General features: G+C 37.9%; 1 protein-coding gene and 2 long non-coding RNA genes across 3 annotated transcripts; 2 read left to right on the forward strand and 1 right to left on the reverse strand.

Annotated features, from left to right (window-relative positions):
* The first annotated feature begins 14,857 nt into the window (after positions 1 to 14,857).
* On the forward strand, positions 14,858 to 16,300 carry LOC125228978. The gene is made up of 2 exons (XR_007177351.1): positions 14,858 to 15,821; positions 15,954 to 16,300. It is a non-coding gene; the product is annotated as an uncharacterized LOC125228978 (long non-coding RNA).
* Positions 16,301 to 25,272: 8,972 nt separating this feature from the next.
* On the forward strand, positions 25,273 to 27,129 carry LOC125228262. Its single transcript, XR_007177270.1, has 2 exons — positions 25,273 to 26,650; positions 26,783 to 27,129. It is a non-coding gene; the product is annotated as an uncharacterized LOC125228262 (long non-coding RNA).
* A 2,632-nt stretch (positions 27,130 to 29,761) lies between these two features.
* LOC125225191 lies at positions 29,762 to 54,494 on the reverse strand. Its single transcript, XM_048128783.1, has 13 exons — positions 54,434 to 54,494; positions 53,301 to 53,409; positions 52,572 to 52,708; positions 51,509 to 51,586; positions 48,528 to 48,610; positions 42,480 to 42,605; positions 36,846 to 36,993; positions 36,333 to 36,460; positions 35,471 to 35,603; positions 34,808 to 34,952; positions 34,208 to 34,362; positions 30,761 to 30,871; positions 29,762 to 29,836 (listed from the first exon to the last, which is right to left on the reverse strand). Exons 1-13 carry the CDS (start codon positions 54,492 to 54,494, stop codon positions 29,778 to 29,780), a joined length of 1,473 nt encoding a protein of 490 aa, XP_047984740.1. The 3' UTR covers positions 29,762 to 29,777.
* Positions 54,495 to 72,089: the final 17,595 nt, after the last annotated feature.

Consider the following 72,089-nt stretch of genomic DNA (forward strand, 5'->3'; position numbering starts at 1 on the left):
CTTACTTCCCTTGTTGCACAATGTACTATTAAGAATATGTACTTATTATGTTATGTGTAGGTACAATTATACATTTCCTTCCCTTCCCAAAAACGGGTGTTACAAAATTGACGTCTGTCTACGCCTGTCTGTCTGTTTGTCTGTCTGTGTGTGTGTGTGTGTGTCTGTCTGTGGCATCGTAGCTCCCGAACGGATGAACCGTTTTTGATTTAGTTTGTTTTTGTTTGAAAGCTGAATTAGTCGGAAGTGTTCTTATCTAGATATAAAAATCGGTCCACTATGTCGGAGGTTTTTTCAAAATTTTAATTTTATGGAATTCTGTTTACAGGCATCCCGTATTTAAGATATAAGTCAAACGTTCTGGCCTAGCGCGTAGTGACCCTGCCTGCTAAGTCGCGGTCCTGGGTTCGAATCCCGGTAATGGCAGATATTTGTTCCTGAGTCATGGATGCTTTCTATGTATATAAGTATTTGTATATTATATTCATCGTTGTCTGAGTACCCACAACACAAGCCTTCTTGAGCTTACCGTGGGACTCAGTCAGTCTGTGTAAGAATGTCCTATAATATTTATTTATTTTATTTTATATTACATTAACCTCAAAATATAGCATTTTTCATGTGACAAAAATCTCGATCTGAATGAGCATAATATTCATTCCTCATTTGATTCAAATTACTTACTGCTTACAAATCCCGAAATTCACTAAAGTCGTCATCCTCCATATTACGTTAAAATAAGGGTGGTTTAATTTCCGAGGCAACCGCTTCCAAGTATTAACACTCAAATTATGTTTACAGGCATGGTCGTGGTCAAACGTCTACCTATTCATACTAAAAAAAAAAAAAAAAATGTGCAACATTTCTACCATAGAGGATCGAGTATTTACAGAGCATAGAGAATTACTGTCAAAATAAAATGTGTAGTCACAGTGCATACTCGTAGACTGCCATCTAATAGTGTGCCTATACCACATCTCGAACAATGGCGATCAAATATATAAAAGTGATGGCGCGTTCCTACGCGCGGTCGCGCGCGTTTGTAGGTAAACGCGTACCACGCTTTTATGATTGAGATATGACAGGTCAACTGGTCGCGTTTTTAACAGGCGGTAACTGTGAGGTAACCGAGAGCGGATGGCTGCACTTTTAGCGGGGAGCGGGAGTGGCCATACTGTACGGTAGTACTCTTTATTATACTGTGGTCTACACACAGGATTAATAACGGCACAGCGAGTCATACCTTAATACATAGATACTTATATTGGGTTGGCACAAAAGTAATGACACACTCTACAAAACTCTATACATTTCCTTTGTAAAGTTAATTGTTTTCGATAATATTCTAGTATGTTGTAGAACATTCTAGGTACTTCTAATGTGAGGGTATATAAGCCGCCCTCGTGATTGGTTTAGTTAGATTGAAATAAAATGGACGAGCGACAAGTTCGAACACTTTACTTATACGAGTAATTGTTAGGCCACAGTGCGCGGGCTGCGGCTGACAATATCAACACTCATTGGGCGCTGGAAGTACAACCCATGCCACGGTGTCCAGATGGTTTGACCGTTTTAAATCAGGAGACAGGAGCCTTGAAAGTCAGTCACGCTCAGGGCGACCACCTGCATTCAATGATGACGATTTACGCCGCGAACTACAGTCGAATCCTGATGCTACTACTCGTGAATTAGCGGAAGCACTTAACTGCAGTCACCACGCTGTGGAATACCATCTGCATGAGCTTGGGTATCGAAAAGTTTTGGCTCGATGGGTACCGCACATCCTTACCGACGCCAGTCCGCCCGTGCAGTCCGCCCGTGCAGTCCGTGTCGCCATCTGTCAATCACTTTTGCTGCGACCCCGACGTAAAGAGTTTTTGACTGATCTGGTTACGGGAGATGAATCATGGATTTATTATGAGAACGATACACGTCGTGCTTTTTGGCTGCCTCGAGAAGAAACGCCACCAACTCAACCGAAGCTGAGTCAAAAAACCGCTTAAAAGTTTTGCTGTGTTGTTTCTAGGACTCGCAAGGCATGCTGTTTCATGAACTATTACACAATGAAACTGTAAACGCTAACAAATATTCAACACAGCTCACCGAACTATCTTCTGCTATCAAGAAAAAGCGACGAAGACGAGCCACTGTAAGTTTACTACATGATAACGCTCGACCTCACGTCGCTTCTACCGTTCGCCAACAGCTGCAGAACTTGGGCTGGGAGACGATACCCCACCCACCTTATTCTCCAGACCTCGCACCATCAGACTTTCATTTGTTTAGAGCCCTGAAACGACATTTGCGGGGTAAACAATTCAATGATGTCCATGATGTACAGGTGGAGTTAAACAACTTTTTCGAGGCACAGCCATCAGAGTTCTGGGCGAAAGGCATTCAAACTTTGCCGGATCGTTGGCAAGAAGTCATAGATGCTAATGGTGATTACATCATCGACTAATCTTTTTGTATTGGAATAATAATAAAAAATATAAAACGTAAACCAAGTGTCTCATTAGTTTTGTGCCAACCCAATACTTATTTTGTCAATGTTTTGTCATGATCACCTAAAATAAAATCAACAAAATACATTAGCAAGCTAAAGCGGTCGTAACTATTAATTCCAATAATTCAAGAATATTCAATCAAAAGCCAAAGGCTATATCGAAACACTACCGTAATCATCATCATCGTCCTTGCGTTATCCCGGCATTGGAATTAGTCCGGTTTCCTCACGATGTTTTCCTTCACCGAAAAGCGACTGGCAAATAAAAACACTACCGTAATGACTAGTTTATTTTTAAGCCTGTAAATAGAACAGAGTAAACAATTCCGTAATGTAGGGGCTTTTAAAGGGCTTACCTTAGGGAATGGACTAGAAACGTTGTTTGCCTTATCTAGAGCCTGGGTGCCATTCTGAATCCTTCCCGGGAACAGAGTAGTTTGTTCTGAACGACCATTCAAAGTTGATTTAAATACGCCCATGGTTGCTTTTTTATTAAACCGTTGTGCGTTGAAATTATGATATAGTAATTTATGCAACTGGCGTTTAAGTGAGGTCAAAAAAGACGAGTGGCGGGAGTAACAATTTGAGGCGAAGCCGAAAATTGTTAATAAAGATGAAGAAGAGTATGGTAAAAACTAAGTATTTTTTAATTATCGAACACTCGATCCGCCTTTGCTTGGTCTGTAGATGAAACAAGTTTTCCAATCCTCCTCCTCAGATCTAATTTCATAATTACCTAATTAGTAGTTGGAACCCACGCTGAAAACTATCGAGCTTTCTCTTGATTTCCGGACACAGACTTGTAAACCAGTCAGCCTGATAAACTCGTATAAATAAAAAGCTAAGGAATATTATAAGTGGGTCCCTGCCTTAAATCGTAGTAATACAACTTACTTTTTTTTTCAAAGAAGAATGGGCATTTTGTGGGCAGTTTTCAAACAAGTTATGTCGATTCCGTAAATCCGTATACACTCATGGGACACCGCCCATACAAAAGTGCCCATTCTCTATTGTAAGTAGGATATGCATCAAAGAAGTGCGACAAATAATTTAGAGTAAACCTTTTTGAAGACTATGCTGTTTTTCTTCTAACCTAATAAATAAAATGTTAAAACAAAATACGACTGATAAGATAAATTAAAATCACCAGCTCTAACGATATCATATTTATCCTTAACACTAAACTAAACTAATTTAGTAAACTAAGTTTCGAAATCAAGTCAGTAGCAGAAAAGGAACTAAATGCATTATAACAAATTTGAATAGGGTTGGTTCAACTACTTATCATGGAGAAGAGAAACTTTGAGATCACATTAACTTACGGTGTTCGCCTCAACTTAGTTGGCGACACACGGTCTTGAGCTCTGCTGCATACGTTTCCTCGCAAAAAAGGCTATACCATGTGCTTGACCTTTTTATAATTTTGTCAGATTAGATTGATAATTTTTGCAGCGATCACTACTTTACGTAATTGATATATTTTTAATATTCGTAGTTCCTATGGTGGCCACTAGGTATCTTATCTACCAGACGCAGCGTGTCCTTATGGGACTTTCAATAGAAACAGCAGAATATTATACCTACTTTTTTCTTATCAATCTCTCTTTTAACACTTTCGAAACCGGGCTCTACGCGGCGCTACGACATTTTCGCTACATACGGGGAAACCCATGTAATCGGCTACGCTTCTACGAGCGGTGTACCCGACAGTCGGGTTCTTGGTAGCGAAAGTGTTAAGTAAACTGTCGCTAATAGCGAGCTAATAAACCTAAAGTTAGTATATCCCGTGATTTTCAATATTTAGTCGCTCTCTTCTTTTCTGCCTACTTATTCAGAAGTATTAAGTGCCAATTTCAAATTTGTGAAGAATTTCACCACCCCCTTTCTTCCCGTGGGTGTGTCGTGTCGTAAAAGTCGACTGTGGAATATGGGTTAAATTTTGGCGTAGGCGTGAGGCTGGCAACCTGTCACTGCAATGTCACAATTTTCGTTTTCTTGCAACCCCTTGTTTGCCAAGAGCGGTGCTGAAACTTGAGTAGGTTCATGTACTCTGCCTACTCCTTTATGGGAAATAGGCGTGATTGTATGTATGTGTGTATGAAGTGCCTTAGATGTGTTTTGTTGCTCGCCGTTTCCTGGCGGGTTACATTGAACCTCACCAAATTACTTAAGTATAGAATAGAATACAATAGAAAAACGTTTATTGCAGAAACCATCATACAGCACCACATACATTTGAAAAAAATAAAAAAAGAAATTTTATGAATTAAATATTTGAAACTATATTGCTTATTATTATACAACAAAAGGTGCAGATAGAGGCCACAAAAGGACTCCACTCAGCATATGCTCCAGCATATAATGCTACAGCGCTGGTCTTCCGTGAAGCCCAGTAAGTACTTATGTGGTAAGTGTTAGGTTATCAAACATTTTATAACAACACGTAATTATTTTCCGTTTTCTATTATCTTTCCATAAACAATGTCGTGTTACGTATACGAACGGTAACGGACAAATTTATTCACTGTGTGTCATTTTAATATCTTTTCTCAATGTCCTTTCTTAACTTTGGTCCTCTCGCCAGATACTTTCTTTCTTAATTTGTCACGTGAATACCATCTCAACTTTTTCCTTGATAAAACTTCGCTCGTTAAGTCTCTTTATTTGTGTGACACACTTATCACAGCTATTTAAATACTCATTTATTATACGGGATTGCAATTTTGTTTAACTGTTTTATTTACAGATTCCAATTTTCGCTTGTTGTTTGCTCTTGATTTATTATATTTTGAATTTCAGATGAAGCAACCAAAATAAAGAATACTTGTAAATCTGGATGTCAGAAACAATTTAAACAAATTATTGTATCGAGTTCGATAAACTAATAAAATAAATTGTCAGAAAATCTCGGCGATAAAAGAAGTATTCGTAACAAAAATAATAAATGATGTAAACGAAGACAAATGTAAGGATTTTTACCTTTTTGCAAATGGAAACGCTAAGCGATTAGGTACTTACTTCCCAGCCATTCCAATAAAACATCCCTGTTTTAGAATTCCACGTTTCTTACTCCTCAAGGAGTCGAGGACCATACGATAATCGTTTCTGGGCATTTAAACATTCAAAGAATCTTTTAAATGGAGTTTTTAAGGCGGCTCACGGATCCTCGGAATAAAAAGGATCATTTGGATGGGTAGGCACCATGTGGCAGTTTGAAATATTTAAGTAATTTTCCGTAGTGACTTGCTAATTTTTATTTGGGCATGGGAAGTAGGCATCCTGAGCTTTAACTCGGTCGTGTATACTCTAAGAGCGTAGGTGTCAGTGACTTTAACAACATAAGAATTTGTTTGTCAGTTAATATTTTATGATAGCAATATGTGGCCCCGTAGCCGAATGGCATTTCTCCGACGCGAAACGCCCCCGAAACGCCGCAGAAATGTAGGTAGTCTGGCTCTGTCGCGCCAATACGCAAGAGCGATAGAGATAGATAGCTACGAAAGAGATATATTAACATTGTTATAACGAATAATCTAAAGAATTATTGAAAGTTACAGAAAATTAAAAAATCAAAATCTCCTAAAGTGTGTGAGTGTGTGTTGTTCCATTTTTGTCAATTGCTATAAAGACACTTTGTTGTTGGAAAAATTGTAAAATACTTTACGTTTTTCTTAGATTTTATTTGTCTTTTAGGGTCATATTGTCTTGAACATCATGGATTTTCAAGAATAAATCTTACTAAACCAAAAAGTGTTACTATTTTTTGTCGACTCAACCACCCGGTCAGTTTTTCTCCTGGATCCGGAACCCGGCTATTTACCGGGTCGTCCGACGCGCGGTCTCGACGTGCAGCCGCGTCGCCATAACTTATCCGAGGTAGCCCGCCATAAATCTCGCTGCGTTTTTCACGCGCGGACGAGATACGAATATGAACACACGGCGGTCTAATTTAACCTATAGCTGCCCACTTTACGAGAAATATTGATAAAAGATATTGGTATCAGCAAAGGTAATTATGACTGATAAATGACTTGATGGTAAATATAGTGTAAGAAACAACGGATGTCGGATATTGAGGAAACCTTTCGTTGATAGTCAGTTAGATGACGACACCCATTAAATATCAGAGTTTTGAATGATCCACTGAAATATCTAATCAGGTCTACAAATTTTGATCGTGATGCTGATACGTATATTTTTAACGAGCTCCCGATATTTTAATTAACTGACACTAACTGGGTCTTTTTGGAATGATCTTATCACCAATGACTGACTTTAGTAGCAAATGAGCCTGAATTGTCTGGTAAATTGATTTCATACTAGAAAACCATAGAATATTTTTCATGTGGGTACCTACTTATTATTCTAAAATAAAATGAAAATACTTCAAACACTGCCTCGTCCGGATTAATCGCCATGTGTCCACCCTCCGCCTACCGTCTGACGCCCGCAGCACAAAAACACTGATTTTATTCCCAACATTTACCTGGTAACAACCTCGGACTACCAAATGTAAACTTGGCCTTCGATTACGAATGATTGTAGAGAAGTACAAGGTCCTAAAACACTGGTATTCTTGAAATAAAAACAGTGTGCGATGTAGGAGCAAAAGGACTAGAGCCAGAGCTTACAATGATTCGGTCCTCCACGCACGCACAAGCCTACTTAAATGCTAGTTTTTAGTCTTTAAATTGCGCCGACATATCCTCTTGGCGCCCAGTGTACTTTCTGAAGTACATTTGGTTTCAACGGAATTTTAACTTTCATGTAAACAAATAAAACATAATTTCTTCTATTCCCTAGCAAACATTTTGTATGATGCGCGCTATACAAGGATATATTTTTTATCGTTTAGAATTCGTAGAACTTACGTATTAGTTGTGTGTTCCGTTAGGCTCGGCAACGCGCATGTAACAACTTTGAAGTAGCAGGCTTCTCTATTAAGACTTGGAGACTGACCATCAGTCTATAAACGTTATGTATATTTATGGTAGGTATAAGTCCCATAATGAGTACTAAGGCGCGGGTTTACTTACGAAGTCGGGAATGTCGGGATCTACCGTAATCAGTTTCAGATATAAGTTCAATTGCTGTGTTAACATACATACATACATACATACATACAATCACGCCTGTATCCCATAAAGGGGTAGGCAGAACACATGAAACTACTACAGCTTCAGTGCCACTCTTGGCAAATAAGGGGTTGAAAGAGAACGAAACTGTGACATTGCAGTGACAGGTTGCCAGCCTCTCGCCTACGCCACAATTTAACCCATATCTCATAGTCGCCTTCTACGACACCCACGGGAAGAAAGGGGGTGGTGAAATTCTTAACCCGTCACCACACAGGCACTGTGTTAAATCTGTTCAAATTGACATTTAATCGAATTTAATTTATTTTCAATAAATACAATTGTTAACCTTTTTGTCGTAGATATCAAATTAGATAGATACTTACGATTCTAATTTTGAATAACTCAACGTTTACAAGTGCATTATTTTTTAGTAACTTAGATTTTATTAGTGTACTGGGGGGTTACCATGTGCTAAAGCCGTTCAGTTTAGGTTGAGAGAGAGGGACGGAGCTATGTAACTGCTATAGCTGTGTCCCTTTCTCTCAACCTAAACTGAACGTCTTTAGTACATCATGGTAACCCCCCTGTTCTAGTAATATTATTATTATTCTTAAACAAAGTATTGCGTCTAAAATTAGAACACAAATATTGAATAGGAATGATTCATTTCGTTGATTACACAGAAAGGGAATTGGGCGTTCAGCGCAGACGTATATTTCAATACAAGGGCGGTAAGAGCGGCAATTTGATGATCTCGTGCAACCGTAATAAAAGGGCCGTAAATCGTGCAAACGTATTGTTATTACGTGCACTCCCGGGCGGGCATAGGGAGCACAGAACAGTGGGCTAGCTGAAAATAGTACATTGTGGGTTGTCTATTGTTTGCCCGACAGTCATTTAACATAATATTCATATGCCCGAATCTAACTTGCTTGAATTTCATTTGCCCGAATGATTTGTTTACCATAAAAATTGTATGACATACTGGTTGTTAATCCGAACATTACCTTCCATAATCATACAATGCCATACTATTTGTTAGCCATATTATTAAGTGCAATAATATATATGGTTTAATATAATATTCAAACGCCATAAGCAATTATTGCCATATTAATTGTTGCCCATATTATTACCTAACCTACTTTCTGACAGCAGTTTCATTTTCCAGGGGGTCACAGTTCTAACCTAACCTAACCTAACCTACTTTTCAAGCAGTTTCATTTTCCAGGGGGTCACAGTTCTAACCTAACCTAACCTACTTTCTGATAGCAGTTTCATTTTCCAGGGGGTCGCAGTTCGAACCTAACCTAACCTACTTTTCAAGCAGTTTCATTTTCCAGGGGGTCACAGTTCTAACCTAACCTAACCTACTTTCTGATAGCAGTTTAATTTTCCAGGAGGTCACAGTTCTAACCTAACCTAACCTACTTTCTGATAGCAGTTTTATTTTCCAGGGGGTCACAGTTCTAACCTAACCTAACCTACTTTCTGATAGCAGATTCATTCTCTAGTACTTCTAGTAGTGTCGTCTCTGTGATAATTACGCATTTCGATGATTCTGCCAAATCACATTATGGAAATTGACTTTTCTGGTCGCTAATTTGGATGATAAATGATGGTATGGAATGTGGTAGTTACTGATTTCGATGATTCTGACAAATTACATTATGGAAAATGACTTTATGGGAAACAAAGTTTCTGGCACTTGATTAATATAATAAACAATGATTATGGCATAAGATGTTATGAGAAACAATATTATGATTGTTGAATAGGGTGGCAAATAAAATTATGGCAAATGAAATTCTGGTAAATGGGGGTATCCCGTACATTGTGCAACAAGGGGAGGAAGTTGAATATTACTAACGAGAGTAAGTATTTACTGATATTCATACTCCCGAGTTACATACACACAATGTTTTTAATCACACTCGCAATGTAAAAAATATGTAAATAGATGTAAAAAAGTTAAGTACGGAACAAGAAAATTCATTATTCCCTTGGGAGAACGATTTTTCTATAACTCACGCTCCGCCTGCGTACAATAGCGCATTTAAAGTGCGATTGATGATAAACAAGCAAACGACCCGCATGCTGTAGATGTCCTTACCTGCCCGACGACCACGGCGACTGTTTAAGACTGGTTATTAGAGCGACGTCGTGATCTCTCAAGTGGCTGACATTGATTGTTTAAAAAAATAGTGGACCGATTTTCATGAAACATGGCTAAGAACACTCCCGACTAACTCGGCTTTCAGACAAAAAAACTAAATCAAAATCGGTTCATCCGTTCGGGAGCTACGATGCCACAGAGAGACACACACACAGACAGACAGACAAACAGACAGACAGACACGTCAAACTTATAACACCCCTTCGTTTTTGCGTCGGGGGTTAACAATCATCGTAAGATCGTAGCCTACGAAGGCCTGCAACTCTGAGCGTTTTTGACCCTTTAGACGACCCTCGCCACCGTGACCGAATGGCCGAGTGGTTCGACAGGCATCCGTGACTAAAACCGAGGATGCCAGTTCGTGTTGGCTTGGCTTTGGCAATTTAGTTTTTGTACATGACATTTGTTTTAGTTTATATTTTAATAGTAGTGTGACTATAGTGGCTACTAAAACAATAACCTACAAATAAATAAAAAACTATGAAGATAAATTAATTTGTTCTAAAAGGTACTAACTATTACAAAAAATAAAATCGAATAATATTTTCTACAAGAAAGTCGCTCTGCTGTATGTTTGTCTCAACTGCGTTCAAAGTCTCAAAGGGCGAGCGAACACTCGCTGCGTAATTTTAATTTATTATTATCGTACTAAATAATTTCCATTTAATTATTCAAAGCGAAAAGCAAAGAGACGGAAACGTACTACGCTAATGAAAAAACTTGGCACTTTCTCTCCCCATGATTTAGAGCTTTTCAAACACCCTTGTTACCCCGTAATTTCATGAACTCGGAACACATAAATACACATTTAAAAAAACCGACCAAGAGCGTGTCGGGCCACGCTCAGTGTAGGGTTCCGTAGTTTCCCGTAGGTATTTTTTTCAAAAACTGTTCAACCTGTCATGTTCAAAATATTTTTTTCAGAAAGTCTTTATAAAATTCTACTTTTGTGATTTTTTTTCATATTTTTAAAGTTATGGTTCAAAAGTTAGAGGAGGGGCGGCACATTTTTTTTATTAATGGAGCGATTATTTCCGAAAATATTAACAATATCAAAAAATTATTTTAGTAAACCCTTATTCGATTTTAAATACCTATCATCACACGTTAGGGTAGAAATTAAAAAAAAAATACTCCCCACTTTACGTGTAGGGTGGGTAATTTTTTCCACTTTTTATTTTACCACTGTGTCGGCGTGATTGATATACATATTGGTACCAAATTTCAGCTTTCTAGTGCTAACGGCCACTGAGATTATCCGCGGACGGACGGACGGACGGGCAGACATGGCGAAACTATAAGGGTTCCTAGTTGACTACGGAACCCTAAAAGGTGTCGAGATTAAACAATACAGAGTTATAAAAGCTTGTAAGAACACATTGTGAATTCTCATCTGATCATAATGAATTTTTAAATTCAAAATTGTATACCTACGTAAATAAAATTATACAACTTTGACTTCAAATAAAATGTTGATGTTGACTTGCCGATGCTGCCGGCAAGTTTGTAAATTAAATACTAAATGAATTTCTCTCACACATGGCATCTAAATCGTTTTAGTAACGGAATATGTATGGGGTTCTTCAAAAAAGGAGTGTACAAGTTTCTAATTGGTCGGCAACGCGCACGTGACACCCCTTGATTTGCAGGCGTCCATAGGTTACGGTGACCGGTTTCCATCAAGCGGGCCGTATACCTGTTTGCCACCGACGTGGTATAAAAAAAATAAAAAAATAAAGGCTTCGGCAAACGAGTTAGTAAACGGGTGAAAGTGAACTATGGTATACAACATTAACTTATGAAATTTACTAGTGCCTATGAAACTAATTTATTTGTCTTTTCGAGTACTTAATAAAGTTAAGCAGCACCGAACTCAAATTAAATTCGTATGTCTACAACTAACATTATTTTCACTAACGACGGGCATTCAATTTACATTCTCATAATTAAATCATGAATTCAGCCCAAAATAAATAAAAGTTCATCACCTTAATTTACGGTTATAACGTTTCAGTGACAAAGGTTACACGGCCAGTAAATACTGTTGTCAGGAATATATTATATTCCCTCATGACCGATTTCGGCCACAGCGACTGTAAGTTTTTTTTTTATTATTATTATAAATGGGCTTATATTACTCTTGGCCACAGACTAGCCTAAGGCAAAGACGTGGCCTACGATGGAGTGAGCTCGCCCAGAAGATGGCTCGCTGGTGCTAGTAGTATTTAATTTGGGTTATTATTATTCTTTTCCGCTTTCTGGCTCGAGTGTCGAGTCTTTCTGCTGAAAACTCGCGCGCATTTAGGACACGTGAGCATACCACCAACATAGTTGTAGGGAATGTCCAGTCTTTCTGCTGAATACTCGCGCGCATTTAGGACACGTGAGCACACCACCAACATAGTTGTAGGGAATGTCCAGTCTTTCTGCTGAATACTCGCTCGCATTTAGGACACGTGAGCACACCACCAACATAGTTGTAGGGAATGTCCAGTCTTTCTGCTGAATACTCGCGCGCATTTAGGACACGTGAGCACACCACCAACATAGTTGTAGGGAATGTCCAGTCTTTCTGCTGAATACTCGCTCGCATTTAGGACACGTGAGCACACCACCAACATAGTTGTAGGGAATGTTTAGTCTTTCTGCTGAATACTCGCTCGCATTTAGGACACGTGAGCACACCACCAACATAGTTGTAGGGAATGTCCAGTATTTCTGCTGAATACTCGCTCGCATTTAGGACACGTGAGCACACCACCAACATAGTTGTAGGAAATGTCCAGTCTTTCTGCTGAATACTCGCTCGCATTTAGGACACGTGAGCACACCACCAACATAGTTGTAGGGAATGTTTAGTCTTTCTGCTGAATACTCGCTCGCATTTAGGACACGTGAGCACACCACCAACATAGTTGTAGGGAATGTTTAGTCTTTCTGCTGAATACTCGCTCGCATTTAGGACACGTGAGCACACCACCAACATAGTTGTAGGGAATGTTTAGTCTTTCTGCTGAATACTCGCTCGCATTTAGGACACGTGAGCACACCACCAACATAGTTGTAGGGAATGTCCAGTATTTCTGCTGAATACTCGCTCGCATTTAGGACACGTGAGCACACCACCAACATAGTTGTAGGGAATGTCCAGTCTTTCTGCTGAATACTCGCTCGCATTTAGGACACGTGAGCACACCACCAACATAGTTGTAGGGAATGTTTAGTCTTTCTGCTGAATACTCGCTCGCATTTAGGACACGTGAGCACACCACCAACATAGTTGTAGGGAATGTTTAGTCTTTCTGCTGAATACTCGCGCGCATTTAGGACACGTGAGCACACCACCAACATAGTTGTAGGGAATGGAGGTTGGCGGCCGAGCCTTAACTTCATCTCGCTTTGTGTCGAGCTAATATACCTAGCAAATAAATATATACCTAGCAAATACCCATGACTCTGTGAACTATAGATATTTGTGTTATGCTTAGAAACAGCAAAGTGGAAAATTCTTACCTATAATGCGGTAATGGCCATAAAGGACCTAAATACCAAGCTAGTGTATATACTTATGGCGCTTTAGACCAAACGTGACTTGACAACGCACCTCAATCCTTCTGGTGTTTCAGGTGCTCGACCTACTGTCAGCTCGTTTGCCTTCTATCGCATAAAAATATCGACCTCGTTTCCCCGCTCCCGCTCGTTTTTGCCCAGAACGTGCAAGTTGTGGAATGAGCTTCCTTCTGAGGTGTTTCCTTTGCGCGATGACATGGGGTTCTTCAAGAAGCAGGTATTTAGGGTTCTCAAAGGTCGGCAACGCATAAGTGGCTCCCATGATGTTGCTTATGTCCATGGGCGGCGATGACTGCTTACCATCAGGCGGCTCGTCTGCTCGTTTGCTGCCTATTTCATAAAAAAAAAAGAAATACATTTATTGTACCTACATAGTAATGCTTAAAAACAATTCTAAAGGAATTGGCTGCACGCGCGTCCTTCATGGCTCCGTTTTGGACCCACCCGCCTTACGCATCGCTGCCTGCCTCTGTCTGGGCCTCAACATAATGTGAGCCCCACGATTGAAGTCGATGCAATCAGCCTGTGGAAGTCCTAGGACGGCATGGCTTAAGCTGCGAGTCCAGTTGAAGCGGCACGACCGCAGCTACACATGTCGCCAAAAACAAAAAAAGCATACATAAAAAAAATGCCATTCTGTTTAGTCTGTCATTTAAATCGTCCAATAATACTGAACACATATTTTTCGCTTTTTCTAATTAATGAAAAAATACAAAGATATAGAGCAGCAAAGTTCCAGAGTAGGGGCTTGTGACGTCACTTCTAAGTAAAAATTGTACCTAGGCGTGACGTCACGTGAAACTTCAACGCACTGTACCGTCGTCATTTAACGTTTACGAGAAAAAGGAAAAAATACTTACGTGTCTAACGTTCTTTGATAATCTAACTGACGGACTAATTCGTTTTTTTAGTCGTCTCGCCTATTAGAGTTATGAAAACTTAGAAGGCTTCAAACTGTCAAAGTTCAGGATTCACAACATTTGCTGAACGTTTGACCTTCGCCTATAGGTTTAACGCCCGCCATCTTTGCATATAAATGAGGGAAATCAATTCCCGAAACGAATGATGGGGGACAAAATATGACCGACTTTCACGAGCCTCCGCATAATGAGGCCTTAGCATAAATTTGCGTTGTCATATTCTGGAAAGAGCCTCTTTTACAAAAAACCAGCACCTTAATAAATATCAAATAATATTATACAAGGCTGAAATGGGAAAAAATAAATGAAAATTAATAATAGAGCTAATCCATTCCATGCTTTATACCTCTATTTTATTTTTTAATATTATAAATGGGAAAGTGTGTGGGTGGGTCTGTCTGTTTGTCTGACGTGATTTTTAAGTGGAGATAGTTGAAGAAATATAGTGACATTGTAACACTTCAGAGGTTACGCATCTCCATAGTTTCTAACGTATTAAGCTGCAAGTAGATGGATGGATAAATGAACTGATGCACTAGTTTGCTATTTTACACATATTTCGTAGCCATATGGCCCTGCAATTTTAAGCTGTACTTCCTTGGTATTACACCACACAGTTTTAATCTCATTTGGTTTAGTATTCACTCACTTTTCGTAATAAATTCACTTTGTTTTGGAGACCCTGCGTGGGTTAGATGTGTTCTGTCACTTCTGACAGTTTGACGTTTATAAACTGGTTGGGGAAGATTTGAGTCACATAAATACCCGTTCAATGAAAGTTTTTTTTCTTGTCGGAGAAAATCTGATTTCATTTTCATTAAGATAAATTAACATTATAACATGTAAAGTAATTCTAGGATATTGGTTTGCAATAAAATTTAGCTAATAGTTTGGTTTTGTTTTTCTTCTGCGGCGCTAGGCGTGTTCTCGTTTGTCTATGATACGGTCATTAGCAAAGGTGACTATTTGCATTACGGGGTTGAAGATTCGTTTAATGTAAGTTAATTTCTTCTTTCCATACAAAAATACTTAGAATTTTAAAATGAGGGGTATGTTGTTATTTGTCTTAATTTTTGGTGAAAGTTTTCACAATCTAATATTTCCTTTTCTTTGGTTGGATACGTGGCTAAGGTCTCGGGCCACCATTGAAATATTGTCATTGCCTGAAGTGAATCGTAGCTGACAGCATGTGAAATTTTGAGATAGTTAATATCCCAGGCAATCTATTCATTCCGGGGTATGTTTTAGTGTTCAAAGAGTGCTTTGTTTTCTTTATTGTGTGGTCTTCACGTATTAATTAATATTTTGTTCTTTTAGCCGAGCCCGTTAAACTCGATTAACCTAAAAATGTAAGCCGCCCTTACAAAGAAAAGTAAACAGCCAGTTTATTTCGGTGAGTTTTGGTAATAAAACAAGTGTTGCTCGGAGGTTATTCCTTCATGTTCTTTGTCCAGAACACCGTTTCTTATTATTTTGTATTACCTTTCCAGCCTTCAATCTTCCCATCGCTGCCACGTGAGAACGTGACGGTGACCTCCAGAGGAAAATAAGGAAAACACCCAGCCTTTCTGGTAAGTGGTTTTATCTCTGTTACACCAAAAACCCCTAAAAGCAACCCCGCGATTAAAAATATAGAATTAATTAAAACAACAAGTTACCGATTTCCAAAATTATCTCACCTGGGTATTTTGTTTGTCCACCAGGGTGTTTTTATCCGGGTATATGTTCCACATACTATCCTGCTACTATCCTGGTATTATGTCCTGAACTGGAGTTAGCAGTTTGCTGCCAAAACTACCCGTGAGAGAAACCGCCCAAGTTTGTGAAACGGATTAATACCTAGGATATTTTACATTTATAACATAGCATTTTTAATTAAGGATATCCATCCAGGAATAAGACCAATATAATTTTGTGGAGCGATATAAATATATATATTTCCTGTAATAAAACTTAAATTAAATACTTCCACCTCCGTTAGACTGTACGATGGTGATAGAAAATAAGAACTTAGTGAAGGTTGTTCTTACAATAAATTAATTAAATTAGTTATAGTTGTTTCTTTCAATTGCGATCATTCGTTAGCTAAAAGAGTGAGGAAAGGGGCGCTCTAAAAACTTAAATTTGTTCTTTAGTACTTTCGTCAACAAGTTTCAATATAAATACCTACCTCATTCTTTGCTCCCAGGCGAACGATATCCCATGACCCTGCTCGAGTTCTTTAAATTAGCTGAGGCATAAATAAAACGGGTGTCCGAACTTAGCCACATAGAAATAAAGTTATTATCCGAACTTACCCCAACCTATGTGCATAGGTGAAAGACACTGTTACATGTTTCTAGGGACCCCTCTGTGGTGCCGAACATTATAAGTGGCGTTCCCAACGTTGAGCCTTAGGGAGAATATCGCAATTGAAAAAAATAATAGAATTTATTACTTTAGTATTAGTGAAGGCGAATATCTGGCTGTACTTTAATTTAATATAAGTTGTATTATCTGCTGTATTGGCGAACATTTGTTGGCTATTTACAATTATTATTATTGACAAATTTAAGCTTATAAACTTAAACAATTAGAAGTGTAACTCCTTATATATAGAGGTTGTATATCATACAAAATAATTTTGGAAATCTTTTCGTAATTCGGACATTTCGATAAAAGTATACCATACTTTAAAAACAAAATGGATTTCATAAAAGCAGGTTGCAAAATAACGCATTTACACAAAGATGAAATCACACACGAGTTGGCGATTCGTAGGCTTCCAGTAAATCCAGTTTCCAGAAGGACCAGTTTGTGTCAGGCGTTAAAAGAAACAGCCGAGCTTGCTCGAAAGGGTAGTTTGAAATTTCAAGACCTTGTTGTCAACGATCCAGTGGGAGAAATCAAGCTGTGTCAGGATAAGATTCAGGAAATTGAACGCGAAGCATCTGATGATATTTCGGCAGTCGCTAAGGATAGGTTACTTTCGCGTTGCAAGTACTTAATATGTCGTCTCTCTCGGTTGGATCAAAATCTTGAGGAAGTTCAGCTACTGAAAGGAACAGTATCTACTATTATGGAACGGTTGCTGGGAGATGACTCGTCGGCCTCTTCTGAATCTGGCGGAGAAGATCCTGCGTCTGCTGTAGGTGACCGAATTGTCCGAGAAGTGGTATATAAACCGGAAAAGACTTTTAATATAAATTCCTTGAACTTGAAATTCAAAGGCGATACTTGCGTTCGCTCTTTTTTGTCGCGGTTGGAGGAACTACGCGTTGCTCGTAGGATTTCCGAGAACCGAATTTATAGGGGTTTCCCCGAGATTCTTGAGGGACCGGCGTTGTCATGGTTTCGATCTCAGCGTACAGACTTGTTGTCCTATCGGGAGGTAGTATCCGCTTTAAGGGAAGAGTTTGATATTCCAGATTTGGATCATCTTCTTTTACAAGAGATTAGAAACCGGACACAGGCTAAGTCCGAGACTATCGTGTATTTTGTCTCCACGATGCTGGGAATGTACGACCGTCTGAGCCGTCAGGTTCCGGAAGAGGATAAGCTGGACACGCTGATGCGTAATATTAGGCCGGAGTTTTCGAAGGATTTGGCTCTTCATGATGTCAGGTCCATTAAACAACTGAAAGACTTGTGTAGGAGGATTGAATTGGCTCAAGTTAAGGCAAAGCAGTTTCATGAACCGCTGTTATCAAAGAAATCGGGGTCGTCATCCCTAGGTACTGAGGAAAATAAGGGTGAGACTAGGAATAGGTTTGGTTCTGCTCGTACTTCTAACATGTCTAAGACTTTTGTCGCTGCTGTAGGGCAGACCTCTTCCGGAAGGAATGACCTTTTCTGTTTTCGTTGCGGGAAAACCAATCATCCTACTAGGGCGTGTAGATCTTCTAGGGAAACTGTGTGTTTTAAATGTGGTGCGAAGGGAGTTCGTACCCCTGAGTGCCCAAAATGTAACCCGGTTCCAAAAAACTGAATAACTTTGTCTCTTCTAAAAAGAAAACATCCCTCCTATCCACTCCTGTACAAGTAGAAGAGACAATTCATTTTAATCCTCCACAGGGTGATAATCGACTTTACTTGCCTTTGAAAGTATTTGACTTAACAGTGAGAGCATTATTAGACTCAGGATCATCGGTTAGCCTTTTGGGTCGCGGTAGCCAGTCCATTTTCGAATCGGTAGGCATCCCAGTACAGGAACGCGACAAACCTCTTTCTTTGAGGGTGGCCGATGGCCATCCACTCTTAATTACTCATTACATGATGATACCTATAAACTTCAAGGGTGAATTAAAATTAATACATTTTGACATTCAACCGAATATTAAAAATCGGATGATTCTTGGCCTCAACTTTTGGCGTGCTTATGATTTAATTCCGGAAAAAATTAAAGATGTAGTAGAAACTTTTAATGATGGACGCGTCTCTTGCAGTGCTACTTTACCCAACGCGTCGGGATTAAATGATTATAACAATTTGACTCACGACCAAAAGAATCGTTTAGAAAAGGCTAAAAAATTGTATGAACAAATTGATACTGACAAGGTAGGATTGGGAAAAACCCACCTCATAGAACATGTTATAGACACGGGTAATGCACACCCGATTAAACAAAAATATTACCGTCTTAGTCCGGATAAGCTTGCGGCTTTGGAAAAGGAGGTAGACCGTATGCTTAAAGAAGGAATAGTAGAACCTTCTCACTCACCCTGGAATTCTCCTGTAGTAATGGTCGAGAAGCCCAATGGGGATATGAGACTCTGTCTAGATAGTAGAAAGGTTAACTCCGTTTCCAAGTCCGACGCCTACCCAGTACCCTATGTTCACTATATTCTCGATAATTTGCGTGATGCGAAATATCTCACTTCTCTTGATTTAAGTGCAGCGTATCATCAGATTCCGTTGAGTGAAAGCTCGAAAGAAAAGACTAGCTTTACAGTGCCCGGAAAGGGATTATTTCATTACAATAGAATGTGTTTTGGCCTTGTAGGTGCCTCAGCCACCATGCAAAGGTTAATGGATAACTTATTTACAGCGGAATTTGACAATAAAGTATTTTGTTACATAGATGATATAATTATATGTACATCCGATTTTGACGAACACATACGTTTAATAGAAGCTGTTTTTGAAAAACTCAAAGCAGCAAATCTTACCATTAATATGAAGAAATCTTTATTCTGTAGGTCTGAGCTAAAATACTTAGGATATCTGGTAGATAAATATGGCCTTCGTACAGATCCTTCTAAAGTAGATGTAATTGTAAATTTTCCCATACCCAAGGACTCAAAGAGTGTCAAAAGCTTCCTTGGTATGTGTGGTTGGTACCGAAGGTTTATAAATAATTTTGCTAAAGTCGCTCGACCTTTATCTCGATTAACGAGTAAAAAAGTACCTTTTGTTTGGTCAGAGGAAGTTAATAACTCTTTTAATTTATTAAAATCTGCTCTTATCTCTGCACCTATACTAAAGTGCCCTGATTTCAACGAAAGTTTTTATATTCACTGTGACGCATCCTCGTATGCCATTGGTGCCGTCTTAACTCAACGGTATGACAACCTAGATCATCCAATTGCTTACTCCAGCCGTACTCTTAATAAACCAGAGACTAATTATTCGGCAACTGAACGCGAGTTGTTGGCCGTAATTTATGGTTTAGAGCAATACCGAGCCTATGTAGAAGGTAGGAAATGTTATATCGTGACGGATCACGCTTCGTTGAAATGGTTTCATAATTTAAAGAATCCCTCTGGTCGTTTAAATAGATGGGCCTGTCGCTTAAGTCAGTTTAATTTCGAGATCATACACAGGAAAGGTAAAGAACATGTGGTTCCGGACTGCCTTTCACGCATTCATGTGGATGCCATAGACGCATCTTCTATTCAGGACCCGTGGTACTTAGATTTATACAAAAAGGTTTCTGAAAAGCCTTCTTTATTTCCAAATTTTAAAATTGAAAATGACAAACTGTTTCGATACTCTAAAAATAAATATCGCCTTACCGCTCAATTCGAATGGAAGTTGGTATTACCCTACGAGCTGAGAAACGAAATATTAATCAAGTACCATGATGATCCTACGGCCGGTCATTTTGGAGTGGCTAAAACTCACTCTAAGATCGCCGAGCTATACTATTGGCCTACTCTATTTCAAGATGTTAAAGAATACGTCAGTACCTGTGAAATATGCAGGACTTATAAACCTATAAACTTAGCTCGTCCTGGTTTGATGGGTAACCCACGTCGGGTATCTGTTCCAGGCGAGGCCATTTCCTGCGATATATTAGGACCTTTTCCGCCTTCTTATTCGCGGAACCAATATCTATTTGTATGTACGGACTATTTTAGTAAATATGTTACGTTATTTCCTTTACGCACTATTACTGCGAAAGCAATAGTGAAGTGTTTAGAAAAAGGTATTTTTCTTGTACACGGGATTCCAAAGATTTTATTCTGTGACAATGGTGCTCAATTTACATCCAAGGATTTCAGAGATCTCATGACTAAATATGGGGTTCCCCATATTTTCTATAACCCTAGATACCATCCTCAGACGAACCAAACGGAGCGCGTAAACCGTGAGTTAGTCAGAACCATTGCCTCCTATGTGCGTTCTGATCACCGTAATTGGGATAAGAACGTCTCGGAGATTCAGTGCGCCCTTAATACTGCCAAGCACGAAGTTACGAGACACTCCCCGTATTTCCTCATGCATGGTCGTCAAATGATATTAGATGGTTCTATTTATAATCATGAGACCCCTATAGATCCTGATTCTGTAGAGGTAGATACCAGTGGTATTTTTTCGGATAAGTTGAAAGAGCTCCAGTCTGTATTTAATAAGGTGCGTCATTTGCAAACTGCTTCCCATGAACGTAATGCTCGATATTATAATATGAGGAAGCGACATGTAGTATTAGAAGAAGGTCAAATAGTATATAAAAAGTGTTTTCCTTTATCGAACGCATCTAAAAATTTTTCTGCTAAATTGGCACCTCGTTACGAAAAATGTGTTATACACAAAAAATTAAGTCCCTTAGTCTTTACTTTAAAATCCCTAGGAGGTAAACTTTTAGGTAATTTCCACATAAAGGATATTGTCCGTCCGGGTGAAGCAGAGCCTTCCCCTAGATAGCTAACATTTGTGATTTGGGCCAAACTCCGTACATACGTATAATCTGTTTGTTAGGAATCTGTGGATCTCCTACTTTCTCTTGCAAACTAGGAATCTCTATATCTCCTGTTTGTATAGGCTTGGTTGCGCGCAAACCAACCTACCTCTCTAATAATTATGTCCTTATAAAGACGTAAATACTTAAAGAATATATACACATAAATATGAGTCTCACTCGTTAATATTTCTAAAAAAGGGTGAACTTTGCGAAGTCCACACTTCTAATAGAATATTTTACATAGAACCGTTACTTGGTAAGTCTAAGAGTTCTATCTCTTAGCCTGGTAGTATTCGAGATAGCTTGTTGTTAGGATAGTTCAGATCGAAAAGAATCGTCCAGCACAACCTAATCTTACCTTTTTAGGCATTCTGTAATAAAGGACATGAAATGTGCCTCCATCTTTAATTTAAGAACCGTGGATCCACAATTATTTTACGCGTAGGTTATTAGTTAGTTCCATACTTAACGTAGTATCTCTCTCATAAGATAGGATAGTTTCTTGCATGATAGATGTAAACCCGTTTCAGTAGTTGCAGTTAATTTCCAAATCCCTTGGATTAGAAAGTCGTTCCTAAGGTAATATAAAAAAAAAAAAAATAATAATTTGTAGTTCCGTACATGCCTGATCAGCCTCTGTACCAAACATATTTTGAATTAAGTTAAGTTTATTTAGTTTCTGTTGCTTCTTTAGACAGAATTTACGTTTATTTCATGTTCCTACTCATCCTACAAGTTCATTTTAGTTATCTTTAAATAAAATTAAAAAAAAAAATCCCAATAATAGTATAACATAAAATTCTGTTTGAGTATCTATATCCTTACTAACCGCTAACACTCTCCAAATTCCTGCTTATTAACCGCTTTCAAATGCAATCAACTAATTCTCTTCGCTTAGCTCCTGCACCGTCATTCTATATTCAAATCCCTAACGCTCCGTCTTGCGTGAGCGACGGGCGACGCGACGCGACGCGACGCGATGCGACGCGATGCGACGGCGATGGCTCAAGGTCATCGCGTATCCATCGCGCGAAACTTCGGCACTAGCATTTTGGTGATTAGAATCACAAGATTCGCCGTCTTTCACAATGTGCAAATGGTCTAGCGGGTTTGACTTCTAGGTGGAATCGTTTGCGCCATGAGTGTCGTGAGTTCGAATCTCGGCTCACGCAATCTTTTTGCATTTTTATTTACTTTTTTTCTTTTATGTTCTACTAGCTTTTGCCCGCGGCTTCTCTTGAAAGACGGACAAACAAACAGACACACACACACTTTCCAGTTTAATCAGTATGGATTATTTGATTTTGTTTACCTGCTTATTTCTTTCTCTAAGATTCTACTTTCTTATTTTTTTTTAAGAACTCCGGGTTTTATACTAACAAGGAAAGTTTTAAGTAGCACACAATAATACTGCATTTTGTTTTTATTAACTTAATGTTTATTTTAATCCATACTAATATTATAAACGGGAAAGTGTGTGTGTGTCTATTTATTTGTCCGTCCTTCACGGCAAAACTGAGCGACGAATTAACGTATACTATTTACTTATAACGAATGCTATTTACTTAATGTTGAAATAAAAAAATGTCATACAGTGTAACCCAGTGTTTTTAATGCTGCCATCTAGTGTCGACTGGCATAACCACTACACTAAGAGCCCTTATTCCTTAGAGCGTTCATCAATTTCGTGAAATAGCCATTGATAGATGGCGTTGGTGCTCGGTACGCGAGCCACCGGTAACGCAACACACAGGCAAGAATGATCTTGATAGTTTTGAATTTAATTGCTAGTAACAATTCTTTTGGTTACATGTGTTAACTTTTTTGTAAAGTTTACAAGAGATAAGAATATATTATTATTATATAGTACCTACTAATTGTAAGTAACTTAAAATAAACAGTTTCAAAGAGCTGAGCTGTGTGCATAAAATTACATGTGTTATTGGCCCGGCTAATGAGATCAAACATTGTCGAGTTACGATAAGTAGAATAGCACTTCTGTTATTCATTTCCTGACTCGATCATGTGACCTTGGACATCATCGAGATCGACGCTGCTCATCAGCCCAAGTGTAATAAGCCCAAACATAGTGGAGTTATTATGAGTAAAATAGCAGTTTTGTTGACCATATCCTGACTCCACCATGAAAACCAGAACCTCATCCTGGGGGCCGGTTTTTGAATCTCACATATGGGATTTGTCACTAAAATACCGGTTGAAAACAGTGAATTGCTTAGTATTTTCAGTGACAATTTTCTGAATTCGAACGCGTGAGACTCAAAAATCGGTCCCCTGGTCCCGAAATATAATAATAATTCAAACTCTCATCAGATTTCAAGTAAAATTTCTTGGATAAAATTGCATGTGTAAAAATCAGGCGGACCGTATGCCTGTTTGCCACCAACAGGATCAAGATTTGTTTAGTCGCAGTACCTATACAGCACTTCTCAGAACTATCTAGCTGCTTACGCTTACGAGAGCACGGTGCGCCGGACTATCGAACGTAGGTCCACTGTCTATGAGCGCTGGGCGCAGACTGAACTGAGCAGTGAGCGGGTCCGTGTCAGCAGTGTATTTTATTCGAATTTTATGTGCTTTAAAATAGTACATTACGATACAAGTGCGTAAAAAGGAAGTTCGAAACGAGTGGCGATAAATTAAAACACGACCGAAGGGAGTGTTTTAAATCGACACGAGTTACGAATTTCCTTTTCGCACGTGTATCGTACGACGTTTTTCAGTACAGATGAGCCTCCGAAGTTTCGACCTGGCATATAATGAACCACTTCTCGCACTAGTGCGTAAAAAAAACACCATCTGTACTGAAAAATATCTATCGACACAAAGGTATGTCTTATATGTATGTTTTTTTTTTTATATGGCAACAAGAAGTTCTGGTTTAGGATAATATTATTATTTAAGAGTTACAATAAATGCAGGAATCGCAGGAATTACAATGAACGCCCCTTAAAGAGTAGTTTAATTTAATTTTTTTTGTATGGGTACCTTTCCTTGTTAGTATAAAAGCCGGAGTTATTAAAAATAAAATAAAAATAACAATGAAGATTCTTACAGAAAGAAAAAAGTAAACAATCAAATAATAGAAAATAAAAGAAACAAAAATAAAACTGCAAAAGCACGCCTCAGCCGAGGTTCGAACTCACACCGCTGGCGCGGCGTCCAGACGTCGAAACCGCTAGGCTACGAGCCCGTTGTAATAACTAGTTAATTTTGTGATCCTATTCACCAAAGTCAAGTGCTAGTACATATATCGTAAGGTCATCGCACTAGTGTTTCATATTTTTAGTTCACACTTAAATTTTAATATTTTACGCAGACAATCTCGTATCACCGTGCACATAATCAAAGGCTGTCAATACAAGTTACAAAAGTTGTAATTTCCTTACTTTTTAGGCACATTACTCCTTTGGTCAACTTATGTTAATTTGAATATTTTGAATTTTTATTATAAGAAAATATAAAGAATGAAATGTGAGACTAGTAATCAATCGTTATTTCTCTAGTCCGACCTCTCTACGTATTGAATTTGCTTCTAAAAATCAAATAGCTTGATCGCGCGCCCATCGCCATCGCATCGCGTCGCATCGCCGTCGCGGGCCGTCGCGGGCCGTCGCTTACGCAAGACACTCCCATATGAACACAGCGGTTTGATCGCATCGCGTCGCATCGCGTCGCTTAACATTCGCATGTTCATCGCTAGTTCGTCGCGTCGCATCGCCGTCGCGTTCCGTCGCCCACCTAAGACAAGTCCATAGAGATAGAAGGTTTGATTTCGTCGCATCGCATCGCATCGCGTCGCCGTCGCGGGTTGTCGCTCACGCAAGACGCGGCGTAATAACCGTTAACTCCTTTGATGCTACTTACTAATGCTTATATCGCCATTAATACTTCCGCTTTTGCTAAATAGTTCCCTGTTCTATCCCAGATACATAATTAAATTCATTCACCTACCAATTTAAAAAAAAATTTTTTAGTTTAAATTTTTTTTTTTAACCCAACCAAAGATGAACTGTAACACTTCAGAGGTTACGCATCTCCATAGTTTCTAACGTATTAAGCTGCAAGTAGATGGATGGATAAATGGAAAACGTAATGCAGTATAAATTCACAACACTGAGCCCTAGAATGGAGTTTAAAGTATAAAAACATACCGGTAAAATTCTGATGCCGGAACTGATGCACTAGTTTGCTATTTTACACATATTTCGTAGCCATATGGCCCTGCAATTTTAAGCTGTACTTCCTTGGTATTACACCACACAGTTTTAATCTCATTTGGTTTAGTATTCACTCACTTTTCGTAATAAATTCACTTTGTTTTGGAGACCCTGCGTGGGTTAGATGTGTTCTGTCACTTCTGACAGTTTGACGTTTATAAACTGGTTGGGGAAGATTTGAGTCACATAAATACCCGTTCAATGAAAGTTTTTTTTCTTGTCGGAGAAAATCTGATTTCATTTTCATTAAGATAAATTAACATTATAACATGTAAAGTAATTCTAGGATATTGGTTTGCAATAAAATTTAGCTAATAGTTTGGTTTTGTTTTTCTTCTGCGGCGCTAGTCGTGTTCTCGTTTGTCTATGATACGGTCATTAGCAAAGGTGACTATTTGCATTACGGGGTTGAAGATTCGTTTAATGTAAGTTAATTTCTTCTTTCCATACAAAAATACTTAGAATTTTAAAATGAGGGGTATGTTGTTATTTGTCTTAATTTTTGGTGAAAGTTTTCACAATCTAATATTTCCTTTTCTTTGGTTGGATACGTGGCTAAGGTCTCGGGCCACCATTGAAATATTGTCATTGCCTGAAGTGAATCGTAGCTGACAGCATGTGAAATTTTGAGATAGTTAATATCCCAGGCAATCTATTCATTCCGGGGTATGTTTTAGTGTTCAAAGAGTGCTTTGTTTTCTTTATTGTGTGGTCTTCACGTATTAATTAATATTTTGTTCTTTTAGCCGAGCCCGTTAAACTCGATTAACCTAAAAATGTAAGCCGCCCTTACAAAGAAAAGTAAACAGCCAGTTTATTTCGGTGAGTTTTGGTAATAAAACAAGTGTTGCTCGGAGGTTATTCCTTCATGTTCTTTGTCCAGAACACCGTTTCTTATTATTTTGTATTACCTTTCCAGCCTTCAATCTTCCCATCGCTGCCACGTGAGAACGTGACGGTGACCTCCAGAGGAAAATAAGGAAAACACCCAGCCTTTCTGGTAAGTGGTTTTATCTCTGTTACACCAAAAACCCCTAAAAGCAACCCCGCGATTAAAAATATAGAATTAATTAAAACAACAAGTTACCGATTTCCAAAATTATCTCACCTGGGTATTTTGTTTGTCCACCAGGGTGTTTTTATCCGGGTATATGTTCCACATACTATCCTGCTACTATCCTGGTATTATGTCCTGAACTGGAGTTAGCAGTTTGCTGCCAAAACTACCCGTGAGAGAAACCGCCCAAGTTTGTGAAACGGATTAATACCTAGGATATTTTACATTTATAACATAGCATTTTTAATTAAGGATATCCATCCAGGAATAAGACCAATATAATTTTGTGGAGCGATATAAATATATATATTTCCTGTAATAAAACTTAAATTAAATACTTCCACCTCCGTTAGACTGTACGATGGTGATAGAAAATAAGAACTTAGTGAAGGTTGTTCTTACAATAAATTAATTAAATTAGTTATAGTTGTTTCTTTCAATTGCGATCATTCGTTAGCTAAAAGAGTGAGGAAAGGGGCGCTCTAAAAACTTAAATTTGTTCTTTAGTACTTTCGTCAACAAGTTTCAATATAAATACCTACCTCATTCTTTGCTCCCAGGCGAACGATATCCCATGACCCTGCTCGAGTTCTTTAAATTAGCTGAGGCATAAATAAAACGGGTGTCCGAACTTAGCCACATAGAAATAAAGTTATTATCCGAACTTACCCCAACCTATGTGCATAGGTGAAAGACACTGTTACATGTTTCTAGGGACCCCTCTGTGGTGCCGAACATTATAACATAGGCTACGTTTTGTCTCTTTATCACGCCCCACTTCCCTAAAATGGGGGGGTGAAAGTTTGTACGGAAGCGTTCCGCAGTTATCGAATTTAAATTTATAAATATTGTAGTCGCCATAAAATATACCTACTCATAGTTTAAGATTTTATATAGTCTTGTGTTTTTACAGGATCAGAGCACTAGTAGGCAGTAATGTTCATTATGGATGACTCACGCTAAAACAACAACGAAAATCTGTCTATATGTACCTATAGAATGATGACTCATGCTAAAACAACAATGACAATCTGTCTATATGTACCAGGTACCTATAGAATGATGACTCACGCTAAAACAACAACGACAATCTGTCTATATGTACCGATAGAATGATGACTCACGCTAAAACAACAACGACAATCTATCTATATGTACCTATAGAATGATGACTCACGCTAAAACAACAACGACAATCTGTCTATATGTATCCATAGAATGATGACTCACGCTAAAACAACAACGACAATCTGTCTATATGTACCTATAGAAAAGTATCCCATGCCTTCCAGGCTATCACGAGCCATAGAAATTGACACATTACACAAAAATACCCATACCTACACTAAGAACATATTTTATTTTAATTGGGCTTCACAGGAATAAACCAAACCGTTCGTTTTGCATGCACAATTAGGTAATCGGATATACATTTAATTGATTTTATGCTATCAATCTAATCTAATTTAAAACGTTTCAATTTTAAATGACCAATATGTACGTTATTAGTGTCATCAAACAGTGCGTTTTTTATTCATGCATTTCTTATTTTGTTTTTGTATAAATATTCCATGTGGACCCAGCCAACATGATAATTTTATTGTTTAGAGAGTAACGAAACAAAAAACTATCTGTTTCTGGTGTGGTAGAGAGACGGAAGCATATTGTTTACTGTAAATTATTATAGTTGCAACACAACACAAGCCTTCTTGAGCTTACCGTGGGCCTTAGTCAATCTGTGTAAGAATGTCCTTATAATATTTATTTATTTATTTATTTATTTATAGTTTAACTAAAGCCAAGCCTGCGTAGACAAACGCCAATCGTTTACGCTCCGCCCGTTTTGTCTCGTCAGTTTAGAATACGGTTCTATTTTATTATATCACGTCTTTAGATTAAAAAAAAACTCTTATAAATACAAAAAAAAAACTTTATTTCTGGCCGGGATTCGAAACCCTGACACCAGCGATGATGTGCTTGCGAACATTAGACCGACCTACGCCCAGCCGATGCGCGGTCGGCGAAAATAACGACCATATTTTGCGTTTACTAACGCAAAAGAAAAACGCATGAAAACTCGAAAATTCGCGTTTTCCGGGATCTAAGGCTAAGCTAGATCTATTTTCCACCCCCGAAAACCCCCACATAACAAATTTCTGCGAAATCGTTAGAGCAGTTTCCGAGATCGTCGGTATATATAAATAAATAAATATACAAGAATTGCTCGTTTAAAGATATAAGATATCTACTTCATCTAGCGGTTTCCTTCCTAGATTCAGTGGCGTTGAGTCAGATTGAGTTAGGACTGCAGACAAAAACATGGTTATCTGGCTAGCCACACTACTGATTTGGTCGTCTCTCGCTTCACCGCTAGATAGCCAGCGGTACATCTATTGAATAATTAATCTGAATCAGGAACAATCCCGAACTCCGTCCAAAGCAGGTGTCAGTCCGACGCATGTGAACTAAATTATTATAATTTATACGTTGGCTTTGCTCGTTGCATTCGCTTACCGAGCTGCATAATGAAGTGAAAATGCAGGTGAAAAAATAACTTGCGTATTTTTAAATTGTGGGTTCGCAATTTTATGTTTAAAAGTGGTAAAGCAATTTTGTAACAACGCTTTTTTTGCCAGGCACAATTATTTGTGATGTACACAACGCAGAACATATTCATAATAATTGTTGTCGGAATTAATAATGGTACAAAATTACTTTGTTAAGTAATATGCGACTTTGACTTAAAAATGTTGAAACCTTTTGTTTGGATATTATTGTCTTCGGTTAGTACGATAGTAACTTATAAATTAAAACTATGGAAATATAATTAATCGCATAAGTATATAATTTTATTTAAGAAATTAATAATGATTTATTTTACATTTTGCACGTAAACAAATTAACCCTTTCTGCAGGCGCAGTAGAACACCCTTTTCTTGGCAGTGTAAAAAGATGAAAACACTCTCTTTTTTATTTATACTTTATTATAACGTAGCGCCTTCTTTATTTTTTACGTACTTTTCATGTCACAACGTTACACAGCTGTACAGGTTCTCATAAAGTATGTCGATTATCCCCAGTTCCAGATCCATCTCCAGAACCAGTCCCAGTTCCAAACATTATTAGTGCCTGTAAAAAAAAGGTATTATTTAATTTTGACCCGAGCGATGTCACTGTAAAATCATCAGGGGCCCAGCAGCAAGCCACGCTCAACATGTAACCTCCCAGACTCCGTAGCCGAATGGCATTTCTGCGACGCGAAACGAAATCGAAACGCCGCAGAAATTTAATGTAGTCTGGCCCTGTAGCGATAGAGATAGATAGCTACGAAAGAGATATTATCATGAGCATTTCGAGAGAATTTGTCCATTCAGCTACGCCCCCTGGTACCTACTACGTGGCTAGGATTGTCAGGCCTCTTAGACGAATGGCATTTGCGGGGCCAGAGCAGACAGTCGGCAACGCGCATGTAAAACCTTTGTAGTTGCAGGCATATGCTGCTTCGAAGACTAATTAAGTAATTAGGTACCATGATGCAGGCTCGTATAAGCTTATTTGTCACCAAGAGGGTATTAAAAATAGGTTTAATAATAATTAACGTTTCATAGTTGCTCGTGGAAAAGAATAGTTAACACAGATGTAGGTATTACAGCAAAGACATAATGTGCCTATAAAACAAAACAACATTTTCAAAGTCTGCATAAGTAGTTTGATTTCTTGCATTTTATTAAAACCTGTACTTGCATATAATTATTTAACCTTACTTAATCTTCAATACATTTTCATACGACAGGTACCGTGTAGTGACGTCCGAATGATTAGATGATATATTATATTGTAGTTAGAGGCCTAACAATCGCCTAGAGTATGCTGCCTAGAGCGTGTATCAGACTTTGACTCTTACTTTTGACCTCAGCGTTGGTCTAATCATATGAGTCGTATTTACTGACCGTGAGAGAAGAAAGTAGGTCATTGAGAATCACAGTAAGTAGGTACGTGGCCATCGGGTGAAAATTTCAGCAGATAGTAAAACTTAACTTTTACTTTACTCACCACCACCAGCTCTCCTCCATTTTGGTGTAATCCTTGAGAAATGTTTCTTCGGTATATAGTAGTACCCCGCCTTAGTCGGTTCAGGTGTGGTCGTCTCTATTGTTGTTGTTGCTGCGGAAATAATCAGTGAATATAGCCTTAACCCCATAAAAAAGTTTCCGAACTGATTGGAAAAAAAATGTTGGTCCCTTTCTCAACAATACATAAGTCAACATAACAGGCAGGCAATTATGGTCGCGCGATAAATGATAAAACATATGGCCGTCCCTATCGCGCTTACTAATAGTGCGATAGGGACGGCCTGATATTTTATCGTCTATCGCGCGACCATGCTACCCGTGCAGATAATAACAAACGATTACTAAAGTAAAATCCATAAACCTACGGACCAAATTGACAAGTAAGTGTGAAGGAATGTTGCCACAGTTTGGCCAGTGTCGTTCTTATCGATATTAAAATTATTATTACATCGTAGATTTAAGGTGCACCCAGACGGGACAATGAAATTGGCAATTTGATCGGCTAATCAATATACCAACTTTTTCTGTGATTTCGACAGATCAAAAGGTCTGTAGACCGCTAATTAGAGATATTTTTTTTATTTCGAAGCAGCAATAATATTATTCGAAAATTATATAGAGATCAATCGGACATAAATAGGACTTTAGATATAGTAATTGCATGGCTTGATGATAATAATTTAAAAATAAACCTTGACAAAACTATAATAATGAATTTTGAGCAACGAACTAATAAAATGAACAATTTAACTGTAGCATATAATGACACTTTAATAGAGGAAAAGACAACGACAAACTTTTTAGGATTAAGAGTAGATAATAAGTTGACATGGGAAAATCAAGTAGAAATAATTTGTAATAAACTAAACAAATATCACTATGCTCTGTATAACTTACGTAAGAATAGAATAGAATAGAATAGAATAGAATAGAATAGAAATGATTTATTGTTTACCGTGTACAATAGATTACAATTTTTACACAAACATATGTCTCAACGGTAACCCTTTTCGGGTATACAATATTACTTAAACTAATAATATACTAAAACTAATACTACATGCTATTTGGTTCACATGCTAGTTAGTCTCATACATAAAGTATTCATGCATATCATAAAAGACGTGATCAATCAACCACCCTTTTAGCTGTTGCTTGAATTTTTTCCCGCTTAACATTTTTATACATGAGGGTAGGTGATTGAAAACTTTGATTGCTGCTATAAATGTACTCTTACAATAAGCTGCATTTCTGACTGCCGGGAGCAATATGTTATATTTGTATTGTGATCTCACATTATCACGTTGTTCAGAGAAAAATGAAAAGTTACATTTATTGTCCGACACAAATAGGCAAAGCTGGTAAATATACAGTCCAGTTAATGTAAGAAAATTATTTTCTTTAAAGACGTGCCTTATGGACTCATTGTTGTACAAGCGATATATGATTCGGATGCATTTCTTTTGCAGAATGAATGTTGTTTCTACATTAACCGAATCTCCCCAATAAATCAAACCGTAGCTTAACAAGGGATACACATTTCCATAGTACGCGTTTTTTACTATATCCACTGAACATGAATTCGATAGAATGGACAAGGCATAAGTTGGTAAATCAGTCAGCGGTCCTCACATCATATCACGCCTACGTAACCTCAACGTTACGATACGGAATAATGTTCTGGGGAAATTGTTCCGATCGTGAAATGGTATTTAAAAGTCAGAAAAAATGTGTGCGCGCTGTATGTGGTATCCCTCCAACTGATTCTTGTAAACAACATTTCATTAAACTAGGTGTACTGACTTTCCCATGCCTATATATCTATGAAATTGCATGTTATATTAAACAAAATAAAAATCAGTTCCATAGCTTTAACAGTGTACGCCAACAAGGAAAGATTGCAAACACCATATCAACTAAAACGGCATTGTTATCTAAAAGTATTTTTGGAATGGCATCACAAATTTATAATATTTTACCCAATAGTATCTTAAACATAGACAACATCGAACTCTTTAAGAAACGACTATTTACGTTCTTATCACACAAAGCATACTATTCAATCGAAGAATATAAAAGAGACAACACGAGTATTTATTAATTACAATTCTTAATTATATAATGTTGAACTGGAATATGTTATGGTTAATAGAAAATATTTGCATTTGCTAAAGAATTACTGATTACTGATATTTGCATGTTACTTATATTTATTAAGTATTTAATGTACTTCACAACCACCAATGAATTTGTATACCTAATGTTGGTAAAACATAGTGATACTAAGAAATTATTTTGTAACAACTATGTACTGTACCTATGTTTAACAAATAAATTGATTGATTGATTGATTGATTGATTGATTTATGATATACTTGCCATAGCGTGACAGATAATTTATTATCGTCGGACATGGTATTTTATTTTTTACCTACAGGCTCGGAAACCTTTTTATGTTTTAAAACTAGTGGGTAAAATGCATGGTATTCATCTACTACCTCGAAGATACATAGAACAAACCAAAATGTGTACCTCTTATTTGAAACTCATATACTTATTCTTGATTTAATCTTGTCTGTTGTATGTACTTTACAACTTGTCGATATATTGTTATCGACATATACCCTTCCCTATTTTAATTTTGCTGTTCCTGGTATCATTTTACCTGTCAGTCATTTGTCAATTTAGTCCGTAGGATTATGAATTTTACTTTTAGCTAATACAGGTTTATAAAGCGTTTACAAATAACGTCATTAATACGTAAAAGTAAAAATAAATTGTAAGCCTTCGATAGGAATTGGTTCTTGGCAAGAAAATGGTTAAATGCCCTTTTGGATTCATGCCTAAACATAATTACAGGTCACACTACACGTTATCTGATTCCCAACACACCTAATCATATTACTTTTGATATTTTTTCATCACACTCGCTCGTAAACGGTGTTATTAGGGCGGTAAAATCAATGAAATAGGAATCAAATGGAGGTGGCATAACTACAAAAAGATGTGGCCGACAAGAACAAAACATGGCGGTCGAAAGTGATATAAGTAAAAAAATTATATCAAATGCCATGGCATTTTGAAACTTATGTCCATCGAAGAACTGGAACACAATATGGCGGACCGGCCACAAAAATTTGCTACAATAGAGTACTATATGCCAAGTCCACTCTTTTATGTCAATGGGTAAAATGAATACCTAAGCTGGGTATGGCCTTCCACGACCTGTCAAAAATTACAATATGGCGGACGAATGTTCGAAATGTCTTTCAATACATTTAGTTTAAGATTTGGTTATTATTTCGCGAGTGTGATGAAAAACATTGTGTATCATGGGCGGCTGAAGGATTACACTCTAAGTTATTAAAGCCTTCAAACAGCCTCTCGTTCGTAATCATTTCCTTCACTTTCCGCCCTTAACGCTTACCTGCACTCGTTTCAGAGGTCGACTTGGTCGTGGCGTTCACTTCTGTTGGCGTAGTAGACCAAATGTCGTAGTCCGGAACCCACATATTCTCGTCTAAGGGCTCGAAGCCGTACTGAGTCATGTACGTCGGCCCTCGGTACTCCTCCCCAGTGAGCCTATATAAATTGTTATCAATTAGATTCACTTCACTAACAGCCCAGGGCACTTAGACAACGTCACAATCCATACTAATATTATAAATGGGAGTGTGTGCCTGTTTGTTTGTCCGTCCTTCACGTCAAAACGGACCGACGAATTGTCGTGATTTTTTAAGTGAAGATAGTTAAGAGATGGAAAGTGACATATGCTACTTTTTGTCTCTTTCTAACGCGAGCGAAGCCGCGGGAAAAAACTAGTACGTAATAAATACACAGGATCTTTACGATCTGACGGATTTTCCATCAACCGACATTATACATCGTGGGTCTGAATAATCTGAAATATTTTAACCAAGCATTTTTGATGTAAAAACAAACGAAAAATATTAAATGAGTTTTGTGATTTTTGAACAAAAAAACTTTTTTTGTAGATATAGGTATTAAAATGAATAAAAAAAAAAACCTGAGATCCTCATAATATGTGCCCTCCTCCAGCTTCCATTCCTCGATGTCGATTAACGATATGTTGATTCGGAGACCATACGCGAGTACTTCCAGGGCGCACGCTTCTACAAACAGCACCTCCATCGATATGTCGAACCGAGTACCTGGTGAAAGGGGCCGGTTTTTAACCCCCGACGCAAAAACGACGGGGTGTTATAAGTTTGACGTGTCTGTCTGTGTGTATGTCTGTCTGTCTGTCTGTCTGTTTGTCTGTCTGTCTGTATGTGTGTCTGTCTGTGGCATCGTAGCTCTCGAACGGATACTTGCGCCTTAAACGTATCTGCAAGTACTATTTACTGGAACTTGGCCTTAGATTAAAAAGGATAGATTTTCCTAAACCGTACCTACTTGCGTTCATTAACATATTGCATAAAAGTGTGTATTAGAATGTATGTGTATCCTGGTTAACCTAAGCCATTTTTTCGATTTGGAGGTGTCTTTTATTTTTATAAAACTTTAAAACAGGAAATAAATTTGTACTTGTACAAGTACGCCGGACCTTAATTTGCATAAAGTGTGGTATGATCAGCCAGTATTTGGTGTATAAATCTTGGTTCTAATCAAGTTCTTTCGAAAAGCGGCAGGGGCGATGCTAAAAAGGATTACTTAGTACAGTACAAACCCTTGTAAGCATAGCAGGCGGGTCCGTTGAAGTTTCGCGGGCAATAATGGCTGATACGCAGCGAGGCCGAGGCCGACGCATACTTGAGCTGGATGATCAAGCATGTGTACAGCACCGTTTCAAATACAGTCATCTGTTGGCAGAAATTATTAGTCCCTTATAGACAGATATATAAAAGCTTTATTTGAATGTTGCAATAACAAACAATTTACAAATACGGTTGACAGAAACTTTTTTCATATACATATATTTGTTTTGTATAATAGTTCTTGGCAGAAGTCACGTTTAACAGAAACACCTTACGCAGAATATGCTTCGGCATAATCCATTTCGCAAATTTTTATAATACTGAATTATACTTTGATGCATATGTTGTATACGCATAATGTTGATGAGCATAATAGTGTTCTAGTCGAAATAGTACTTTAGTTTCGCAGATAATATTTAGACATAATATTTAGGCGGCATAAAGTTGCAATTTGCTTTTTGATGGCGAGTCAGATTTGTTGGGGACTCAAGATAACAAACACTCCTCCTCGCTTTGCTCGTCATCGTACCAAACGGGGCCTCTAGGGCTGTATATCCTTTTCGATAGCGTGTCATAATTCTGCTCTTGTAATAGTAGGTATACGATTGTTATGGTACATAAAATTATCCTAAATCAAAGTCGACCAAATTAAACAATATTCTGTCAAATGTGTCGTATACATGGTAGTAATAATACGAACTAAGTTTTCTGCAAAATTACCATTCGACCGAAAGTGTTTCTGCGAAACATGTTGTGCGAAGTTGATGGTTTCTGACCAAAATTATTCTGCCAAATGAGGGTAACCTTACAAATACATTTGAAATGTATACTGACGTTGTACTCTGCAAGTTTGACCATGGTATTGTCGGAGGACAGGCGCACGTAGTCTCGGTAGATGAGGTTTTGCATCTCGAAGTTGTCACATTCTCCAAAACGCATCAGTGAGCCGACTGCAATGCCACCTGGAAAGTACTTATACATAAATTTACAACATATTCGCAAGAAGGGTAGGCAGAGCACATGATTCAGTGCCATCATTAGCAATTAACGGATTGAAAGATCACCAAACTGGTGATATTGCAGTGACACGTTCCCAGAGTCTACAGGAGAAAAGGGGATGGTGAAAGTTTTAGCCTGTCACCACACGTACTTATACCTACACGCACATAACTTCCGAAAAACTTATTGGTACGAGCCGGGGTTCCGACCCGCGACCTCCGGATTGAAAGTCATGTACTTATCTTAAGACTTTTTTGTCTCATGTCCATATCACTTGTTACGTAAGTTAGTTTACTAAAACGTAGGTACTTATGGCTTTTTATTATATTTTGACTAATATATACTCACTGCGCAATACGTATTTGTGCTGGTTGATTTCCGAGATGGTGATACGCTGGAATTTTTCCAACGACTCTTCAATCCAGGGGTAGTAGCGTAGCATATCGAGGAAGCGCGCCGGCGCCCCGCAGCCTGGTCCATATACGCTGAGGCCTAGCTGCACAAACCGAAGAGCATAAGGCATATTATGTATATAAACATGTATGGTGCCTGTGTGGTGACGGGTTAAGAATTTCACCACCCCCTTTCTTCCCGTGGGTGTCGTAGAAGGCGACTATGGAATATGGGTTAAATTGTGGTGTGGGCGAGAGGCTGGCAACCGGTCACTGCAATGCCACAGTTTCGTTTTCTTTTAACCCCTTATTTGCCAAGAGTGGCCCTGAAGCTTTAGTAGTTTCATGTGCTCTGCCTACCCCTTTCTGGGATACAGGCGTGATTGTATGTATGTAAACATGTATGGTCGTCTAGATAACGCTACCATGAATCAATCCTGTGTGCGTAGCCGAATGCACAAACGCTCACGAAACGCTCACGAAAATATCTCTTTCATAGCTATCTATCTCTATCGCTCTTGCGTATTGGCGCGTCGAGCAGACTACCTTGCACGACGTTTCGTTTTCGTTTCGCGTCGCAGAAATGCTATTTGGCTACGGCACCTGTTACGAGAGATAACAGTCTATACATTGTGTTGTTTGTGTGTTGTGATTGTGTGTGTGTGTGTGTGTGTGTGTGTGAGAGAGAACTGACTAATATCAAAAATGGTACCAACTAAAATAAGAGTAAGCGAAATGATATGGATGTGATTGTGACTAACCATTTTACTTTGACATGTAATCGTTCATCTTTGGTATAAGTGTAACGCAGGAATATACAGCATGAATCACGCTAGAAGGAGACGGGTCGGGACGATGTGCCAAATAGTGCCCATTTCTATTGGGTTGGTAAGAAAGTAATGAGCGATCGATTGAATTCCACATAAAATTTTTGAGAGAGTTCTAGATTCTTCTATGATCGAAAGTATATAAAGGGCGAGTCGCACAGTTTCTCGTCAGTCATTCACTAGCTGTCGCCGAGCTAATATAAGGAAGAAAATGGACGAATTAAAAGTGCATGTAAGGCATTGCTTACTATATGAATTTCAGTCTGGCCATTCAGCCGCCGAAGCAGTGCGTAATATATGTCAGCGTGTTGCTCCTGAAGTTGTGTCTGAGGCCACGGCGAAACGATGGTTCCAGCGGTTTCGTAGTGGCGACTTTTCATTATCAGATCAACCTAAGTCTGGTCGACCGGTGAAGATTGATGTAGCCAAATTAAAAACCTTAATTGAAGGAGATCCGAGGCTAACGAGTCGTACTCTTGCTACCGAGTTAGGCTGCTCTCATGTCACCATAGAAACACATTTACACGAGTTGGGAAAAAACTACAAATACAGTGTTTGGATACCGCACGAACTTGAACTAAACCGCCGTGCCGATATCTGCATACAACTTCTGTTTTTTCGCCGCACATTCAACTGGTTGGACCATCTTATCACTGGAGATGAAAAATGGGTCTTATATATAAATCACACACGCAAACGTCAGTGGCTAGCTCCAAACGAAAAAGGAATAGAGGCACCAAAAACAGAGCCTCACCCGAAAAAAGTTATGCTGTCCGTGTGGTGGGATATTCATGGTATTATTCACTGGGAACTCCTACCAAGTGGAATGACTATTACCGCATCAGTATACTGTAATCAGCTTGAAAATTTAAACCAAAAAATCTGTCAGAATCGTCCACAGCATGCTAAAGTTTTTTTCTTACACGACAATGCTCGCCCACACATTGCAAAAGTGACTCGGCTAAAGCTATTGGAGCTAGGTTGGAAAGTGATACCTCATCCACCGTACTCTCCAGACTTGGCACCTACGGATTACGCATTGTTCAGATCGCTAAGCAATGCCTTGAATGAAAAAAAGTTCGATGATCAAGCCCATCTACGACAGTACATAGCTGAGTTTTTTGAATCTAAACCTAAGAACTTCTTCGTCGATGCTATTCATTCTTTACCAGAACGATGGAGACAAGTAGTAGATAACGAAGGCCGTTATATTTTTGATAAATGATTAAAATAATAAATTAAATAAAAATTACAATATTGGTTATGATTCGCTCATTACTTTCTTACCAACCCAATAAAAAGTATCGCGTGATCTCTGGGCTATCATGTGATTCCTTCTATTGAAATTCAGTCAATCGAACAGCACAATTACGTCATGGTCAGCTTTACCGTACCTAGTAACCATAATGAAAGAGGTACGGTGGCCAAGATGGCGTTACACCTTTGGGGAACGCTCGGCTAGATGGTGCTAATAAAAATATTTGACATTTTAACACATATCAAGCTAAGAATATGGGCCAAATTGTCAAAACTGAGGTTCAAAAGTTTAAGCTTGTGCCGAGAGATGGCAGTCAGCACTATGATTACACATTTTACTTTGACATTAACTCTCTTTTAAATACTCAATCCTTTTTGCTAGTAATTTCTATTGCAAAAAAATAAGTGCGAGTGTAACTAGGGTTGGCAGATGAGTTGATGATGAAACACACACCATAACAATGCTCTTTCTTTTTCTGATATCCAATATTTTCTAAGTTATTTTCCTCCTTGTGGGAATCTTATTTACTCTTGCAATTTATTGGCAGTCCTTATCAGAACTTTATGATTCGATTTAGTTGTTTGGGTTGAGGCTTACTTATGAGTAAAATCTATTAATGTCTACAATACGAAAATAGAATAAAGACTACAATACAAACATGAATGTAGGTCACATAGAACGACTTAAAAAGACACTAACGAAACAAAACAAAACAAAACATAGCAACGTAAAGCACAGCATCAATTTAAAGCAAGCTTGTTTCAAGATAGTGATCGGTCACAGCGAACAAGGAAACTATTGGTAATTTGAGACACTTAAAGGTTATATATTATATACGTTCTCAGAAGAATTGATGACAAAAATTGTACATAAATCATGACCCTCATCACTGTAGGAGTACTCTTAAACAGGTAACTAAGTAGGATGTTAAGTAAAAAGAGCAAACGTCTGTCGCTCTGATTGCTCCTAAACGCGCACTGTAAAATATTAATCCTTTAAGCAACAGGAAGGGACCATTCTCCATAAAAACGCTCTCGACTTATTTTTGGAGCTAGATCAATGATTTTTTTAGACAGATTAATAGTATCTTTATTTATTTTACTTCTTAAGTTAGGCTATTTTATAACTTTTGACCTTTTTTTACAGTTTTAGCAGGGGCGGCTCACTCCGCGATTCTATCGCCGCGCTACAAGTACATGCTGGCGGCCGCGAGTTCGCGGCCTAATCAGGGGTGGCGCGCGTTCTCATAGAACGCACGTTCGCACTTTCTATTGTTACTTTACGTCGCGAGTTTTTTTTAAGTTTTATATGCGATGTCCACGTGTGAATGGCTAATAATACTTAGTTAAATAGACATCATGAATAAAATAGGACAATACTATTGATTAAGTCCCACGGAAAAGTTCAATAAGGCTTGTGATGTTGAGACTTACACAAATACTAATATAAATACTGTATATATACCCAGAAAGTACCCAAGACTGGAATATATTGGGTTGGCACAAAAGTAATGAGACACTTGGTTTACGTTTTATATTTTTTATTATTATTACAATACAAAAAGCTTAGTCGATGATGTAATCACTATTAGCATCTATGACTTATTGCCAACGATCCGGCAAAGTTCGGATGCCTTTCGCCCAGAACTCTGATGGCTGTGCCTCGAAAAAGTTGTTCAACTCCACCTGTACATCATGGAAATCATTGAATTGTTTACCCCGCAAATGTCGTTTCAGGGCTCTAAACAAATGAAAGTCTGATAGTGCGAGGTCTGGAGAATAAGGTGGGTGGGGTATCGTCTCCCAGCCCAAGTTCTGCAGCTGTTGGCGAACGGTAGATGCGACATGAGGTCGAGCGTTATCATGTAGTAAAATTACAGTAGCTCGTCTTCGTCGTTTTTTCTTGATAGCAGAAGATAGTTCGGTGAGCTGTGTTGAATATTTGTTAGCGTTTACAGTTTCATTGTGAAATAGTTCATGAAACAGCATGCCTTGCGAGTCCCAGAAACAACAAAGCAAAACTTTTAAGCGGTTCTTTTGACTCAGCTTCGGTTGAGTTGGTGGCGTTTCTTCTCGAGGCAGCCAAAAAGCACAACGTGTATCGTTCTCATAATAAATCCATGATTCATCTCCCGTAACCAGATCAGTCAAAAACTCTTTACGTCGGGGTCGCAGCAAAAGTGATTGACAGATGGCGACACGGACTGCACGACTGGCGTCGGTAAGGATGTGCGGTACCCATCGAGCCAAAACTTTTCGATACCCAAGCTCATGCAGATGGTATTCCACAGCGTGGTGACTGCAGTTAAGTGCTTCCGCTAATTCACGAGTAGTAGCATCAGGATTCGACTGTAGTTCGCGGTGTAAATCGTCATCATTGAATGCAGGTGGTTGCCCTGAGCGTGACTGACTTTCAAGGCTCCTGTCTCCTGATTTAAAACGGTCAAACCATCTGGACACCATGGCATGGCTTGTACTTCCAGCGCCCAATGCAGTGTTGATATTGTCAGCCGCAGCCCGCGCACTGTGGCCTAACAAGTACTCGTATAAGTAAAGTGTTCGAACTTGTCGCTCGTCCATTTTATTTCAATCTAACTAAACCAATCACGAGGGCGGCTTTATATACCCTCACATTAGAAGTACCTAGAATGTTCTACAACATACTAGAATATTATCGAAAACAATTAACTTAGGAAAGGAAATGTATAGAGTTTTGTAGAGTGTCTCATTACTTTTGTGCCAACCCAATAATAGTATAACATTTTATCTGAGTAATAATTGGTTTTAATAGGCAACCCTATCGTCCGACGCTGCGCACGTGCGGCTCGTTTCTTTGTTAGGATTTTGTAGGCATTTAAAAGGCGGCATTTCGTGAACATCAAAGCAGTGGGCCTTCTGTACTTGTACTATTATATATTCTGTGGTTTTAGTTTTAAAGGAGCGCATTTAAAAATTCTAAATATGGCCTTATACTAGGCCGCAAAAAGATATGATACTTATTCAAAATTTATAGCAATTAGCCAAAAATGAAATAGTCTGAAACAGATTATTTCATTGTTATTCAGACTTTCATATTTTGTTCTGAGTGTTTCTGTTTTGGAGGAGGAAACAGTCGAGATTGGCGCCACCTGAATTGTCCTTAACACACAATGTTTGTTCTATAAATCAGTAACACGAGTGTATTTAACTGAAATTCCCAAATTGAAAGAACCCCCTCTTTTCCATTTTCTTATGTTCGCTACTATTGCATCTTAAGTAGATTTTTTTAATAATTTAATCTCTTAAGACGCTTAAAACGTTGAATCTAATAATGTAGAATAAATTTATAGCAGGACATTTATTGCATTATTGTCATAAAATTTTAATGGCATTTTCATCATCTTCATAAATAATGTAAATACTCCTCATATCATTTAGTTGAGCCCGTCTTGATTATAATATATTTAGGCAAGGTGACTAAACTATGTGACATGTTTAGCATTGTTACAATATGGTAGTAGGTGTACCAATTGCCAGCGGCCCCAGATGTCGCGCGTGGTCAGCGCCGCACCCGCACCCCACACGCAGGGCGTACGCTCCGCCAGCGACACCGCACATTTCACGAAAGATGGCCGCCGCTTCGCCTCGTATAGCTAAAAACAAAAAATACATGGCGTCTCTAATTCCAAACAAAGAATGGTATCTATTTCAGTTTATGTCATTTGTTCTTTATATAAAAAATAAAAACACGCAAAAATATTTGGGAAAAATATGATTTTGGCTACTTCCAGGCTGCGAACAGCGCCATCTAGTTTTATGCCTAAAATACCCATACATTTCAGGGGTACACTTTTTTGTATGGGCTTTGTCAGTCCCGTATTAAATTGTTCTTGGTGATGAGCTTACGTATCGTATAAGATGGGTTACCCTCATTCTGGCAGAATAATTTTGATCAGAAACACATTTCGCATTACATGTTTCGCAGAAACACTTTCGGTCGAATGGTAATTTTGCAGAAAACTTAGTTGGCATTATTACTAGCACACATACGACACATTTGGCAGAATATTGTTTCACAGAACATTACTTTGTTCATTTAGCATAATTTTGTGTACTTACCATAATAATCGTATAGCATACTATTACAAGAGCAGAATTATGACACGCTATCGAAAAGGAAATACTGTCTTAGAGCCCCCGTTACGCTATCAAAAAGCAAATTGCAACTTTATGCCGCCTAAATATTATGAACAAATATTATCTGCAAAAGTACTGTATATATATTTAGTAACCCCAAGTTTTAAGTCCAACAACTCTTCCTTAAGTTCTGAGATCTCACGCCAAGAGCTTGATAGCTGTATGAAACCAAAGGATACCGCCCCAGGATGTGATGATATCTCTTACACTATGTTAAAGCATTTACCCGAATGTGGCAAAGAGATTTTGTTGCGTCTGTATAACATATTTTTTAAGAATGGTTATGTTCCATATCAATGGAGAAACATTAAAATAGTGGCTATTCCGAAACCTGGTGGTAACGTACAATCTTCCAATTCATTACGCCCAATATCATTAATATCATGTATTTGTAAGATCTTTCATTCTATATTAAGCAAGCGACTTGAATGGCACTTTGAAAAAAATTGTATATTTGCTGACGTTACGACTGGGTTTAGAAAGAGTCGCTCATGTGTTGACAATTTGAGTCGCCTTGTGACGGACGCACAATTAGGTAAAGCAAATGGTCTTATGACTTTAGGTTGTTTTATAGATTTGGAAAATGCTTACAATAACGTTGACATATGCTATTTAGTAAAAACATTGGATAATTTTGAAGTAGGAGCTCAAATATGCAATTATCTATGGAACTTCCTTAAGGAGCGTATACTTAAATGTGTCGTTGCAGATACTTGTATCAGCAGACATAGCGGTCGAGGCTTGGCACAAGGAGACCCCCTCTCGCCTTTGCTATTTAACATAGCAACGATTAATATCTGTAGAGAAATAACCAATGTGACAGTTTCGCAATATGCTGATGACTTCGTATTATACATTACTGTCAAGAATGTTAATGATGGCATATTTGAGATCCGCTCTGCTTTAGACATGTTTAATGGTTTATTAAAGGAGAAAGGCCTAACAATTTCAGGAACTAAGAGCAAAATATGCGTTTTTGGCAAGCATATAAAGGCCGAAGCAATAGACATTAAAGTAAACGAAGTATCTTTACAAGTTGTTGATAATGTAAAGTACTTGGGGTTGTGGCTTGATCGTGGACTGAGATGGAAGCGGCACATTGATGAAATAACACAAAAATTAACTAAGTCTATCAATATTTTTAAAGTACTGACTGGGCCCCGTTGGGGAGTACATCCTAAGCATTTAAGACGACTTTATATAGCTCTTATTCGTAGCCGATTGGATTATAGCTGTTTTCTTTATGACACAAGTGCAAAATATAACTTATATAAATTAGACAAAATCCAAAACCAATGTATACGAGTGATAGGTGGATTCATCAAGAGTTCTCCTATACATGTTATGGAAAATGAATTGCATATTCCCCCACTACACATTCGCAGACTATATTTGGCTGGAAAATACTATTTGAAATCTAAATCCCTTCTCAATAATCCTACAATTAATGCAATTTCCAATTTATCTCAAACTGTGGACGGCGGTCGACAGTATCGCAATAAAACACCCCTTTTAGTTTCTGTTCACAATCATCTGAAGGATGTCCCAGTTCAGTCAAAAAAACAACTGGAAATGTTTAGTTTAGATACTTGGATAAATAATATTAAATTGTCTGATGTCATCAGAATAACGCTAGAACCCATTACCCAAGCCAAAAGACTGTACGACAAAAATAAACTCAAATCTAAATGCGCAAAGTATTTGGACGAAACATATGGGCTCCACTACAAAATATTTACAGATGGTTCGAAAAATAATAATATATCGGGTGCCGCTTTTTATGAACCCCATAGTACACTATCAGTTAAGTTTAGTATATCAGCCGATGTCTCAATTATGCAAACGGAATTAGTCGCGATCTCAGAAGCATTATCTTGGATAGAATCAGTGAATGGAAAAGAATTTGTAATACTGACAGATTCAAGGAGTGCCCTTCAGCACCTGGCTCGATGCACCTCGAATTATCGAGGAGCACCGATAGCCTACTCCATATTAAAAACAGTTCGCAAATTAAAACAACAAGATAAATCAATTACCCTTCAATGGATACCATCTCACATCGGTCTCGCAGGTAATGAGGTGGCAGACATTTTAGCAAATGAAGCGGTCAGCGACGGGATTCCATTTAGCATAGTACCTACATTTATGGATTCAATAAAAATAGTTAAAAAACATTGTAGGCAGATGTGGAGTGAATATTTTGATGACAGATCGTTAGATAAGGCGATATGGTATAAAACGACCCAGCCACAACTCTTAAGAAACCCATGGTTTGAAGACTCCTGCATGAGTCGACATGAAATAGTTTTAGCGTTTAGACTACGTTCCGGACACATTCCATTAAATAAATTTGCATATTTAATGAAAAAGGTGCCGTCGCCAAACTGTGACGAATGTGATATTTTGGAAGATGCATACCATATCATCATGGAATGTGTCCGGAACGAAAGTGCGAGAAAAGATTTCAAGAATAAAACCTTATTTGAAGTTGGGGGTTGCAACCAAATCCTGGGGCAACCACTATCTGAGGATGCAAAAAGTTTGTATAAACTTGTTGCGTTAGGATTAAGTAGACGATAAAATGTATTGTTTATATCTGTACAGAGCGACATCGTCACAACAGTGACAAAGCTCTTTAAATAAAGAAAAAAAAAAAAAAAAATTTTCGACTAGAATACTATTATTCTCATCAACATTATGCCAACGTACGATTCGGTATTATAGAAATGATTTATGCCAAAGCATATTCTGCGTAAGGTGTTTCTGCCAAGAACTCTTATGCAAATCAAATATATGCGAAAAAAGTTTCTGCAAGATAATAGTGAGAACCTATTGGCTACGTGCACGACAATTACGCTCACTACCATGTGAACTTGAAGTGGAAAATGTCAAAAAATAACATGTAAACAAACATTATATTTTAACGATTTTTCGTTAATTTTAAATAAATCGAATAACAAGAGCTACTATTTCAAGTGTAATTTAGGTAGTTAGATTATAGAGACATGGATATAATACCAAAAATCAGTTTCCAAAGCATTACTCACGGTATAAACTTCTAACCCCAGACTACAGAAAGAGTCAATAAATTGGTGCTGGCAGGGCATATAAGGAATTTTGAAGAACATAGGAGTAATGGTACAAGTTCTTCAAGCTAGTGATATGGTATTCGCTAAACCTCCGTCCCGTTAATGCCATATAAAACAAATCTAAACGTAAGTACCTAGTCATGTCCGCGGCCACAGAAATATCCGACACGGGCCTATTCCCAGGCTAGGCCTGAATCTTTAAGCATAATCTTTTACGGTAGGAAAAATACTAACAGCGTATTGAACAATATTAGGTAAACAAAGCTTAAATATAATTTATTATAATGTTTTGTTTTGACATGTCACTTACGTTTTCTTTTCACCGTAGCTATCCATTTAGTTCTTTGATCCAATTTCCAGTGTGCTCTAAGAAACGCATAGAACGTGCAACGACTATTTATGCCATTATTTTTACAATTAACAACGAAACAACATTGATGCCCCATATAAAACATTAGACATTGTATTATATTTTATGAGTTTTGATAGATGACAACCACAATCAGTGTCGATTTTGACCACCGCAAGCACTGCGATCGCTTTGCTTACCCCCTCCATGCACTTCGCACGAAGCCAATAAGATAAGCCTATTAATCAGAAATGTGTATGCAATCTACATAACAATGCTACTCGTATGATTAACAGATTTTGTATTAAAACGACCAATGTAATGACATCCGCTTTCGACAGGAAATATTTATAATCGCCGGAAATTTGTTTGGTTTTAATTAGGAGTATCGGTTGCAGATTTATTTAGCTACTTATATGAAAATTGTCTAGTATACAGGATGTTTCATGATATCAGGACTACTGCCCACTCAGGACATGTTTATTGAGCAATTACCAGGGTATTTAAATTAAACAACCACATTTTTTTATACCACGTCGGTGGCAAACAGGTATACGGTCCGCCTTATAGAAAGCGGTCACCGTAACCTATGGACGCCTGCAACTCAAGGGATGTCACATGCGCGTTGCCGACCCATTAGAAACTCCACATCACACACACACACATTATTTCCATATCTTTTTACATGTTGGCGGAGACATGATCTCCAATCGTGAGCACCCTACCAGCATCATAAACCTACAGTTTCAGCATTAAGACGATACGGTAGGGGTCAATTCTCCATACAAACGCTCTCGACTATTTCCTCCCTGGTTTTTGAAGATAGAGCAATGATTTTTTCAACACAGATTGTTATTATTTTTATCTGTGTCGGACCGTTTTGATTTTTTTGATATTCTGCTTTTTAAAGACTCTAGAGCCAATGAAAAATTTCCAAAAACGGTCTTTTTCATTGTGGCGCAAAAAAAGGTGTGATACTCAAGATTGGTAACAATGAACCAAAAATGCTAAACGGTCCGACATAGATTATTTCATTGTTATTCAGATTCTCAAATTTCGTTCCGATTGATTAAGTTTTGAAGGAGGAAAGAGTCGAGAGCGGAACCTCGATTTTAAAGATTTTTTTGAAATATCTTTTGACTGAGTTGTTCTTAATGGACAATTTTTTTTCGATAAATGTAGTTAATAACACTTGTATATTTAACTAAAATTCCCAAGTTGAAAGGGGGGCTCCTTTCCATTTTAGCATTTTCGCTACCGTATCCTCTTAATAGTAGCGAATAAAACAACGTAACAAAAATATCGAAATAACTTTTCTAAATATAGATACTTAAATCTGTAGTAGATACACATCTCTTTTTGTTCAGCGGTTACAGAACGGTAGTTACTTCTTGAGCGTTGATTGGTCCGTTACTTTTAGTGCTGACTATACAACCTCTTCAATCGTTATGAAAATAGCTTTATTATTAAAATAGACTGTCAAACTTGAGTGACATATGTATTTTCAAAAGTAACGACTGGTTGACACACAGCGATTGAACAATCAAATTAATTTGACGACTAATTAAAGCGTCTAGTAGATAATAGGCTAGTTTCCTACTAGTCAAATCAGCTTCTTTTTATGAACTGTCAAAACGATTTGTTAATATGGAATTACTATGAAATACTGAGGAGTGACGTCACGGTCAATTCATTTACTTTATATCTTTCTCTTTGACTTATTAAATAGAAATTATGTTTAAAAATAACTACTGTCCATATTTTTCTTCTAATTATGTGGTGCTTTATTGCGTGCACTACATAAAATATTTTATTTTAAGTATAGGAAACTAGCCTATACAAAGATACATCTGGAAAAAAGGAGGGGAGTACTAGTGGGACAACCAGCAATGGGATACTAAAAGAGGCTAACAAAAAAACCAGATAGTGCAAGTACATACGCTTCTCTCAATGTAGAACTCACGGCACAAATCCGCGGATACTTCAGTCACCGGCAACACCCGCTTTTGCAGTTCTTGTAAGTCTGAAAGTCCACATGTACTTATTATTATAGTTTTATCTCAAACCAGGTTTATACATTTTTAGGCTAGATCCCACGATGAAGACGGATAGAAGATTATAGATTTTATTTTTTAACATATAGTACTTAGTAACACATTATAATTATAAGAAACTAGCTTTTACCCGCGGCTTCGCCCGCGTAATAAAAGTATTCTTATTGAAACGTTTACAAAAAATAAGATTTTCATTTGGATCCGTAGGTTTCTTTGTAGGTACATCTGTACGCGATTATTTCGATTAAGGTAAAGCGGGGCAATTCTCGACTGGGGGGCCATTGTAACTGATCTATTTGCTGTACGGTCCGGTTTTGGCTGACTGTAGGTTAACATATTACTATTGTTTTTAAAGAAATTCTTGCAATGATTGTAGAATTGTTACACAGCGACCACAGCGTAGGTAGTAGGTACGAATATGTATGTATTTTACCTATATAAATATTTATACTGGGGAAACTTCATACGACCCACATAGCCAGTATCTCGACGCTATGGTCGGTAGGGTAAAAAGTACTTCCTTGCATTATCGCTTAAATTTTTTTCCATTTTGCTTATACTTATTGCAAACGTAAACATATAAAAGGCAAGGAAAACAACGATCTTCTTACAGCACATTGAATGTAATAGTTATTACGGATGCAGGATACTCGCCGATGCCTACTTACTAATCCCTTCCCACTGAGCCACCTGCATTTTACACTGCCTAGATATCGATTGCCGACCGATTATTCCGACCCCAATCCCTATTCTTATCCCCGTCCCTATCTCTATCTTTGTCCCCGTCCCCGTCCCGTCCCTGTCCCCGTCCCTGCCCTATCCCTATCCCCGTCCCCGTCCCCTATTTTTATCCCTATTTCTATCCCTTTCCCTGTCCCTGTCCCTGTCCCTGTCCCTGTCCCTGTCCCTGTCCCTGTCCCTGTCCCTGTCCCTGTCCCTGTCCCTATCCCTATCCCGTTCCTGTCCCTGTCCCTGTCCCTGACCCTGTCCCTGTCCCTGTCCCTGTCCCTGTCCCTGTTCCTGTCCCTGTCCCTGGTCCTGTCCCTGTCCTTGCCCCTGTCAAATTATCATGCTAGGAGGTGAACTTTGAAAAATCCTTTCTTAGTGCTCCTCTAAGGAACTTCCGTGTCAATTTGGAATCTCTTGAACCAGAAGTAAAGATAAAAACTAAAGCTATACTTATGGCTATTTTGGATATTTTAACCCCATTGCACAACAACAGGGGAGAAAATTTCTTTTCCACCTCATTAGATTTTAAAATCGTTGTATTTATCGTGATCAGCGACCCGATAAACCATAAAAACGATACCCATATTGTGTTTTTGACTTTACCCCCTTTGCAGCCCTTTAGGGGTCAAATTTTCAAAAAACCTGAAACATGTATTTAGTCATATGTCTTTAGGCATCCTCCTGTGAAGTTTTGAATAAAATAGTCAAACTAATCTTGTTTCCCCATACAAACTTTGAACCCCCATTTCACCCTTTTAAGAGGAGAATTTTGAAAAATCCTTTCTTAGTGCTCCTCTAAGCCATATAAGGAATCTATGTGCCAAATTTGAAATCTCTAGGACCAGCAGTTTCGGCTGTGTGTTGATATGTCAATCAGTCAGTCAATATCTTCTTTTATATATTTAAACCCCATTTCACCACAACAGGGGAGAAGGTATTTCACTTCCGCCTCGTTAGATTTTAAAAACGTTGTATTTATCGTGATCAGCGACCCGATAAACCATAAAAACGATACCCATATTGTTTTTTTGACTTTATCACCCCCTTTTCACCCTTTTAGGGGTTAAATTTTCAAAAAACCTGAAACACGTATTCAGTCATATGTCTTAAGGAATCTTCCTGTGAAGTTTCGAATAAAATAGTCAAACTAATCTTGTTTCCCCATACAAACTTTGAACCCCCATTTGACCCCCTTAGGAGGTGAATTTTGGAAAATCCTTTCTTAGTGCTCCTCTACACTATATAAGGAACCTACGTGCCAAATTTTAAATCTCTAGGACCAGCGGTTTCGGCTGTGTGTTGATATGTCAGTCAGTCAGTCAATATCTTCTTTTATATATTTTTTTGATATTTAAACCCCATTGCACCACAACAGGGTAAATGGTATTTCACTTCCGCCTCGTTAGATTTTAAAAACGTTGTATTTATCGTGATCAGCGACCCGATAAACCATAAAAACGATATCCATATTGATTTTTTGACTTTATCACCCCCTTTTCACCCTTTTAGGGGTTAAATTTTCAAAAAACCTGAAACACGTATTCAGTCATATGTCTTAAGGAATCTTCCTGTGAAGTTTCGAATAAAATAGTCAAACTAATCTTGTTTCCCCATACAAACTTTGAACCCCCATTTGACCCCCTTAGGAGGTGAATTTTGGAAAATCCTTTCTTAGTGCTCCTCTACACTATATAAGGAACCTACGTGCCAAATTTGAAATCTCTAGGACCAGCGGTTTCGGCTGTGCGTTGATATGTCAGTCAGTCAGCTTCTTCTTTTATATATTTAGATGTAAAATTGACTGTAACTTGCTACACCCTCATCAGGGTCCATGAGAGACTGTAATATTATTTATAAAAACTGTATAAATACCATGGTTGCAATAAAGAATATTATTATTATTATAGAAGCATCAACGTTCTACTAGTACTTAATTACTTTATTTACTTATTCCAACTTATACGTTAAATTATTAGTAGTTGCGTATAAAGTGATGGTGTTTTGTATATTTAACATTAATCGTGTAAAAACGGTCAAGTAACAGGATGTACAACACAGCGTAGTCGCTTTAATAACGTATATTATCAGGTAGCCATTATAGAAATTAAATAAATAAAAAAACCCTTTTAAGAACTTACTGTCATCGAATTTTACTACCCAAAAATTCGGGTGACGAATCCGTTCGGGGGGCGGGCATATCGGTTGGAATATTTTACCTGAAATATTAAATTATTAAGTAAAAAAAAAATCATAATAAAAACACAACAAAAACACTTACACTATTAACACATGTGCTAATATTTAAAATCATAAATCTTGTTTCTTAGCATTATCTTTTAGTCTTCTTCGAATTACATTTTTAAATGAAGACTCATTTATTTTATTTTTGTAGAAGCCTATAATAATAGCTAGGAGAGGAATGAAAGTTAGGGATATGAATAAAGAACTTGACTGTACTTAAAATAAAATATTTTTCCCTCACTAGCTCGGAAACACGTGTTTTGTCCTTTAATACCAGCGGGTAAAAACGCATTTTATCCACTAGTGGGTAAAGTAATTTGACCTTGAATAAAGTCAAATAAACTGCTTTTAAATTGATAAAAGTAGATGAATCTAGTAATAAAGATGATTTACCACCTGTGGAACTGCTGGAAGCAGTGATAAACGCATTATTTGCGTTGTAGTTTCCTCGCTATAGTGAGGGGAAAAGTTTTGTGTTACACTCGGGTGCAAATGTATTTTACTTCTCGTGTGTTAAAAAACTCGCAAGTTCAGGATTCTGTTCTCGAACCACTCGCTTCGCTCGTGGTTCAACTATAGAATCCTTTCACTTGCTCGTTTTTCAATTCCACACTCGGCGTTCAAATACAACTTTGCCCCCTTGTATAACAAATAACTATTATACCATGCACGAAATAAAGCATGAAATAATTATAAGAAAAATATGGACAGAAGTTATTTTTAAATCCAATTTCTATTAATAAAGCAGGTAGAAATTTATAAAGTAACTGAGTTGACTGTGACGTCACGCAACTAGATTTCATATTAATTCCATATATTATTAACAAGTCGGTAAAATTAGTTTTGACAGTTCTTAAAAAAAAGCAGATTTGACTAGGAGGCAAAGTATCCTATACGCAATCACCACGGATGGGTAATTTTAAAAAGGTGCAGGAGAATTATTTTGAACCATATTCTCACGATTTCGCACTGGTTGCCTTAGATGTATGATTGCGATACTGTTGATTGTCTCGCTGTACTCGGGGTGCACGACGTAGTTGCGCACGCGCCGGCCGCCGCGCTCCCAGCCCTCGCCTAGTAGCACGCGCGCCTTTTGGCTGTAAAAAGTTCAGGACTGAGAAAACAGATCTCTGACTTAATTATTTAGGTGGCAGACAAGAATAAATAACCTCAACCAAATTTTGGTACCAAAAGAAGGCTGCAAATTTGAAAAATGTAGAGCTCATCATCGACGAGCCTTAAAAATTGATTAAGAATGTAGATGCGAAGGTTTAATTTCCATTGAAAATTTAAATTTCACGCCTTTTTTTGGTGCCAAGATTGTGCCTGTGCAACGCAACACAACCAAAGTAACCGATATAGCCCTCCGAATCGCTAAACTTAAGTGGCAGTGGGCGGGGCACATTGCACGTAGAACCGATGGCCGTTGGGGCGGAAAGGTTCTCGATTGGCGACCGCGTACCGGAAGGCGAAGCGTGGGTAGGCCCCCAACAAGGTGGACTGATGACCTGGTGAAGGTCGCAGGAGTCGGCTGGATGCGGGTGGCGCAGGACAGGTCATTGTGGCAATCTTTGGGGGAGACCTATGTCCAGCAGTGGACGTCTTTCGGCTGATATGATGAAGATTGTGCCTTGGTAAAATTTCATATGAAAATGTTTTTGTGTGAGATTGTAATAAAATTGAGGTTACCGAAAGGACAGCTTGGGCATGGGACCGATGTCGGCGGAGTTGGCTATAACGAACTCTACGTGTATGAGCACTACCGTCGTCACCGAGCGCGTATCTCCCATCCCACCGTCTGCAACCAACAAGCACCTCACAATAAAGGTAATTTCTAACATCCTAACATTCTGGTACTAATCTCTCTCTCTCTCTCTCTCTCTCTCTCTCTCTCTCTCTCTCTCTCTCTATCTCTCTCTCTCTCTCTCTCTTACATCCTCAGTTTTCTAGCACATGATGGCCTCGGGACCGCTGTCGCCGCGAGATAGATCCACGTCTTCTTCTAACTGTATTAATGACATAAGGACGGGTAGTCTATCTCGCGGCGACATCTCCCGCGGCCATCATGGTACAAATATTCGGACTTATTCGGAACCTCCACTTTCCGACTGTTTCTGTTTCTGAATAATAAAAAGTTCCAAATTCAAAATAAGAGGCACATTTGGCTAGCATCGTCAGTAAAACTATTGCTTGATAGAATTGTAGCGCTTGCATTGCAGCCGCTGGAAATAGGCAATAATACGGTATAAGTACCTATACCTATATTTTATTTTTAAAGAGTTGTCAGGTAGGTACCTAATAACATTGATGTCATATCTTCAACTCTTCGAGTTTTTCAATTTTAAGTAATAAAGTGTAATGAACGGTGTCACCTCGTTTCCATATTATCTGTCATCGTATATTATTAATTGCACCTAGAGAAGCTATATAATATAATACATACATAATATTATGTATATCACGTAAGGAGAGCATGACAAGTATTGACTTTATATCATGATTATAATTATCGAAATACCAACTAAGGCGACAAGGGGTATAAAAGTGACACTGATATGTACCTTCACCGTAATTTTATATGTATATGCTCCGCTTTTTATATTCCGTACAAGAATGCTTTAACAGCTGGAATATCACTTTTAAGGCCTCTCTATCACAACCTTTTCTGATCGTCAGCGTTTCTGTAGTCAGCGTCAGCACTTTGAAAAATCACGTCGCCGTCCAGTCCGGGTGCGCCAACTATTCGAACAGCAACTTTAGAAATGGCGACGCGCGAAAAACGCTAGTGGGTGGCGGTATGATACTAATATAGAAATACTTACAAAGCGAGTAGAATAAAATTCCAAGCCAGGGGTACTCGTAGTTTGGCACCGCGCCTTCCATTGTCTCAGTATTGTCCACGCCGCAGGTCACAGTGTCTAGTCTAACTGCAGCCCCTCTTCTCACTAAAAATTACAAGTTCTTGTAACAATACAATAAAAAAACATTTATTCGTGATAAACAAGATACAACACATATAAAACAATACAAGCACATTCAAAAGTTAACAGAATAATAATAATTAAAAAACAAAGAAAGAAACACATATCGATGAACTAGTTTACCACGAAATGGTCCCGTCTCAGCGTAATGCTAACCACAGGGTCAGCGCTGATCTTCCGGCGAGACCATTTGTGTGCCACGGACGCAAAAAAACTTTCGTCAAACCCTCCAATAGTGAAGGCAGAGGCTTTTTAGGGTTCCGTAGTCAACTAGGAACCCTTATAGTTTCGCCATGTCTGTCTGTCCGTCCGTCCGTCCGTCCGTCCGTCCGTCCGTCCGTCCGTCCGTCCGTCCGTCCGTCCGTCCGTCCGTCCGTCCGTCCGTCCGTCCGTCCGTCCGTCCGTCCATCCGTCCGTCCGTCCATCCGTCCGTCCGTCCGTCCGCGGATAATCTCAGTAACCGTAAGCACTAGAAAGCTGAAATTTGGTACCAATATGTATATCAATCACGCCAACAAAGTGCAAAAATAAAAAATGGAAAAAAATGTTTTATTAGGGTACCCCCCTACATGTAAAGTGGGGGCGGATATTTTTTTTCATTCCAACCCCAGCGTGTGATATATTGTTGGATAGGTATTTAAAAATGAAGAAGGGTTTACTAAGATTGTTTTTTGATAATATTAATATTTTCGGAAATAATCGCTTCTAAAGGAAAAAAAAGTGCGTCCCCCCCCCTCTAACTTTTGAACCCTATGTTCAAAAAATATGAAAAAAATCACAATAGTAGATCTTTATAAAACCTTTCTAGGAAAATTATTTTGAACTTGATAGGTTAAGTAGTTTTTGAGAAAAATACGGAAAACTACGGAACCCTACACTGAGCGTGGCCCGACACGCTCTTGGCCGGTTTTTTTACATGACGTTTTAGAATACGCTCGTAGTACCTAAACAAATTTTTGCCACCGAGTGGGACACAAAATTTTCAACACAGGTGACTTTATTCACAAAATTTTCAAAATTCGAGGAAAATATTTACATCAAATTAAATCGAATCCATCAATTTATGTATGTTAGTTATGATTCAAAACCACCATTTGAAAGTAGATTCTAACAGCTAGGTTAGGTCCTCAAGCTAAAACTCTCGTGGATAAAATGGTTTTGAAGAATCAAGAGAGCCTTTACCAGTTAGTGTGGTGCAAAAAAAAATACATTCCAAAAAATATTACTTATTTAATTAAGTACTTACTGTTAAAATAAAAAATAAGCGTAAACAGTTCCTTCCATATCATGACTCTTATGATATAAGATATTTTTTTATTTAACTACCTACTTAAATAAAGACACAACACTACTCTCACCCAAATAGTATGCTAATCGAAACTGGAAATAAAATCAAGGTATCGTTCATAAACAGTGCAATTTTCGGATACTATCGAATGTTATGGAAACTAGAGACATCGGAATGTTTGAAATAAAACATGTTGGGGTTAGATGTCACATTGGCTCCACTAATAAAGAATAAACGGCAATTTTTTAAATAGTTTTAAGGCGATACAGGAGGGGTCAATTCTCCATACAAACGCTCTCGACTATTTCCTTCCTGGTTTTTGAAGAGAGAGCAATGATTTTTTCAACACAGATTATTATTATTTTTATCTGTGTCGGACCGTTTTGATTTTTTAGATATTTTTATTTTTAAAGACGCTAGAGCCAACGAAAAATTTCTAAAAACGGCCTTTTTCATTATGGCGCAAAAAAAGGTGTGATACTCATGATTGGTACCTAATAATTAGCCAAAAAAACTAAACAGTCCGACACAGACTATTTCATTGTTCTTCAGATTCTCAAATTTCGTTCCGATTGAGTAAGATTTGAAGGAGGAAACAGTCGAGAGCGAAACCTCGATTTTAAAGATTTTTTCGCAATATCTTTTAACTGATTTGTTCTTAATGGACAATTTTTTTTCGATAAATCTAGTTAGTAAACACTAGTATATTTAACTAAAATTACGAAATTGAAAGGAGCCCCCCTTTCCATTTCAGCATTTTCGCTCCTGTATCGTCTTAAAGATGCCGATCGTTCTTACATGGTAGTTATTCCATCGCTCTTCCGTATTAGTGCGAGAAAGACAGAGACAGTTGAGTTTCGCTAACGATTGGCAGCCAGTACAAACCTAACGCTTTATGGGTACATAACGCCAGGAGTCATATAATGGAAATCACAATAAATGCACATAGAAACAGCTGAACCAAAAACCATAAGAGGCGCACTGCACTCAGCAACAATGCACTTGGTAAGTTGGCAGGCCTCACTCTGACTTCAGCGTTTTAGTGAATACTTTTCCAGGGATGTGCCGTTCAGCATCGTTTTTCATCAGTGGCATATCACCATATATAACTAGTCACCTTTATGTAGTCAACCAATTGGAACCCTAGGCCACTCTACAACCATGTCAAAATGACAAGCAGTGAGAAATTTCTTACAATCTGATTTATAACGTCACTGTGACACAGTTCTACAGTGGCCTAGGGTTCCAATTGGTTGACTGTACAGTTTTGGACGTTAAACTCGTTTTTAACCGACTTCAAAAAAGGAGGAGGTTCTCAATTCGACTGAATGTTTTTTTTTTTTTTTGTATGTATGTTACTCGACATCTCCGAGAATCGTGGATCGATTTTAAACATTTTTTTTTGATCGGACGGGTATAAGCCCGAGATGGTCCCATTGGGACCAAGTCAGGGTTTGATGATGGGATCTTGGAGAAATCGAGGGAACTCCTCAAATGTTATAGGCACATGTTAGGTTTTTAGTGTATTTTTCAAAGGTACACCAGTATTTACGCCTGACGGTAGTAATTTTATGTGGCTGAGCTGATGATGGAAGGTCAACTCCTCAATGGTTAGGAGAGTTAAAGGATAATTCTTTCACTACTGTACATATATTCGGACTGATACATATAATATCACTAGGAACCACTAAAAATCAACAAATAAATAAACTTTTTAACAAAAAATAAAACCGCCTTCATAAATAAGCGCGTTACAAAACACGGAGAAACTAAAAAGCCAAAAATAATAAACCTTTGAATTCAGATTTCTTATCGTATTGCAATAATCTAAACATCCAAATTATAAACAAATCAATTATTTTTGAAGGCGGGGCCAGCCTGCGCATGGTTGGGAGGGGCAAACAGGTCTGGTACCGACTTCAAAAATAATTGATTTGTTTATAATTTGGATGTTTAGATTATTGCAATACGATAAGAAATCTGAATTCAAAGGTTTATTATTTTTGGCTTTTTAGTTTCTCCGTGTTTTGTAACGCGCTTATTTATGAAGGCGGTTTTATTTTTTGTTAAAAAGTTTATTCTACGTCAGTTATTTTATTTGTGATTTACAAGGTCTCTTGCATACATCTTTGAAACCCTAAATCCGTGTTAAAATCCAGTAAACGGTGTGTATATACTATTCCATGAAAGGTCATTCACCCCCAATTCTACCACCATACGTATGAATAATACAATATTACATAACATAACATATGCAAATGAACCCTAATCCATATCGAAACGAGACCCATAACATACATATCTGTTGCGTTGTGGTTTCATTATTAGTGTCACACTATCAATAATCATCTAATCATCATCAGCTCATCTAGAAATTGTATTAAGTACACGCCCCGCGCAATATTTGCCACACTCTGTGTAATTGGCATGAAATAGAATATTTATGACACACGGATGTGATTGGATTTAGCTGGGCCAAATATGACTGCGGTCGCTTGAACATGGCGCGATATGCCGATTGATGCATAAATGGAACGAGTAGTTTTGGCGCGGCATTTGGCGGTATTGGAACACATTTAATCTATATCCATATCATAAGCTTTATAATATACTAGCTTTTGCCCACGGCTTCGCTCGCGTTAGAAAGAGACAAAGTACCCTTCTCCATGCCTTCAACTATCTCCACTAAAAAATCACGTCAATTCGTCGCTTCGTTTTGCCTTGAAAGACGGATGAACAAACGGACACAAACACTTTCCCATTTATAATATTAGTATGGATTAAAAACCGTGAAACCCTCGCAATGCTCAAGATTCCACATTCACTTACTCGCACGGGTATCTATACTAGCAGCACGTGTGGTTAAATAACAACTTTGAAAACCAATAACTATCAATTTTAAAGCCAACTACACAGTGTACACACATGTAAACTTGTAATAAATAAATAGGTAAATACTGTACAGTTGAGTTCAGTTACATAATTATACCATAAATAGTTACACAAACATAAATATTTGAACACGACTCTCATATTAAGAGGATCAAAGGTGTAACTAAAACCGACTGTAATCATTCTGAAATATAATTGTTTTTATTATTCAATAAGAAGTGTAGGTATATTTTAAACTTCATCTGCATAAACTATTAAACAACTTATATCTATGTAGTTAAAAAAATAGAAATTACAAAACTGATTTTATTAATCAAGATAAAATGTTGTTATACCCCGTACGGCGTACACAGATGTCTGTAAAATATGAATAGCTAAATACCTACTCGTATTTGATTTACGAGCATTTCATATTAGACACACTTTGGCACTCTATGCATTAAATTTTAGCCAAAAACTCTCAATGTTTCAAACTTTGGAACCTCTCACAACTTAAACTTATGATCCATTAGCGAAAATTCTCTGTTTGAAATGATTACTTAAATTATGCTGGTAGAAAATTCTGCGGAATTTTGTATAAAATGTTAAGCAACTTTGAAAAATGCCACAGAGACAATTTATTAATTATAGTGAGCTTTTGCAGCGGTTTCATTTTCTAGGGGTTTGTCTTTAATTATCTAACTTAATAATAGTCAGACTATTTTAATGAGTATTCAAAATATATAATAAGATATGATATTTAAAGGAAAAAAAGACGAATTAAATAATGAATCATATAACATTTTTGCGGTATTTGTGGTCGAAACATGTCGGCCACGTGGGCCCAGCTCGCGTCGGCTGTACCACATGACACGCCCGCGACAGTCATTCAACTTTTGTTGACAAACTATCGGACGTCAAGCTTACCTCAGTAATTAAGAAACAGTAATCAAGCTTACCTCATCGGCAGGCATCGTAATTTTTCCAGCAATTTTGGTGCAGCGTTGTCGCGTTAAAGTAATAAATATACTTATATATGTCCGAAGCCAGCTGGAAACGTTAATTACTATTAATAACAGTAAAATCAGCCTTAATTCATTATTTACTGAAAAGACATTTATGAATTCCTTTATTTCTAGCATGCTGCACCGAAATTGCATGAAAAGTTACCATACTTATGTCATTGCTCATCAGAACCTATTTGAATAATCATTCTACCGATATACCTATATTACCGGCAGGCATGTACAGGATTAAACCACATTCTGCTAATTAGACCTCTAATTATGTCGGTTATTTCTGGACATCATACACACAAGTGTTCACTACTACAAACAGACAGCAGGTCGCCTTTTATAGAGTAGCGTAGACATGTTTGCAACTGATTGCATTCAATTGGACCTCTGTAAACTGTTAGTTACCCTTACCCTTTTATTCATAAGTATGATCCTGATTAGTCCTATTGTGTTTTCTCCCTTTCTCTCAAATGTATAAGTCAACGTGACAGAAAAAGACTAACGTTATACTTACTTAACAAGACATTATTAGTGAGATGACTCAGTTCAGAAGGCGATTCTGGAGAAGAAAAGATCCAGAGAATGGGAACAGTCTGATTCACATGAAGACTAAACAAAATTGCGTACGAAGTTGCCAAGTTTACCGCAAAGCGAACTGTAGCTAACAGCCAGGCATTGCAAGATGTTTCCTTTGTATATATTTAAGACATTTGCAGCTCGAGACAAAGACAAAGACGATATAGCTAGCCTTATATAGTCTTGATAGTCTTTCTGCTTAGCCTCGAGGTTGACTGGTAGAGAATGCCTTAAAGCATTAAGTCCGCCTTTTTGTACTGCAAGATTTTTCTTTTGTGCAATAAAGATTAAATAAATAAATAAATAGCTAAAATATTCCTTTGTGATTCTATTGACAACGATTGTTTTAATATATTTAGTAGCTATCCCATTTACGAGTAACTTTGATGAAAGTTACAAGTAGGTAGGTATCTGATTGAGTTGGAAATCAAAAGTGTGCGTGGTCGTTTTCGGCGAATGAGAGTTCTAAAAGTTCGGGGCGAACTACTAGTTAAGTTAAACTTAGTAATTCAATCTTGACTACTGAAAAATGGGCTATGTATAGCACCGTGCATTAGCAATTGCTAATGCACGGTGCTATCACAAACCACATATATAAATCTATAATCTCTGGTGCTATACAAAAAACTATATAAAATATCGCTAATTAGCGATATTTTTATCCAACCAGCAAGCGTGCATTGAAACACCGCAAAACTAGTATCTACGATTTACTTAACATCATCCAAAAATATCAGCGCCTGAACTGATTCACAATCTGGCCCGAAGTATAAATTCTTGGTTAATCATAATTCCAGCCTAATGAAGATTACAGAAAAAAAACCTGCTCGTTAAAAGCCAAATTACCCATAGCTATTTTGAACCTCTTAATTACAACGGGTATTGTTCAGCTTCCGGTTCAGTTCTGTTAAAAGCATTAATTTACCCCGAAGCGAGAACCTATAAATAATTAAAAAGTGCTTTAAAAGTTACTCGACTACACCTCGAGTTAAGGTGATTCTCAAAATTTTCGATTATTGCGATCTGAATAAGCCTTTTAGTAGACAGGTTCTTTAGGAAAATCGTGAAACTAATAAAGTGACGTTTACTTAAAACTTGTATTTACAGACACGCTCGGCTATCAAAATCGCTGCTAATTTCGCTTGGTCCGGCTTTTATACGACTTTTTGTTTGAAATTAATAGACGATTTCAGTATAAAAAAAAATGTGAACGTCAGAACGTCAACGCTCAGCATCTCCCGAGGATGTCTCATACGGAGGCGAAATACGTGCCGAGATTTATATACCTCTATTTGGTGATGTTTCTTTACTTTTAAGGTAGGTGGATGGGCGAAACATTAATTTTACGAATTAGGAAGGTTATTAGGTACTTTTATTCAAATCAATTAAAGCGCATATTTTATTCAGAGGCGTGAACTTCTCTCTCACTGCACCCACATTTGCGAATTTCTGTTTTGCCCTAAGGTTGGCTGGTAGAGCATGCCTTAAGGCAGTAAGTCCGCCATTTGTACTTTTTTTTCAATTGTGCAATAAAGAAACTGACTGACTGACATATCAACGCACAGCCGAAACCGCTGGTCCTAAAGATTTCAAATTTGGCACGTAGGTTCCTTATAAGGTGTAGAGGAGCACTAAGAAAGGATTTTTCAAAATTCACCTCCTAAGTGGGTCCAAAGTTTAAATGGAAAAACAAGATTACATACGCGGGCGAAGCCGCGGGAATAAGCTAGTAAATAAATAAAACTTCTATTAGGTACCTATCTACAAACTCCGTTGTAAGTTGATCATTCCGAATTAACATATTAAGGTGTTTATTGGAACTAAGTTTCTTACCTGACGGCTGATGGATGGGGGTTTTGGCCAAAAGAAGTGTAGGGGAAAACCCGCCACGATCTTAACTTAGTTCCACCACTTTGATTGTGAATATAAATCAGAAAAAATGTAAATAAGTCTAAAGGTAAAGCATGAGGATGAGGAAGATAATGTTGGATCGGGATTCCTTCTCGGACTTGGCGGATGGTGGCTAAGCGGAAAAGTGTGAGACTTTCCGCTATCATCACCCTTTCTTAACTTCATTCAGACTAGACTCCAACTGAATGGACTACAATACTCAAGCATATTTACTTGTAAATTACAAAACCGTGAGCTTAATTCCCATTCCACTATAACATGTATATTATTTATATAACTGTTCTAAAAAAATACACATGTTCTAATAATTATGGCATAGGTCTGTCGGAAAAACAGTAATGATTCAATAAACATTGACATGTATTGTGAAAATTGTAATAGAATTTTAAGTGTTGTATTAATCTGCCATTATTTCCTTTGAAGTAACATTATTGAAATTTATTGTGATTGTAACTTAAATAATTTAATTTTTTTCTTTTTAGTTAAGATATGCATGCGTTTAGCTTAATAATCGCACAACAAAATTTTGTACACCCGCATAGTGGGTAAAACATAGAATAGCGCTGCCATTAATGTATTTATCACCTTTTCTGTAACCTATGTTTAACAAAATAAAGAATTGATTGATTGATTGATTGATAAAATTGATTAGCTTTAAACTAACGGAGCCAAATACGTGTTGTAAATAATAAGCAAAATAAGTACAGCCCGTGAGATTTTAAAAAATAATCAAATAAAAGTTACGCAAATTAATATAGACTTATATAGTTCGGATAAGTGGCCAATTTTATTAAAATAACAAAGGACCGTGGGTGGAACTAAGCCAAGTTTCCTCAATATTTCAAATTGAATTTCTCTAACCTTAAGTACGTCCAAACCGACAGCAAAATGATTGGATTGAGGTTACAATACGACATCCTTTTAAAAGCTTGAGAGGTTCAATGATCTAGTTACGGTAATTCGTTAACGAAAGTTCCACGCGATCTCATTCGGGGCTGGATATCACGCAAAAACTACAAAATTAACTAAGGTACTCGGAACGGAATAAACAGGAAAATAAGGTTTTCCTGAAGCAGTAAGTCCATTTCCAGCCACACGACTACAGTTGCACCACAGTATAATAAAGAGTACCTACTATCGTACAGTATGGCCACTCCTGCTCCCCGCTGGAAGTGCCGCCCATCCCCTCTCGGTTACCTCACAGTTACCGCCTGTCAAAAACGCGAACAGTCGGCCTGTCATATTTCACTCATACAAGCATAATACGCGTGCACCTACACGAGCTTAGACTGTGTGCTAGGAACGCGCCTCTTTCATATATTTGATCGCCAGTGTCCGAAGTGTGGTTGCACGACAGTAGCTGGGCGGACTGCAGCTGCACGATTACAGATGCACTGTTACAGCGCATGACGTATAACGTTTGTCAGTATCTTGTCAATGTCAACGTCAAGGCGAAAAATCACGTGTCAAATCTTTGATAGTTTCCGTAAGCAATATCAGGTCTGAAAATATTTACGTTTAGTTAGAAAATTTTACGTTACTGGAGAGGCTCTTTCAAAAACCAGCAAGTCAAAGGATATAATTAAATTAACGAATATAAACATCAGATGTCAGCCGTCTTGTTGCGAGCTGCGAAAGCCTTTTAGTTACGCCCTCCTGCTAACTATCGTCTATGGAGCTAGTACATCAAAATGAGAATGTGTAAATGAAAACTCTTTGCGTTTAAACACACTTTTTTAATTAATTAATATGTGAGTACCCGATCGTTTATTTCGCTTTTGTTATGTTTTTAATCGTTCACTCTCCGGGAAATTTCGCAGATATTTGTACGCAAATAAAGCTATTTTCATCTGTTGCATGTAAAGTAAAGTAAAGTACAAAGTTTTACACGCAGGCAATATCCGGTGGACTGCAAACTAGGCTAGGCCTGTATAAAACCGTGTGGAGCCCCTTAAGCGACATACGCATACGCAGCATATGCTCTTACGGTAGATGTCGCTACAGGTCCCATTGACAAATATGCTGAAAAACTTGGTTAAAATCTTAGTGGCTTAGATGGCATAGCGCTGTAACATGGATCCAGTGGCGTGGAGTTCAGGTCTCACTTAAGGCATTAATTTTCCACTTTTAAATCTATACTAAGATTATAAATGGGAAAGTGTGTGTGTATCTGTTCGTTTGTCCGTCTTTCACGGCAAAACGAAGCGATGAATAGACGTGATTTTTTGAGCGTAGAAAGTTGAAGGGATGGAGAGTGACTTAGGCTACTTTTTGTCTCTTTCTACCGCGAGCGAAACCGTGGGCAAAAGCTAGTTTATAATAAGTATTTATTGTCTGCAATAATCAATGAAGAGGCACACTGACATTTTATCCCGTCAGGCGGCGCCTGTGCAAGCGCCTAGACATGTCACAGTCATTCATATGTGAGGGAGAAAAAAAAAATCTTCGCGCTCTCACATACGAAATTCTTTATCTGTGCAATGGACTAATAAGGTGGCGACATCTGCCATAACCTTTGAGTGTGCCTCCTCATTCTGGCCGGGAAAGAGCAATTTGTGTTGTCTCTTGATCTGTCGAGTCATATTTGATGTTGATTTTGTGGGACGGAAAACGGTCCGTCACAGTGACAGACTGACATGTCGACAGGGTATCATCCCTAGTACGCACAAAGTACAAGACGATAAACAAAACAAAGTGCGAGTAGTTCTAAGAACTTTTGCAGATGTCGGGAGAATCAGTGACATTAGAAATTCCAAAGTTAGGCACGCCACAACAACAGGCAGGCAACAGACAGTCTTAAAATTCATAATCTTAAAAAAAGACTTGTACACAATCTGTCAGATCAGTCTGAAAATTCATAATCTTAAAAACCAAGAGCGTGTGTGGACAGTCGCGTAATTGTATAGAAATCCGTGCGCTCGATCTGATGTTTGTAAGTTAGGCAGTACATTAAATTCGCCAGGCAGTTTGGTTCATTTTTCATAATCAAAAAATGTGTCAGATTGTATGATCATCTTAAGACTGTGGACAGTCTGTTGCCGTCGCTCGATCTGAAAGATTAGGATTTTTTCAGATTATGAATTTTAAGACTGTCTGTTGCCGTCCTTAATGTTATGGTGGATTAAAATAGCCGCACGTGGCTAGCGAGCCGCGTAGACTCAAAAACATTCTGATTGCGCAATTTACGTTTAACCTACAGTCTCATTAACCAAATTAGGCGCGGTAACGGCGCCGTAACCTAATTCCAGGAGTCAATCAGCAAGCCCGTAACGTTCTGTGGTTACATTTGTGAGGGTGGCAGGTAAACGTGCAATTAACGAACAGACTTTAGCCATGAGTATTTCAAATACAGGGTGAGACCTGTAACAAAAGCAAAAAATTAAACTGTAAGTACTACACTATACTCCTTAAACTGACCAACATTTGTTCAGCGACTTTTAAAAATTATGAAGGTTTTTTTTTTCTTTATTTGCTTCAATATACGCCATTATGTCATTGACGTTGTCCGTTATACTTTAGACTTAACAGAATTCGCAATATATAGCCTATTAGAAAAAACTTTCAATTGTGATAATTTGATAAAAATCAAAGTTTAAGTATAAGTTATTTTTAAAAGTCACTGAACAAATGTTGGTCAGTATATTAAGGAGTAGATATAGCATTCAGTTTAATTTTTTGCTTTTGTTACATGGCCCACACGGTAAACATATGTACCTATTTCAGATTATAAAATGTATGTACATAGCAGTATTTCTACTTGATTATAATTATAACGCATTAAACGCATATAATTGCGTATCGTAGTTCTTTCTCTCTATCACTCTTCCGTCTTGATGTCCACAGTCATACAGTGGCTATGGATCTCAGAACAATGTCTCCTTAGCTACAGGCCCAGGATTCTTCGAAAAGTAAAATAGGAATTCAAGAAAATGATAGACGGAGGAAATAGGACTTTAGCTCGTATGAAAGACTTCGTTGAAACTTATGAAAGGAATTGAAGTAGGTAAGTTTAGTTTGTTATTTAGTTTTATTTATAGGTTTAATTTTATTCATAGGTTTAGTTTAGTTTTCATGTTATTGTTTTAGGTATTACTAGTTTATATGGTTTTGTGTTTAATTTAATATTTAATAAATATAGTGTTAAGGAATTGATATTATGAAAATAATAGATTCCAAGGAAAATTAAACGCCAAGTCTTCGACATTCAGTTGACTCGTGTTCCGTTTCATATTACATTCTTTCAATATTACAGTTTTGAAAAGTCTCCTTTCAATTCTTGTATTTCATTTTGTTAGTTGTACATCAGTAAATTGTTTACTGATGTTGGCAAATTAAATAGAATATCTTTCCCATCACGGAACAATGGTATTCCGGACCTTTGGGAGGCGTGCGCGGGGCCGAAGCCAACGCGTAGAGGCCCTTTCGACACTTTAATTAAATGTAAGGGGTACACCGAGCGGATGTTGCCCTTGCCCGTATCATGGGACACACGCAGAGGCAACACCCGCCAGGGTGTAAGGACTATTTGAGAGTTAATGGAATCTAAAATGAACTGGTCTATTTTGATGAAAGTGATGGACTAAATACTGGGCTATGGATAAAAAACCGGACGCCTGCCTAATAAAACGGTATCCAATTTTATTTCCGGCAGACGGTGACTCATCCCCACAAGATGGGCCCCCACAAAAAGTGACATCCAAGATGGCTCAAGGGCAACACCGGTGTGAGAACTCAAGGGTGTCGAGAGGTGTACACCGCTTTCTGCCCAGTGGCTGTTAAGCCACTGTACCAACTCGCATCTTATGCAAATTTAATATAATTAGAAATAGAATATTATTATTATACAGCTGTTTACCACGTCATCATATTTCAAGACTAAATTGCCATTATCAACTTTTCCAAAGTTCGTCTAGTTTTAGAGTTATAATTTTTTTGCCGAAATCTACATTAAATCATAAAACTTTTGCACTCTTTTTGTCTTCAGACATGCGTGGTTAAAATATTTCGGGTCCCTCATGTTACACCCTTATATTTGAAAGCGTTCATTGAGATTACATTTAGAATATCATCAATATATTGATTTAGACTAACACGATTTGCACTCATAATTTTAGAACAAAACGGGACTTAATCGCGTAAACACTTACATTTATATTAGGCCCGACGTTTCGAACATCACATTATGTTCGTGGTCACGGGTAGACTGGCGAGGAATTGCATCAACATCTTCTAGCCGCGCGAGTTTCTCGAACTACCCGCACTTGTTCTTGATTATTCACTTTTGCGCTAGGGTTGTCACTTTGCCTACACACAACACTCACGACATCAGCCGGTGTGTCAAATTATTAGAATATCATCCCTGCAATTATTATCTAACTCCGGTTGGTTCGGGAAGAAATGTGTATAAGAGCAGTGAAACGTCCCACTTTGTCAGTTACAATGAGAGCGAGATTTGAATGTAACGTGGCACGTTTTGCTGAAAAATGACACAAATTTTGTTTATCACTTGGGAAGTCAGCTAAATCCTCGCCAAGCTTCAAAATGCCACTTCCTGAATCACTGAATATTTTACACTTGCAAATATTTCAATTTAAAATATTCCGCTTCCTCGTGCATTCGCTATCAACCCTAGTTAGACAACAACTTTGACCCGTTGAAAAACAAATACCTATAATTTCTTTCTCTTATAACATGGGACTCATTTTAAAGTCTTTAAATATGTGTACCTAGCTGCGAAAATCCATGGAGAAATTATGAAGGAATCCATTGATAAATTCACCATGTACTTTTGCAGCTCACTGTACAATACGCGATGCAATAACTTAAAGAGTAACATCGGACTTCTCGTATAAACTGCGTCATAATGCGCAAAGCCTGCCAGGCCACATAGGTAGGTGTTATCATATAATTGAAAACCATTAATTCCATTATATCTCAGTTCAAACAAATCTGGATACCGCGATTTCAAACGTGTTTGTAACCGTAATTTTAATCGTACTTTAACCGCACTGTGACACTTGCACGAATTAGCAACTCAAATCCCTTTCGGCATCACAAACTTATCCCAAACTGTCACAACCAGTAACTATAGTCATTATTACAACGGTGCAAGAACTTTTTTACAGCACAAATAAGTTGGCTCATCTTTACATTCGCCAACGTTTGCACATTTGTTTTTGTATTCTGTAAAAAAATACTCTGTGGCATAGGAATAAGGGAGTTTACAACTGCAGAACAAGATTGGCAGATGCAAACTAACCGATACGTGAGGAGTTGGTAGGACGCAAAAACGGGAAAAAATGCTTGCTTTTTAAAATCTTTGCAGTATAGATTACATTCCACTAGAAACTAAAAGGATAGTACACACAAAGGATAGTGTCACAGTTTGTTAAGCCACAAATGGCTTGCGAAATTCGTCTACTTGAAATAAATTTATGTTTAAATTTTAAAGATATTTAATTATTAACGACTAAAAAGTATAAAATAAATTTATAGTTTAAAAAACACTAGAAAAAGCCAAAAATAAATTATGGATCGTTCAAGTTGTCTCTATTTCTGGGATGAAGAGTAAACTATGTGCTTTTAATTATAATATTTGATTGTAAAAGCGTGGGGCGCTGTAACAAGAAAAAAAATTGTATAACTTGCTGAGAAATCAAGTTAAGCTATGTTACGAGAGGCAGTTTACACAGATGGGCGCGCTTACTGGACTTTCAGCACGACTGCAGCGCCCCACGCTTTTACAATCAAATATTATAATTAAAAGCACATAGTTTACTCTTCATCCCAGAAATAGAGACAACTTGAACGATCCATAATTTATTTTTGACTTTTACGTGCATTTATAAAAGCGTGTTTTTCTAGTGTTTTTTAAACTATAAATTTATTATATTCTAAATGCGTAATCTACGTGCACGTTATCTCGTTTCAGCGTCATTTGATTTTGTATGGTATTGTTTGTTATGTGTTAAGTCAGTGGCATCTCGGCAATCTCAACTTGCCTTTGACGCTCATACGTAATACTGAAAATTTCTAGGAAACCCACAGAAAAATCACAATAGGAAGGATGACGTTTATTTTATGGAAATTTTACTTTTTGGAATTATTAAGGTGCATTTTTTTGTTGTGTGATTCAGGTATGCAGAGCAGTTATGTGCGGCGTATGCATAAAGGTATGAAATATTTATTATACAAGCCAGAAGCAATTATTAAATTAAATAAACGATTTTTTTTTAAATTAAATATTTGAGTAAAAACAATTCTTCGTTTTTCGAACCTTTTTTTTATTTGAACGAAAAGGGTCAGATAGCACAGATTTTATTTTTATTTAATCTTTATTGCACAAAATAAAACAGCGTACAAAAGGCGAACTTAATGCCGTAAGGCATTCTCTACCAGTCAACCATTGGGCAAAGCAGAAAAGTTGTAGGCGGTGCAAAACGTGATTAAAACAAGATAATTTGGTACTTTTAGGACACAATATATACAACCATAAATAATACATAATATATAAACATACACAAAATACATACATAATATTAATACAAATACATGTAAAATACATAATTATACATAATATGAAATCAGATGAAACTCACGAATCAATGGCAACAACAACTTTCATCACCTGCCAGCAAAATACTTATTTAGAGCTTTATTAAAAGTAAACCTGCTCGGACACTGCCTAATTTTGACAGGGAGACTATTCCAAAGCCGAGCTGCCTGAACAGAAAAGGAATAGGACATGTAACCTGTTCATAGACAGAGAAAGATTACCAGAAAAGTGAAGTTGACGAACACGAGAGACACCGTAGTAGTGGAAGAAAGACTTGAGATATTCGGGAGACTGAGGTTCATTAATAACAGAAAAGAGAAAACAGAGCATGCGAATGTTGCGACGTATACGAATAGGAAACCAACCGAGCTTAGGCGATACGAGGAGATATGGTCGTATTTACGGAGACAGAAGACAAAACGAATACAATTATTCAGTAAACGATCCAACTTGTTCAGGAGCTCTTCGTTCAAATCCGGATAGCAGACATCGTCGATTATAGGTAAAATTAATGTTTGTACTAATAATATTTTAGTTTTAATAGGTAAAAAGTGCTTATGTCTGTTTAACGCATGAAGAGAACCGGTAACTTTACGACTTATTTCCGCAACTTGAGTCTTCCAACCCAGGCTGCTATCCAGGAAGACGCCTAAGTCTTTTATACTTTGGCTGTAGGGAATGGGCGTTCCGTTAAACTGTACAGGAGGTGTAAATTCGACTTTAGGAAGCTGTCGAGCGCCGCCTATGATAATGGCCTGACACTTGGAAGGGTTGACAAATAAACCGAACCTCTCAGACCAACGCTGGATATGCAGGAGGTCCAGATTCAATTTGTCAACAGTGGCAGCAAGGTCGGCAACGGTACAGTGGTCATAGAGCTGCAGGTCGTCAGCGTAAAGATGGTACGAGCTGCGAAGATCTGGCGTGATAAAATTAACGAAGATTGAGAATAATAGGGGTGACAGAATACCTCCTTGAGGGACACCGGTTGCTAAGTCACACCAATCTGATAGAGTCCGATCGACTCGTACACCTTGCTGACGTCCACGGAGATACGCCGAAAACCAATTTAAGGCACTAGGCGACACATTGAGGTACTCAAGCAAGGCAAGGAGAATTTCATGATCGACAGTGTTGAAAACGTTAGAGAAATCGACAAGGACGAGCACTGTAACCATTTGATTCTCCATACCACGCCTGATATCCTCAGTAACCTTAAGCAGGGCGGTGCAAGTACTATGCCCCGGACGAAAACCTGATTGAAAGGGGCTCAAAATATTGTGCGAGAAAATAAACCTGGACAGTTGTTTATGAGCCACTGCTTCAGTGATTTTCGACAGAAAAGGAAGTATAGAAATGGGACAAAACTGGTTGACTAAAGATGGATTATTAGTTTTCGGAAGAGGTATGACAAAGGCTGTACGCCAAAGTGTTGGAAATTCACCGTTAGAAAGCGAGGTGTTGATAATATGGGTCAGCACGGGAAGTACGCAGTCGAGGACGGACACTATTATATACCTTCCGATATCATCGCAGCCAACCGCCTTGGATTTGATGGCCTTAATGATAGCCCTAACCCCCAATTGAGTAGTAGGTGAGAAACAGAACGGGACAGAGTCAATAGAAGGTAAGGCTAAAATTTCGAAAAGGGTGTTAATTTTAGTATTACCATCGACGGAGCGGGCGGATGAGAAGTGCCTGTTTAGGTCTGAGAGAGAGAAAGAAGCATTATCAAGTGTATTTGTGGTTTTGCCCAGGCCAAGAGATTTTAAGAACTTCCAAACATGACATTGATCAACTTACTTATTAAAAATAATTATGTTTTTATAATGTTAAGTGGATATTATTTACTATTGATGAATTTTGCGTTTATTTACTTTTTAACCGCCTTCCAAATCTCAAAGGAAGGGGTTATCAAGTCGTCTGTATGTTTTTTTTATTTTTTATTTTTTTTTAATGTTTGTTCCTCGATATCTCCGTCGTTACTAGACCGATTTTGAAAATTTTTTTATTGATTGAATGTATATGCATACAGATTGGTCCCATTTTTCTCAGAACCCAGTTCTGATGATGGGATCCTGGAGAAATCGAGGAAACTCCTCAAATCTGAAAGGCATACATATGGTGATTTTTGTGTTTTTAAAGGAACAGCATGCATTTACGTACGGAACAGTGACATTTCGTGCAGTGGAACTCCTGATGATGGTCAGAATGGAACTCCTCAAATCTGAACGGCACACTTATAGTGACTTTGGTATTTTTATAAGAACCGCATGCACT

This window comes from Leguminivora glycinivorella, chromosome 1 (genome assembly GCF_023078275.1).
Source record: "Leguminivora glycinivorella isolate SPB_JAAS2020 chromosome 1, LegGlyc_1.1, whole genome shotgun sequence".
Lineage (NCBI taxonomy): Eukaryota > Metazoa > Arthropoda > Insecta > Lepidoptera > Tortricidae > Leguminivora > Leguminivora glycinivorella.

Excerpts from the sequence above, each read along its gene's own strand:
- LOC125225191 (XM_048128783.1), bottom strand. The coding sequence starts at position 54,494 with ATGGAAGGCGCGGTGCCAAACTACGAGTACCCCTGGCTTGGAATTTTA. Across the intron at positions 48,611-51,508 it reads GGTAGTAAAATTCGATGACA|ACTTACAAGAACTGCAAAAG; the intron begins GTAAGTTCTTAA and ends GTGGACTTTCAG. Across the intron at positions 34,363-34,807 it reads ACATATTATGAGGATCTCAG|GCTCACTGGGGAGGAGTACC; the intron begins GTTTTTTTTTTT and ends CAATTTATATAG.